This window comes from Salmo salar, chromosome 10 (genome assembly GCF_965601325.2).
Source record: "Salmo salar chromosome 10, fSalSal1, whole genome shotgun sequence".
Lineage (NCBI taxonomy): Eukaryota > Metazoa > Chordata > Actinopteri > Salmoniformes > Salmonidae > Salmo > Salmo salar.
In genome coordinates, this window is record NC_138300.1 from 122,454,919 (window position 1) to 122,515,866 (window position 60,948).

At 43.4% G+C, this 60,948-nt stretch overlaps 2 protein-coding genes across 17 annotated transcripts in view; one reads left to right on the forward strand and one right to left on the reverse strand.

Annotated features, from left to right (window-relative positions):
• Positions 1–13,559, forward strand: part of tjp1b (tight junction protein 1b) — a 280,697-nt gene extending 267,138 nt beyond the window's left edge. For 4 of the 9 annotated variants that reach the window (XM_045688618.2, XM_045688622.2, XM_045688623.2 and 1 more), the window contains 7 exons: positions 250–359; positions 5,316–5,525; positions 5,780–5,916; positions 6,094–6,568; positions 10,337–10,554; positions 10,814–10,957; positions 12,073–13,559. In XM_045688618.2, coding sequence (XP_045544574.2) covers positions 250–359; positions 5,316–5,525; positions 5,780–5,916; positions 6,094–6,568; positions 10,337–10,554; positions 10,814–10,957; positions 12,073–12,167 — 1,389 coding nt within the window. In that variant the 3' untranslated portion in view covers positions 12,168–13,559. The remainder of the gene's footprint in view (positions 1–249; positions 360–5,315; positions 5,526–5,779; positions 5,917–6,093; positions 6,569–10,336; positions 10,555–10,813; positions 10,958–12,072) is intronic. The other 5 variants (XM_045688626.2, XM_082957455.1, XM_045688620.2 and 2 more) reach the window with 4 other exon arrangements.
• An 18,217-nt stretch (positions 13,560–31,776) lies between these two features.
• Positions 31,777–58,367, reverse strand: cep152 (centrosomal protein 152). Of its 8 annotated transcripts, none has more exons than XM_045688641.2 (20): positions 58,082–58,367; positions 57,804–57,858; positions 57,354–57,453; positions 55,798–55,946; positions 52,736–52,845; positions 51,534–51,609; positions 51,198–51,365; positions 50,683–50,916; positions 50,335–50,482; positions 49,336–49,427; positions 48,688–49,200; positions 42,130–42,261; positions 40,936–41,553; positions 39,535–39,610; positions 38,705–38,872; positions 38,347–38,437; positions 35,748–35,830; positions 34,780–34,936; positions 34,422–34,525; positions 31,777–34,218 (listed from the first exon to the last, which is right to left on the reverse strand). In XM_045688641.2, the coding sequence occupies exons 4-20, from the start codon at positions 55,882–55,884 to the stop codon at positions 33,563–33,565; spliced, it is 3,513 nt and encodes a 1,170-aa protein (XP_045544597.2). In that variant the 5' UTR covers positions 55,885–55,946; positions 57,354–57,453; positions 57,804–57,858; positions 58,082–58,367; the 3' UTR covers positions 31,777–33,562. The 8 variants fall into 8 exon arrangements, 6 of the variants coding, with proteins under 6 accessions (XP_045544597.2, XP_045544599.2, XP_082813582.1 ...); XM_045688643.2 differs by having other exon boundaries at positions 57,995–58,367; XR_014379155.1 differs by having other exon boundaries at positions 34,202–34,218; positions 34,767–34,936.
• Positions 58,368–60,948: the final 2,581 nt, after the last annotated feature.

Below are 60,948 nucleotides of genomic sequence, written 5' to 3' on the forward strand. Positions count from 1 at the left end.
AACATGTGAGGTAGTGTAGTTGATTCCCGCTATATATTCAAGCTGCAAAAGTCAAAATGGGCTATATTGTACAAATGTATTAAAAACATTTAATTTAGGGTTTTGGCATATTGTTAGCAGAGTGGTTAAGGTCAAGGTTTGGTTTCAAATCATATTTTAAGAAGAGAAATTGTAAAACAGGGCCGTGCTTCTCACTTTGCAACTTGACCAGATAACCTGTGTAGATACAATACTCTGGTTTAACTTCAGGTCTGTCTGGTGTTCCAGCCTGCAGATCTACCCAGACCTGTGACTGCACCTGGACCTGTCCCCAAAGCCAACTCCCTCAGCAACCTGGAGCAGGGGAAGGCTCCATACAGGTACACACACACACACACACACACACACACACACACACACACACACACACACACACACACACACACACACACCGTACACACACAAACCACAGCACTCTACCCTGGTGCTACAAACGCCAAGGTCATGGGTTCAACTCCTGAAAGGACCACATTCTGTACTAGAAATGTTACATTGGATGTACAAAACATTAAGAACACCTTCCTAATATTGAGTTGCCACCAGTGTCCCCCTTTGCCCTGAATTCGTCGGGGTCGCCTCTACAAGGTGTTGAAAGCGTTTCCACAGGGATGTTGGCCCATGTTGACTCCAATGCTTCTCACAGTTGTGTCAAGTTGGCTGGAGATCTTTTGGGTGGTGGACCATTCTTGATACACACAGGGAAACTGATTAACGTGAAAAACCCAGCAGCGTTGCAGTTCTTGACACAAACTGGTGCCCCTGGCACCTACTATCCATTCAAAGGCACTTCAATCTTTTTTTCTTGCCCATACAATCCATGTATCAAGGCTTAAAAATCCTTTAACCTGTCTCCTCCCCTTCATCTACACTGATTTTTGAAGTGGATTTAACAAGTGACATCAATAAGGGATCATATCTTTTCACCTGGTCAGGCAGGTGTTCATAATGTTGTGTCCACTCAGTGTGTGTGCCCTCACTGTACTGCCATGTTGAATCAAAACAATGTCATATACAGAGGGGTCTGAAATTATTAACACAATCATGACTGTATAAAATAAATCATTCATACAATTGCTCAGAGAAAGCTATTTTAACAAGTCATTTTATAATAAGAAAATAATAATTTGATGAGTGCAAAAGTTAAGAGGGTCAAAGATCATACCCCCAAGACATTCCAACCTCTCCTGTTATTGTAATGGTGAGAGGTTAGCATGTCTTGGGGTTATGATATAAAATGCTAACCTCCCCTGTTATTGTTATGGTGAGAGGTTAGCATGTCTTGGGGTTATGATATAAAATGCTAACCTCCCCTGTTATTGTAATGGTGAGAGGTTAGCATGTCTTGGTGGTATGATATAAAATGCTAACCTCCCCTGTTATTGTAATGGTGAGAGGTTAGCATGTCTTGGAGGTATGATATAAAATGCTAACCTCCCCTGTTATTGTAATGGTGAGAGGTTAGCATGTCTTGGTGGTATGATATAAAATGCTAACCTCCCCTGTTATTGTAATGGTGAGAGGTTAGCATGTCTTGGGGTTATGATATAAAATGCTAACCTCCCCTGTTATTGTAATGGTGAGAGTTGGGCATGTCTTGGTGGTATGATATAAAATGCTAACCTCCCCTGTTATTGTAATGGTGAGAGGTTAGCATGTCTTGGGGTTATGATATAAAATGCTAACCTCCCCTGTTATTGTAATGGTGAGAGGTTAGCATGTCTTGGTGGTATGATATAAAATGCTAACCTCCCCTGTTATTGTAATGGTGAGAGGTTAGCATGTCTTGGGGGTATGATATATAATGCTAACCTCCCCTGTTATTGTAATGCTGAGAGGTTAGCATGTCTTGGTGGTATGATATAAAATGCTAACCTCCCCTGTTATTGTAATGGTGAGAGGTTAGCATGTCTTGGTGGTATGATATAAAATGCTAAGCTCCCCTGTTATTGTAATGGTGAGAGGTTAGCATGTCTTGGTGGTATGATATAAAATGCTAACCTCCCCTGTTATTGTAATGGTGAGAGGTTAGCATGTCTTGGTGGTATGATATAAAATGCTAACCTCCCCTGTTATTGTAATGGTGAGAGGTTAGCATGTCTTGGTGGTATGATATAAAATGCTAACCTCCCCTGTTATTGTAATGGTGAGAGGTTAGCATGTCTTGGTGGTATGATATAAAATGCTAACCTCCCCTGTTATTGTAATGGTGAGAGGTTAGCATGTCTTGGGGTTATGATATAAAATGCTAACCTCCCCTGTTATTGTAATAGTGAGAGGTTAGCATGTCTTGGAGGTATGATATAAAATGCTAACCTCCCCTGTTATTGTAATGGTGAGAGGTTAGCATGTCTTGGGGTTATGATATAAAATGCTAACCCCTCCCTGTTATTGTAATGGTGAGAGGTTAGCATGTCTTGGGGTTATGATATAAAATGCTAACCTCCCCTGTTATTGTAATGGTGAGAGGTTAGCATGTCTTGGGGTTATGATATAAAATGCTAACCTCCCCTGTTATTGTAGTGGTGAGAGGTTAGCATGTCTTGGGGGTATGATATAAAATGCTAACCTCCCCTGTTATTGTAATGGTGAGAGGTTAGCATGTCTTGGGGTTATGATATAAAATGCTAACCTCCCCTGTTATTGTAATGGTGAGAGGTTAGCATGTCTTGGGGTTATGATATAAAATGCTAACCTCCCCTGTTATTGTAATGGTGCGAGGTTAACATGTCTTGGGGTTATGATATAAAATGCTAACCTCCCCTGTTATTGTAATGGTGCGAGGTTAGCATGTCTTGGGGTTATGATATAAAATGCTAACCTCCCCTGTTATTGTAATGGTGAGAGGTTAGCATGTCTTGGGGTTATGATATAAAATGCTAACCTCCCCTGTTATTGTAATGGTGAGAGATTAGCATGTCTTGGGGGTATGATATAAAATGCTAACCTCCCCTGTTATTGTAATGGTGAGAGGTTAGCATGTCTTGGGGGTATGATCATCACATTTCACGATTCATTCAGCATTATGCGTAATCATGGTAGCATCCACAATAACATATTATATTCTTATTTATAATAAAAGTGACTCCAAATTGACACGATACATTATTTACCATTTAATTTCTATTGGGCACAAAATAATCTGAAACGCAACCAAAACTAACTGCATCCGACCAGTGTGTAGAGTCACAAGCTTGATGTAATCATTGTGTGTTAGGAATATGGGACCAAATACTAAACTTTTGACTACTTTATTTCTAAGAATCTTTAGGGGTTTCAATAATTTTGACCCTTTTGAGAAAAAAAAAATAAAAGTATTACTTGTTATACAAAATGTATTGGTATAAAAGAAAATAAAACAAAAAAATAGCATACAATATAGCTCAGTATTTAAATTATTCATTTTATACAGTCATTACTGCACATCTTTATCGTGTGTGTGTGTGTGTGTGTGTGTGTGTGTGTGTGTGTGTGTGTGTGTGTGTGTGTGTGTGTGTGTGTGTGTGTGTGTGTGTGTGTGTGTGTGTGTGTAAATAAATAAAAAGAGGTGCATAAAGGATAATGGTGAGATGTGTCCTTTCAGAGAGGAAGGAAATCTCCCTGGTTAATTTATCAGAGTCGACCCCAGAGCTCCACCTAGTGGACATGTTACACAGTGCAACTACCAGCATACAGTATCCAGATTCAGCCCACTGAGCACAGTGATGTAATGTGAACACTATCTAGTGTCTCTGTCTCTCTCTCAATTTCAATTCAAGGGGCTTTATTGGCATGGGAAACATGTTTACATTGCCAAAGCAAGTGAAATAGATAATAAACAAAAGTGAAAAACAAAAAATGAACAGTAAATATTACTCAGAAAAGTTCCAAAAGAATAAAGACATTTCAAATGTCATTATGTCTATATACAGTGTTGTAATGATGTGCGAGTAGTTAAAATACAAGAGGGAAAATAAATAAGCATAAATATGTATTTACAAAGGCATCTTCCCTGTGGCTCAGTTGGTAGAGCATGGTGTTTGCAACGCCAGGGTTGTGGGTTCGATTCCCACGGGGGGCCAGTACAAAAAAATAAAAAATGCATGAAAACATGAAATGAAATGTATGTATTCACAACTGTAAGTCGCTCTGAATAAGAGCGTCTGCTAAATGACTAAAATGTAAATGTGAAAAATGTGTTTGTTCTTCACTGGTTGCCCTTTTCTTGTGGCAACAGGTCACACATCTTGCTGCTGTGATGGCACACTGTGGTATTTCACCCAGTAGATATGGGAGTTTATCAAAATCGGGTTTGTTTTCTAATTCTTTCTGGATCTGTGTAATCTGATGGAAATATGTGTCTCTAATATGGTCATATATTGGGCAGGAGGTTAGGAAGTGCAGCTCTGTTTCCACCTCATTTTGTGGGCAGTGTTGCACATAGCCTGTCTTCTCTTGAGAGCCAGGTCTACCTACGGCGGCCTTTCTCAATAGCAAGGCTATGCTCACTGAGTCTGTACATAGTCAAAGCTTTCCTTAATTTTGGGTCAGTCACTGTGGTCAGGTATTCTGCCACTGTGTTCTCTCTGTTTAGGGCCAAATAGCATTCTAGTTTGCTCTGTTTTTTTGTTAATTACTTAACACATTGGAAATAATTATCTTTTAGTTTTCTCATGATTTGGTTGGGTCTGATTGTGTTGCAGTCCCGGGACTCTGTGGGGTCTGTTTGTGTTTGTGAACAGAGCCCCAGGACCAGCTTGCTTAGGGGACTCTTCTCCAGGTTCATCTCTCTGTAGGTGATGTCTTTGTTATGGAAGGTTTGGGAATCACTTCCTTTTAGGTGGTGGTAGAATTTTACAGTTCTTTTCTGGATTTTGATAATTAGCGGGTATCGGCCTAATTCTGCTCTGCATGCATAAGTTGGTGTTTTACATTGAACACAGAGGATATTTTTGGAGATTTCTGCATGCAGAGTTTCAATTTGGTGTTTGTCCCATTTTGTGAATTCTTGGTTGGTGAGCGGACCCCAGACTCTCTCTCTCTCTCTGACCGGCTGCCTCTCTGTTATCAATGTCTGTCCTTCGCTCTACTTTCTACTTTCTCCTGTGTGGCCGTTCTGTCTCTCACTCTACTTTGTGGAATGGATTCGTAAGTGTATAAAGGTTTGGGTTAATTCCAGTGAAATCAGGAAGTACACTGACATTCTAATTACAATTCTCTTCAATTTGGAAGATTTTGGGAATGTGGGTTTACTTTCTGAATTGAACCCAACCCTGATGTGCATCTCCCCCCACCCCTAGAGCCCCTGAGCCCCAGAAGCCCCCTGGGTCTAAACCCCTGGATGACGTGGTCCACTCCTCAAACCACTACGACGCTGACGAGGATGAGGAGTATTACAGGAAGCAGCTGTCCTACTTTGACCGACGCAGTTTCGACAGCAAGGCTATGAACCCCAGCCCTGGCGTCAACCGCTTCCCACCACAGACCCAGCTGGCTTACCCTTACAACAGGTAAATTATATTACCCATAACCCCTACAAACTGGTAAACTACACTAGCCATAACTCCTAGAACCATTTCTTTTACAGCAGACCCAGCTGGCTTGCCCCCACAACCCTACCCAAATCAACAGCTAGCCCGGAGGGAGGTCAGGCTGACTTTGAAGCCCCAACAACATGAGTTGTTGGGGCTTCAAAGTGACAGTGATTAGTAGATGAAGTGATTCTGCCCAATTTCGACTGTGACGTAGTTGATCTGTGTTTTAGGACGGAGTCTGTGGAGAAGGTGAGTCCAGTAGAGAAGAGGTACGAGCCCCTCTCCCAGATCAGCCCTGTGTCTCAGTACGGCCCACCCAGCCCTGCCGTACCACCCAACAGCCTGCCCAAACTCATCACCAACGACAGTAAGAATAGACGACCCTTAACGTAACACTAAGTGTTATCTAATATCAGTGGAGCCACCTCCATCAAAGACAGTGTTACGTTTGTTAAAGAGCACTGTGGTAGCTAAAAATACTTAGAATTAAGTTGACATCTTCTTTATTAAGTGTAATAGTTTCTCTTTCCCTCTCTCTCTCCAGTGAACTCTCACCCCGACCAGCTCCTCAGCTCCTCTCCGAAACTTGACCTCTCTGGTCTCCGCCCCCCTGTCCTCCAGGATCCCCCTTCCCAGCCCTACCTGGCCCAGAGGTCCCCAGTGGGGGTCAACGGCACCGACGCACCCCCTAAAACCCCTGGGACCACCCCCACCCCACAAAGCTACAACCGATACGTCCCTAAGCCGTACACCTCCTCGGCCCGGCCCTTCGAGAGGAAGTTTGAGAGCCCCAAGTTCAACCACAACCTCCTCCCCACCGACCTCCTGATCAGTAGCAGCAACCCCAAACCCAGTGTGGTCAACAACAACAGCAGGACAAAGCCTCCGCTGTCTCCTCAGGCCCTGGACCACGACAGTGGGCTGGACACGTTCACACGCACCATGGACAACAGGGGGCCCAAGTATCAGCAGCACAACAACTTAGTCAACAATGCTGTGTCCAAGGCCATACCTGTCAGGTAAGGATCTACTGTTGAAGTCAATTCAGGACTCAAACTCTGGTCCGGGAGCTGTTAAACAGAGAGATCCAAACATCTTGACAAAATGGCTAGATGTTTGTTTGGTAGGTTGTTTCAACATGGTCATTTATCAGATACTTCTATCCAGACCTTACGGTACACTAGTCTGACTTGTTCTGCTTCTAGCCCCGTTTCCCTACACCCACAAACTGTACGTACAGTCTGACTTGTTCTGCTTCTAGCCCCGTTTCCCTACACCCACAAACTGTACGTACAGTCTGACTTGTTCTGCTTCTAGCCCCGTTTCCCTACACCCACAAACTGTACGTACAGTCTGACTTGTTCTGCATCTAGCCCCGTTTCCCTACACCCACAAACTGTACGTACAGTCTGACTTGTTCTGCCTCTAGCCCCGTTTCCCTACACCCACAAACTGTACGTACAGTCTGACTTGTTCTGCCTCTAGCCCCGTTTCCCTACACCCACAAACTGTACGTACAGTCTGACTTGTTCTGCTTCTAGCCCCGTTTCCCTACACCCACAAACTGTACGTACAGTCTGACTTGTTCTGCCTCTAGCCCCGTTTCCCTACACCCACAAACTGTACGTACAGTCTGACTTGTTCTGCTTCTAGCCCCGTTTCCCTACACCCACAAACTGTACGTACAGTCTGACTTGTTCTGCCTCTAGCCCCGTTTCCCTACACCCACAAACTGTACACTAGTCTGACTTGTTCTGCTTCTAGCCCCGTTTCCCTACACCCACAAACTGTACACTAGTCTGACTTGTTCTGCTTCTAGCCCCGTTTCCCTACACCCACAAACTGTACGTACAGTCTGACTTGTTCTGCCTCTAGCCCCGTTTCCCTACACCCACAAACTGTACGTACAGTCTGACTTGTTCTGCCTCTAGCCCCGTTTCCCTACACCCACAAACTGTACGTACAGTCTGACTTGTTCTGCTTCTAGCCCCGTTTCCCTACACCCACAAACTGTACACTAGTCTGACTTGTTCTGCTTCTAGCCCCGTTTCCCTACACCCACAAACTGTACGTACAGTCTGACTTGTTCTGCCTCTAGCCCCGTTTCCCTACACCCACAAACTGTACGTACAGTCTGACTTGTTCTGCTTCTAGCCCCGTTTCCCTACACCCACAAACTGTACACTAGTCTGACTTGTTCTGCTTCTAGCCCCGTTTCCCTACACCCACAAACTGTACGTACAGTCTGACTTGTTCTGCCTCTAGCCCCGTTTCCCTACACCCACAAACTGTACGTACAGTCTGACTTGTTCTGCCTCTAGCCCCGTTTCCCTACACCCACAAACTGTACGTACAGTCTGACTTGTTCTGCTTCTAGCCCCGTTTCCCTACACCCACAAACTGTACGTACAGTCTGACTTGTTCTGCCTCTAGCCCCGTTTCCCTACACCCACAAACTGTACGTACAGTCTGACTTGTTCTGCTTCTAGCCCCGTTTCCCTACACCCACAAACTGTACGTACAGTCTGACTTGTTCTGCCTCTAGCCCCGTTTCCCTACACCCACAAACTGTACACTAGTCTGACTTGTTCTGCTTCTAGCCCCGTTTCCCTACACCCACAAACTGTACACTAGTCTGACTTGTTCTGCTTCTAGCCCCGTTTCCCTACACCCACAAACTGTACGTACAGTCTGACTTGTTCTGCTTCTAGCCCCGTTTCCCTACACCCACAAACTGTACGTACAGTCTGACTTGTTCTGCCTCTAGCCCCGTTTCCCTACACCCACAAACTGTACGTACAGTCTGACTTGTTCTGCTTCTAGCCCCGTTTCCCTACACCCACAAACTGTACGTACAGTCTGACTTGTTCTGCTTCTAGCCCCGTTTCCCTACACCCACAAACTGTACGTACAGTCTGACTTGTTCTGCCTCTAGCCCCGTTTCCCTACACCCACAAACTGTACGTACAGTCTGACTTGTTCTGCTTCTAGCCCCGTTTCCATACACCCACAAACTGTACACTAGTCTGACTTGTTCTGCTTCTAGCCCCGTTTCCCTACACCCACAAACTGTACACTAGTCTGACTTGTTCTGCTTCTAGCCCCGTTTCCCTACACCCACAAACTGTACGTACAGTCTGACTTGTTCTGCTTCTAGCCCCGTTTCCCTACACCCACAAACTGTACGTACAGTCTGACTTGTTCTGCTTCTAGCCCCGTTTCCATACACCCACAAACTGTACACTAGTCTGACTTGTTCTGCTTCTAGCCCCGTTTCCCTACACCCACAAACTGTACGTACAGTCTGACTTGTTCTGCTTCTAGCCCCGTTTCCCTACACCCACAAACTGTACGTACAGTCTGACTTGTTCTGCTTCTAGCCCCGTTTCCATACACCCACAAACTGTACGTACAGTCTGACTTGTTCTGCCTCTAGCCCCGTTTCCCTACACCCACAAACTGTACGTACAGTCTGACTTGTTCTGCCTCTAGCCCCGTTTCCCTACACCCACAAACTGTACGTACAGTCTGACTTGTTCTGCCTCTAGCCCCGTTTCCCTACACCCACAAACTGTACACTAGTCTGACTTGTTCTGCTTCTAGCCTCGTTTCCCTACACCCACAAACTGTACACTAGTCTGACTTGTTCTGCTTCTAGCCCCGTTTCCCTACACCCACAAACTGTACGTACAGTAGACGTACTTATTACACCACTTGAACATACATCATCATCATACACCTCTACTCCCTCTCGTCTCACCCCCCCGCTCCCCGCTCCCCTCCACCTCTCCCCCCTCTAGCTCTCCTCCTTGTCCTCCCCCTCTAGTCAAGTGTGGCGTGCGCCCACTAAGGTGGAGCGCGCGGGGTCGGCCTACAAAATGTCTCTGCACCCCATGACAAAATGTGTAGAATTGCAGGAAATAAGCTTTAAACCTGCAACATTTTCTCTCCACCAACAAGAGTGATGTGAACGGTTAGTGTCGTGAACAGTGCTTGTGCCCATAGATGTGGCGGGCTGGGGATTCCCCAATGCTGGAAGGGAGCCTGGGTAAGACATTTTGGGAACCTCTGGTCTATACAGGATGGTCTACTTCCTCTCTACCCCAGTGGTCTATACAGGATGGTCTACTTCCTCTCTAGCCCAGTGGTCTATACAGGATGGTCTACTTCCTCTCTAGCCCAGTGGTCTATACAGGATGGTCTAGTAACTCTCTACCCCAGTGGTCTATACAGGATGGTCTACTTCCTCTCTAGCCCAGTGGTCTATACAGGATGGTCTACTTCCTCTCTAACCCAGTAGTCTATACAGGATGGTCTAGTAACTCTCTACCCCAGTGGTCTATACAGGATGGTCTACTTCCTCTCTACCCCAGTGGTCTATACAGGATGGTCTACTTCCTCTCTAGCCCAGTGGTCTATACAGGATGGTCTACTTCCTCTCTAGCCCAGTGGTCTATACAGGATGGTCTAGTAACTCTCTACCCCAGTGGTCTATACAGGATGGTCTACTTCCTCTCTACCCCAGTGGTCTATACAGGATGGTCTACTTCCTCTCTAGCCCAGTGGTCTATACAGGATGGTCTAGTAACTAACACTAACTCTCTAGCCCAGTGGTCTATACAGGATGGTCTAGTAACTAACACTAACTCTCTACCCCAGTGGTCTATACAGGATGGTCTACTAACTAACACTAACTCTCTACCCCAGTGGTCTATACAGGATGGTCTACTTCCTCTCTAGCCCAGTGGTCTATACAGGATGGTATACTAACTCTCCCTCCTCTCTAGCCCCAGTGCTCTGGAGGATGACGAGGAGGACGAAGGTCACACAGTGGTGGCCACGGCGCGTGGGATCTTCAACTGTAACGGCGGGGTGCTGAGCTCCATCGAGACGGGAGTCAGCATCATCATCCCCCAGGGAGCCATCCCCGACAGCGTAGAACAGGAGATCTACTTCAAAGTCTGCCGGGACAACAGCATCCTGCCCCCCCTGGACAAGGAGAAAGGTATTTCTAATGCTTATCTTTTTGTTTTATATGCCTTTGTGTTTTCTTAGTCATTATGTCCAGTGGATAGTATATCTTGCTTTTGTTTCTCTAGTTGTAGTGCTGCCAACTGAGAACCCTGGGAGATAGAAGTTCGATCACCTGGTCCACCTCTAACTTACATCCCTCTTCAACTGTTTCTGCCCCTTTTGTCAAGATCTTAAAATATTCAGAGCAGAATATAAATATGTCAGTCTTGTCTCTGGTCTATTCCATCCAGGAGAGACCCTGCTCAGCCCTCTGGTGATGTGTGGGCCTCACGGTCTTCAGTTCCTGAAGCCGGTGGAGCTGCGTCTACCTCACTGTGCGTCTATGACCCCCGATGGTTGGTCTTTTGCTCTAAAATCCTCCGACTCCTCGTCGGGTACGCTGTCCTCTATCTCTGTCCTTTTGGGGGGTTGGGTCAGGTCAGGGCTTCAGGTGGCTCGTGTGATTGGTTGGGGGTTGGGTCAGGGCTTCAGGTGGCTCGTGTGATTGGTTGGGGGTTGGGTCGGGGCTTCAGGTGGCTTGTGTGATTGGTTGGGGGTTGGGTCGGGGCTTCAGGTGGCTTGTGTGATTGGTTGGGGGTTGGGTCGGGGCTCGTGTGATTGGTTAGGAGTTGAGTCGGGGCTCGCGTGATTGGTTGGGGGTTGAGTCGGGGCTCGCGTGATTGAGGAGGGATCACCATAGAGTTGGATAGAGGGTGCACTTGATAGAATGTCACTGGGGAGCAGGGGTTGGGGTCAGTTCCAGTCAAGTAAATGGAAATTCCAAATCAATAATATATTTTTTAAATTAATTAATTTCTCAATACATAGAATGAAGAGCTCTTAAATAAAAAAAATAAAAAAATGTTTACATTTTTTTTATTTTTTTTATATAAATAAAATCACTTCCTGACTTGTATAAATTGAAATGGAATTGAGCCTTTGCCAAGGACAGATCTGGCTAGTTCATCACCATCAATCTTTTAAATAATCTCAGCTACTGGTTTCTCCTGGTTCCTCATGTTGTAGTCATTCCATTTGTTTGTCACAACGTTGCATTTTCTTCTTGTGGTTTTGTAACAGTCAGTATTCACTTACTGTGTTATTTCTGACAGTAGTTACAATGTGAGGAATTATGAAACGGATCTTTTTTTGTTGTTGTTGTTGCACCAAACATATTGCTGATCCATTTTAAGGTTTTACATTTTGTCAGAAGATTAATATGTACACAGCACAACAGTTGAGGAAAAATGACAAAATATTTTTAAGTAGTTCTGAAGTATTAAGCTATCGATGGTTTATGTACAGCATCTAAATATATATTTCTCAAAAACAACATACTGTGATTTTGTGTAAATTCTCATCAGCATGTGCTGTTATTTACAGCCTGTAGGTCATTCTTAACATAACACTGGGCCTTCAAAAACCAATTTAATAGAACCACACACTAAGAAAGGACAAAGGACTAACCCGGCCGACCGATAACTGTTCCTTGTTTCTCTAAATGCTCCAGGTGACTCCAAGACGTGGCAGAACAAGTCTCTTCCAGGAGACCCCAACTACCTGGTGGGAGCCAACTGTGTGTCTGTGCTCATCGATCACTTCTGAACATAGAGGGAGACAGCTGGCCTGTTACTGAATGTGTTAGATCAGGGGGACAGCCACAGACTCTCCTGCTGCTGTGACCACTTCGCCCTGTTGTCTCCCTCCCAGGCAGCAGGAGGCAGCGCTGCTTGACTTGATGAAGTACGAACTTGATTCTTGAATATGTTCTTACGTTCTTGAACTTGAATATTGAACATTGATAAGTTGTTTATGGTGACCGCCCCCCTGGAAAAGTAGGAGGAGTCCCAGTGAAGTGGGAGGAGTCTCAACGCAGCATCCAATCCCAGTGCTGTGCTCTCTTTTTCCCGCCCGCCCCCCCTTTTTTTTTTTTGGGTGCTTTAACTAAAGGCTTGCAAAAAATCTAAACTGTTAAATACAAAAATATATAATAAAAATGGAACTGTTGTTGGAATGCATGACCAATGCCACAGACTGACTGAATAATAATCTAATTAAGATTTTTTTCCAAATTTTTAGCAAGTTGCAAGACAGAGGAACATTTAAAAAAATAAAAATAAAAAAATCAAGATGAGGATAAATTTTTTTAATTAATTGAATATTGCAACGGAAATTTTACAACTTACTGTATTGCACTCACAAACAGAAAAGTTTGTATATGCAAAAGCTTTTCTGTTTGTGAGGTTGTTTGTGGTCATGCGTTTCGCTCTTAAGGATATCTGAGGACTTTGGAAATGTCAAGGGTTATGGAAGGAACCTTGGTACTGTAGGCATCGTTTTATGAAGATATATTTCAAAACACAATACCTTTTTTGACGGTAAGACTGAAGGTAATGTATTGGCATTGGGATGTCCCCGTTTTGATTGGTCTGTCCATGTTTAGAAGAACTACTGAATGTTTTACCATAGATAAATAAAATGTCACTGACTTGATTTGATAAAGTCCTGCAGCTGTCTAGAGATCTATGCATGTGTTTCGACTCAGGTCCGGAAGCCTGCTACTACTAAGTTCAAACACATTAAAAGTCCCATCTTACACTGCAAGCAGTGATGCCTTATCTGCATATTAACTAAAAACATTCAAATCTTTACGTTTTAGTGATTTTAAAAATGATGGAAGAAGTAAAAAAAAAGAAATAAAAATGGAACAAAAGAAATGGAATTTCACTGCGTTTTCAACCCATTATATCAGTGAACTTGGATTAACAATAATATGAGGCTGATGAAGAGGTCATCTTTTCTTTTCCTGCTATGCATATTGAAGTTTCAGAGGAAATCCTACAAACGAAAAAACACTAGAACGTTTAAATTGTGGCTGTATATAATGCTAGCATATGGCCTTGGTTCGCTTTAAATTAACTTTTTTACATCTTTGTCATTTTGTATAAAAGAGGTTAAAAAAAAACAAAAATGTTTATTAAAAAAACAAAAAACTAAGAGTGATTTCATTGGTTATGTTTGTATTCTGGTTATACTTACCCTGAGCCTTGGAACTGACCTAAGCAGTGATAAAATGCTACTTTTCTACCAACACACACACACACACACCACTAGTATTTAAAGGCATTTTTAACAGTCAAATAATTTTTTATTCTTATTTAAAAAAATTGAAAAAGTGCTCGGTTGAAATACATTTTAAAAGCTTTAAGGAGCGGTCCCTCTCTATTTGTGATACTGGACGCTCTGCTCTATTGAAATGTATTTTTGTACTAATTGACGATTTATTAGGGCACATCCGTACTATTTTAGTTTGATATGATAACACTGCTTCAATCTGACAATACTTTCTTTTTTCCAGTGTGGCTGCAATTTAGTTTTATTTATGTTCAATGCTCCCCCCCCCCCCTTTTTGCAACACATTTCTAAGTATACCACTGTATTAATAAAATAATTTTTAAAGTAGTGCTTGGTTTGAGACTTCAATCGTGATAAGATAACACATTGACTATTATTGAGGGGAGTTTGATTAAGCTGAACTGCGGTGCACCGGGCTATGACGTGAACGGGAAAAAGCGGTGAGGGAGGAGAGCTCTTTTCAAATGGAACAGTAATCTGCGCTGCTCGGTCATGTTGTCAACAAGGCAGCATGATGCATCGTCCAAAAACATACATATATTTAACATTAAATACAAAGTTTTAGAACACCTACTCATTCAATGTTTTTTCTTTTTTTTACTATTTTCTACATTGTAGAATAATAGTGAAGACATCAAAACTATGAAATAACACATATGGAATCATGTAGTAACCAAAAAAGTCTAAAACAAATCAAAACATATTTTATATTTGAGATTCTTTAAAGTAGCCACCCTTTGCCTTTGACAGCTTTGCACACTCTTGGCATTCTCTCAACCAGCTTCACTTGGAATGCTTTTCCAACAGTCTCGAAGGAGTTCCCACTTATGCTGAGCACTTGTTGGCTGCTTTTCCTTCACTCTGTGGTCCGACTCATCCCAAATCATCTCAATTTGGTTGGGGGATTGTGGAGGTCAGGTCATCTGATGCAACACTCCATCACTCTCCTTCTTGGTAAAATAGCCCTTACACAGCCTGGAGGTGTGTTGGGTCATTGTCCTGTTGAAAAACAAATGATAGTCCCACTAAGCGCAAACCAGATGGGATGGTGTATCGCTGCAGAATGTTGTGGTAGCCATGCTGGTTAAGTGTGCCTTGAATTCTAAATAAATCACTGTGTCACCAGCAAAGCACCCTCACACCTCCTCCTCCATGCAGATAGTTTTAAAGGAATAATGTTCTATTTATAGTTTTCATTTTGATGGGTTCAAACAGATGTAGATAATAACTCAGCACATGTACAGTACCAGTCAAAGGGGTTGGACACAGCTACTCATTCAAGGGTTTTTCTTTATTTTTTTACTATAATATCCTCCTCCTCCATGCTTTACGGTGGGAAATACACATGCAGAGATCATCCGTTCACCTACTCTGTGTCTCACAAAGACACGGCATTTGGAATCAAAAATCTCAAATTTGGACTCATCAGACCAAAGGACAGATTTCCACCAGTCTAATAATGTACATTGCTCGTGTTTCTTGGCCCAAGCAAGTCTCTTCTTATTATTGGTGTCCTTTAGGAGTGGTTTCTTTGCAGCAATTCAACCATGAAAGCCTGATTCACACAGTCTCCTCAGAACAGTTGTTGAGATGTGTCTGTTACTTGAATTCTGTGAAGCATTTATTTGGGCTGCAATCTGAGGTGCAGTTATCTCTAATGAACGACAATTTCTGAGGCTGGTAACTCTAATAAACGTATCCTCTGCAATAGAGATAACTGAGTCTTCCTTTCCTGTGGCGGTCCTCATGAGAGCCAGTTACATCATAGCGCTTGATGGTTTTGGCGACTGCACCTTAAGAAACTTTAAAAGTTCTTGAAATTTTCCGGATTGACTGACCTTCATGTGATGAAGTAATGATGGACTGTCATTTCTCTTTGCTTATTTGAGCTGTTTTTGCCATAATATGGACTTGGTCTTTTACCAAATGGAGCTATCTTCTGTATTACCCACCCCTTGTCACATTACAACTCAAACGCATTAAGAAGGAAAGGCACACCTGTTAATTGAAATGTATTCCAGGTGACTACCTCATGAAGCTGGTTGAGAGAATGCCAAGAGTGTGCAAACCTGTCATCAAGGCAAAGGGTGGCTATTTGAAGAATGTCAAATTTAAAATCTATTTTGATTTGTTTAACACTTTTTTTGGTTACTACATGATTTCATGTGTTATTTCAGTTTGTTTTTACTATTTTTACAATTATTCTAAAATGTAGAAAATAGTCAAATGTTTCAGTATGTGTTCTAAAGCTTTTGACCGGTAGTGTATATGTTTGAAAAGGCTAACTACTTTTCACTGGGAAGACATAAAGCATTTGATCAAAAGCGATCACAAATAAAAAATCTGTTGCATTTAAAAACACAGAATCCTACGTATTACTCCACCTACGTCACTTATTTTGATCCGGGAGGCAGCCCGACTAACCTTGGTTCACCCAGGGCATTAATCCCCTCACTGATCTGGCAGTAGGTGTGTCTCGCTTAAAGGCCCATTCCACCACTTTTCAACTGCATTTTCAACATCTCCAACAGCCAGTTTCTGCATAAATGAAAATTACGTATTCTTACATTTTGTAGAAAACAATTAAAATTAAAAAGTTTTATACCCGATGACGTCAAAAGATGATTTTCAAACACAGATTCACGGTGACGTGAGGAACAAGAAAACACCCTCCCTCTGGCTAGAAACTTGTTTCAGGTTTTCATCCTACGCTGATGTCAGTAACCAGGTTTCCATACTTTTTATGCAAGTAAAATAAAAATGTCATGACAGGCCTGATGGAAAAAATATATATAATTGTAAACTTTCCAAAATACGCTAGACAGAAATACCTTATTTACAAAAGTATTCAGACCCTTTGCTATGAGACTCAGTTGAGCTCATGTGCATCCTGTTTCCATTTATCATACTTACAACTTGATTGGAGTTCACCTGTGGTAAATTCAATTGATTAGACATGATTTGGAAAGGCACACACCTGTCTATATAAAGGTCCCACAGTTGACAGTGCATGTCAGAGCAAAAACCAAAGCCATGAGGTCGAAGGAATTGTGCATAGAGCTCCGAGACAGGATTGTGTCGAGGCACAGATCTGGGGAAGGGTAGCAAAACATTTCTGCAGCATTGAAGGTCCACAAGAACACAGTGGCCTCCATCATTCTGAAATGGAAGAAGTTTGGAACCACCAAGACTCTTCTAGGAGCTGGCCGCCCGGCCAAACTGAGCAATCAGAGGAGACCAAGAACCCGATGGTCACTCTGACAGAGCTCCAGAGTTCCTCTGTAGAGATGGGAGAACCTTCCAGAAGGACAACCATCTCTGCAGCACTCCACCAATCAGGCCTTTATGGTAGAGTGACCAAACGGAAGCCACTTCTCAGTAAAAGGCACATGACAGCCCGCTTGGAGTTTGCCAAAAGGCACCTAAAGGACTCTCAGACCATGAGAAACAAGATTACTTGTCTGATGAAATCAAGATTGAACTCTTTGGCCTGAATGCCAAGCAACACGTCTGGAGGAAACCTGGCACCATCCCTACGGTGAAGCATGGTGGTGGCAGCTTCATGCTGTGGGGATGTTTTTCAGAGGCAGGGACTGGGAGACTAGTCAGGATCGAGGGAAAGATTTATGGAGCAAAGTACTGAGAGGTCCTTGATGAAAACCTGCTCCAGAGCGCTCAGGACCTCAGACTGGGGCGAAGGTTCACCTTCCAACAGGACAACGACCCTAAGCACACAGCCAAGACAATGCAGGAGTGGCTTTGGGACAAGTCTCTGAATGTCCTTGAGTGACCCAGCCAGAGCCCGGATGTGAACCCGATCGAACATCTCTGGTGAGACTGGAAAATAGCTGTGCAGCAACGCTCCCCATCTAACCTGACAGAACTTGAGAGGATCTACAGAGAAGAATGGGAGAAACTCCCCAAATACAGGTGTGCCAAGCTTGTTGCGTCATACTCAAGATGACTCGGGGCTGTAATCGCTGCCAAAACGTGTTTCATCAAAGTAGTGAGTAAAGGGTCTGAATACTTATTTCATGTGATTTCATATTTTTTTTTAATATATAAATTAGCAAAAATGTATTAAACAGTTTTTGCGATGTCATTATGGGGTATTGTGTGTAGATTGAGGGGGAAAAAACTGTTTAATCAATTTTAGAATAAGGCTGTAACGTAACAAAATGTGGAAAAAGTAAAGGGTCTGAATACTTCCCGAAGGCACTGTATTTCAAAACCACAAATACTATAAAACAATCTAGCAAGCACTACACATTTTCTTCAGGAAATCTACTTCTCTAGTTACAAAACTCCTCTTACACCGTTCAAGCTAGAAACGGTGTTAAAACTTTGAAGCGTGTAGACTGGTCTGGATTGAGCTGCTTCTATACAACTTTGATATCTTTTATACTTTTTAAACGATTAAACTTTGTCCTCCATCCACTTTCATGGGATTCCCTCGGCATTCTAAAAGGGCCCATTATGACATCACTTCCTACATCCATCCACTTTCATGGGATTTCCTTCGGCATTCTAAAAGGGCCCATTATGACATCACTTCCTACATCCATCCACTTTCATGGGATTTCCTTCGGCATTCTAAAAGGGCCCATTATGACATCACTTCCTACATTCCATTTACTGTAAATGCAACTTTGACACAAATCAGCTTACTTTGACCATTTTTCCAACAACTGACAAAAAAGTTAAAGCGTATGAAATCTTCCTTTTCTTCTATGCTTATAAATCTTAGAACAAAAATATCTTATACCCATCAAATGATACAGCTGTTTAACTAACTGCATCAAAGGCATTTTCTCTAACTTTTAATAAACTGTCATTTTGACTTCTTTCCAAATCAAATTACATTTTATTTGGTCACATGGTTAGCAGATGTTAATGCGAGTGTAGCGAAATGCTTGTGCTTCTGGCTCCGACAGCGCAGTAATACCTAACAAGTAATCTAACAATTCCCCAACAACTACCTAATACGCACAAATCTAAAAAGGGGTGAATGAGAATATGTACATGTAAGTATATGGATGAGCGATGGTCGAGCAGCATAGGCAAGGTGCAATAGATGGTATTAAATACAGTATATACATATGATATTAGTAATGTAAGATATGTAAACATGATTTAAAGTGGCATTGTTTTAAAGTGACTAGTGATCCATTTATTAAAGTGGCCAGTGATTGGGTCTCCATGTAGGCAGCAGCCTCTCTGAGTTAGTGATGGCTGTTTAACAGTCTGATGGCCTTGAGATTGAAAAACAGCTTCTATCTCTCGGTCCCAGCTTTGATGCACCTGTACTGACCTCGCCTTCTGGATGATAACGGGGTGAACAGGCAGTGGCTCGGGTGGTTGTTGTCCTTGATGATCTTTTTGGCCTTCCTGTGACATCGGGTGCTGTAGGTGTCCTGGAGGGCAGGTAGTTTGCCCCCGGCGATGCGTTGTGCAGACCGCACTACCCTCTGGAGAGCCTTGCAGTTGAGGGCGGAGCAGTTGCCGTACCAGGCGGTGATACAGCCTGACAGGATGCTCTCGATTGTGCATCTGTAAAAGTTAGTCAGGTTTTTGGGTGACAAGCCACATTTCTATCTGTGTGGGTGATCCATTTCAGTTTGTCCGTGATGTGTACGCCGAGGAACTTAAAACTTTCCACCTTCTCCACTGCTGTCCCGTCGATGTGGATAGGGGGCTGCTCCCTCTGCTGTTTCCTGAAGTCCACGATCAACTCCTTGTTTTGTTGACGTTGAGTGAGGTTGTTTTCCTGACACTACATTCTGAGTGCCCTCACCTCCTCCCTGTAGGCTGTCTCGTCGTTCTTGGTAATCAAGCCCACTACTGTTGTGTCGTCTGCAAACTTGAAAGATTTAGATGCACTATTGTAAAGTGGTTGTTCCACTGGATATTATAAGGTGAATGCACCAATTTGTAAGTCGCTCTGGATAAGAGCGTCTGCTAAATGACTTAAATGTAAATGTAAATGATTGAGTTGGAGGCGTGCATGGCCACGCAGTCATGGGTGAACAGGGAGTACAGGGAGAGGGTGGAGCACGCAGATAACTGAACAGCTGACCCCAGTGTTGAGGGTCAGCGAGGTGGAGATGTTGTTTCCTACCTTCACCACCTGGGGGCGGCCCGTCAGAAAGTCCATGACCCAATTGCACAGGGTGGGGTAGAGGCTTAATGATGAGCTTGGAGGGTACTATGGTGTTGAATGCTGAGCTGTAGTCAAGGAACAGAATTCTTACATAGGTATTCCTGTTATCCAGATGGGATAGGGCAGTGTGATGTGGATTGCATCATCTGTGGACCTGTTGGGGTGGTATGCAAACTGAAGTGGGTCTAGGGTGGCCGGTAAGGTGGAGGTGATATGATCCTTGACTAGTCTCTCAAAGCACTTCATGATGACAGAAGTGAGTGGTACGGGGCGGTAGTCATTTAGTTCAGTTATCTTTGCCTTCTTGGGTACAGGAACAATGGTGGCCATCTTAAAGCATGTGGGGACAGCAGACTGGGATAGGGAGAGATTGAATATGTCTGTAAACACACCAGCTTGACAAAAGGTTTGGAGGGTATGACATCTTCGTCTACTGCTCTGCTATTCAAATCGGTTATCGGAATTGACATTTTGACCACTCCCCCAACACGCCCTCTCTGCTTTTCAAATCTGAAAGCAGATTAGGAATAGCTTCTACCAATCAATAGATAGAGCTGTTTAAATAACCCATCAACTGTTTTCTTTATAGATGCAGTAAGTCATGTCAGAAGCTAACACAGTGGATCTGGGCCGATTCCGGCTGAGAGTCGGGGCACTCGGCTGAGAGTCAGACTCGGCCAACGTCAATACTGCCTTAGGCAGTATTACTTATGGCTAGGATGCGGAGATTGAGCTCGGGACGATTCTGGTGTGAGTTATCTGGCCCAAATGTATTACTTGGGGCTCGGGCCGATTGGGGCCATTCTCTGGCAGATGATTACACGGGCTGCTTTATATAATTAACATTTCATTATTTATTTTTCTATATTTTCTCATTGTTTCTGTGATCAGAAAAATGCAATTAACATTTAAATGAAATCCTTTAAGGAGTCCTGTGTAGTAGTTTGATACTTTGTGTAACCCAACTGATAAGCATTAAGAACTTTGTGGGTGAAGCCTCCCGAGTGGCGCAGCGGTCTAAGACCCTCCATTGCAGTGCAAACAGCGTTGCTCCAGATGCTGGTTCGAGACCCGTGACGGCTGTGCCCAGGAGACCCATGAGGCGACGCAAAATTGGCCCAGCGTCGTCCGAGTGGGAAAGTTTGACCGGCCAGGATGTCCTTGTTCCATCGCGCTGTAGCGACTCCTGTGGCGGGCTAGGCACGTGCACGCTGACATGGTCATCAAGTGTATTGTGTTACCTCCGACACCATTTTTTTTTGTGGATGGGTATAATTTGAATGTATAATAGTAATAATAAAAATTACTATAAATTGGGTAATTTTGTATACATTTATTTAAATTTGCATTGGGCCGCTTCTGGTAAGAGGATTGCAAAGTCGGCTGAATTCCGGTAGACTGAAACGGGCCCGATGTACTTGGGCCAATTCTGGGCAGTCATTCATTTTGATTCTGGGCCGAGTCAATCAGTTCCGGGCCCCGGAAGAGGGCCACTTCTGGGCCGATTCCTCATTGCTAGCTGGGTAGCAGAATTCAATACTTACCAACAGCGGCAAATTCCAATAAAAAAAAGACATCCCATTTTGAAGTTCACTTTCCTTGCTTTGTCTAACACTATCATGAATCTAGCAAATATGTTGTGGGTCAGTGTAGTATTTATTTAGTTTCATAGCACAAACGTCTTTAGCCATGGATACCAAAGCAACTGTTGCCTAGCAACACGCCCCGGAACAAGACAACGTCTTGACAGGTAAACAATCTGTTCCGGCTAGCTGTTTCGGCTAGCGTTAAAATTTCTAACTAAATGTTTCGCCGGTCTGGACCGCTTGCAATGATACATATTAGATGTTTAATGCTCACTAGCTTCCTCCCCGTGTTCTAAATAACTCAAAATGGCTAGTTGACCTGTATCTGAAGAGAAGAGAGGGCTGTACTTCCTCCTGTGTCCGTTCACTCGCTTCATATTTCACCCGATCACTTCTCTTCGCAATTCTTTCACTTTTCACTCGCAACAACTGTAGTTTAGACACTAACCACAACTACTGAACCACACACCTACTAATAAAAACGCTTGTAGGAAGCACAGGGAGGGGGGGGGGAAATGTCAGCTGTACAAATAACTCATCCAGAGCCCTTTGAATTCATTCTAAGAAATGTGATGGTAAACATTTAGTAGTGAGTTGCATACATGTGTAACTTCATGAGCTCATGTGCCCCGCACAACAGAGACTCACCAATAGATGGACTCACCTGTTGTGCTATTTACAAACCAACACATGACTGAGTCAACTGTTAGGGGGAACTACGGTAAGCTTCATCATTTAAAATAATGTCACCTGTGAAATGAAGAACCCAATCTGCTTTATCTAAGGTATTGCACAAGTTGACTGTAGGTAATAACTTAAAAAGTATCTAGAAATATTTAAATAGATTTAAAAATGTAACGTTTACATAGTATTGAAAAATCATTCCGTGGCTTTTTCCAAATACCCAGTATACCGTCCAAGCCTGCTACTGACCACTCTCAATGATATGAAAGTAAAGTTTCAAAGAAAATAATGTGTGAGCAGCATTAGCTGAGAATTGATGAGAAATTCTCCTACTAGGAAGATGGATAAATATACTTTCTGGAAAAATGTATCTTTTAGTGTATTAATAACATCAGTCTGGCCATTTTCTCATCAAACAGCGACATTTCAATGCAAATGATCTAGAGTTCCTGTTTCTTATGATATGAAAACATAAAGAGCAGTGGAGTAGCAGAGGGGGAACGCAAAACGCAGTTCCCCCACTATTTGTGAAAATATGCATTGAAACGATACATGTACTGTAGACAAACAGTTATTATATAGGTACAGGATGATATGGCAGAATCAATTCAAACAGTGGTTATATAGGATGATCTGGCAGAATCAATTCAAACAGTGGTTATATAGGATGATCTGGCAGAATCAATTCAAACAGTGGTTATATAGGATGATCTGGCAGAATCAATTCAAACAGTGGTTATATAGGATGATATGGCAGAATCAATTCAAACAGTGGTTATATAGGATGATCTGGCAGAATCAATTCAAACAGTGGTTATATAGGATGATCTGGCAGAATCAATTCTTCCTCAGCAGACGACTGTATTTCATTACTCTACACAAGATTGAAAGAGCATCATTAGGTTAAAATGAATGAGAAAAACTATTGGACAAATGCAAGATTTTTTTTCAGGGAAAGTATATTTTAAGCAGTTTATGTTTTTTCTCATGCATCACTTTAATCAGAGTATAGACAAACACTGTTTTTCACATATTCATTGCATTATGAAGACAGTTGTTTGCCATGACATCAGCTTGAGTAAAATGTTTTAAACTTCGTCCACGACCATAAAAATACTTTTAAAGAGATAAAGCAAGCCCCACAACTTTACTTGTAAAGTTACGATCTAGGTGTGCGGTTAGATGTGCTTGCTGAAGGCAACTCTAGATGTCTTATAATTATTCTATAGCTTAATTTGTTTAAGCACTAAACATGAAAACAACTTCCAAATGTGTAGACTGCCCTAGCTTAGATTGCTTGAGAAAATACTTTTGATAGCATTTATACTTTTTGAACTTTGACCTTTTAACGAACCTCCAAATGAGCTTCAATGCCATACAACACTCCTTCTGTGGCCTCCAACTGCTCTTAAACGCTAGTAAAACCAACTGCATGCTTTTCAACCATTCGCTGCCCGCACCCGCCCACCCAACTTGCATCACTACTCTGGACGGTTCTGACTTATGTAACCGATGTGAAATGGCTAGTTAGTTAGCGGTGGTGCGCGCTAATAGCGTTTCAATCGGTGACGTCACCCGCTCTGAGACTTGAAGTAGGGTTTCCCCTTGGGTTGCAAGGGCCGCGGCTTTTGTGGCGCGATGGGTAACGATGCTTCGTGGGGTGTCAGTTGTTGATGTGTGCAAGGGTCCCTGGTTCGAGCCCAGGTTGGGGCGAAGAGAGGGACGGAACCTACACTGTTACACTTAGAATATGTGGACAACTACAAATACCTAGGTGTCTGGTTAGACTGTAAACTCTCCTTCCAGACTCACATTAAACATCTCCAATCTAAAATTAAATCTAGAATCGGCTTCCTATTTCGCAACAAAGCCTCCTTCACTCACGCTGCCAAACATACCCTCGTAAAACTGACTATCCTACCGATCCTCGACTTCGGTGATGTCATCTACAAAATAGCTTCCAATACTCTACTCAGCAAACTGGATGCAGTGCCATCCGTTTTGTCACCAAAGCCCCATATACCACCCACCACTGCGACCTGTATGCTCTAGTCGGCTGGCCCTTGCTACATATTCGTCGCCAGACCCACTGGCTCCAGGTCATCTATAAGTCTCTGCTAGGTAAAGCTCCACCTTATCTCAGCTCACTGGTCACCATAACAACACCCACCCGTAGCACGCGCTCCAGCAGGTATATTTCACTGGTCATCCCCAAAGCCAACACGTCCTTTGCCGCCTTTCCTTCCAGTTCTCTGCTGCCAATGACTGAAACGAATTGTAAAAATCGCTGAAGCTGGAGACTTATATTTCCCTCCCTAACTTTAAACATCAGCTATCTGAGCAGCTAACCGATCGCTGCAGCTGTACATAGCCCATCTGTAAATAGCCCACCCAATCTACCTACCTCATCCCCATATTGTTTTTATTTACTTTTCTGCTCTTTTGCACACCAGTATTTCTACTTGCACATCATCATCTGTACATCTATCACTCCAGTGTTAATCTGCTAAATTGTAATTACTTCGCTACTATGGCCGATTTATTGCCTTACCTCCTCACACCATTTGCACACACTGAATATAGACGTTATTTTTTTCTATTTTGTTGTTTACTGTACGCTTGTTTATTCCATGTGTAACTCTGTGTTGTTGTTTGTGTCGCACTGCTTTGCTTTATCTTGGCCAGGTCGCAGTTGTAAATGAGAACTTGTTCTCAACTGGCCTACCTGGTTAAATAAAGGTGAAATAAAAATAAATAAATAAATATGGTGGAGTGGCCAGCGCTTGAGGATCTGCAGAAAAGAATAGGAGAATCTCCACAAATACAGGTGTTCCAAGCTTGTAGCATCATACCCAAGAAGACTCGAGGCTGTAACCAACAAAGTCCTGAGTAAAGGGTCTGAATAGTAATGTAAATGTGATATTAAAAAGTTTGTTTTTTTATACATTTACAAAAACAACTAAAAACCTGTTTTTGCTTTGTCATTATGGGGTATTGTGTGTAGATTGAGGGGGGGGGAAAACAATTTAATTAACTTTAGAATAAGGCTGTAAAGTAACAAAATGTGGAAAAAGTCAAGGGGTCTGAATACTTTCCGAATGCACTGTATGCTCCTAAAATCCAATGACGGGAGAGGCGGGACTTGCAGCGCATCAAGAGTCAAAAATGTAACCAAGTTTTATTTTAGCACCTTGGATGAAATTATTGAGTAACATGTATGTGTAAAAAAAAAAAAATGCAACACTCGCACACGTAACACGTCATGGAATTTTGAATCGTAGAGAACCTACACTGAACTAAAATATAAAAACGAAACTTGTAAAGTGTTGTCCCCATGTTTCATGAGCTGAAATAAATGATCCCAGAAATTTTCCATAGGCACAAAAAAAGCTTATTTCTCTCAAATTTTGTGCACACATTTGTTTACATCCCTGTTAGTGAGCATTTTTTCATTGCCAAGATAATCCATCCACCTGACAGGTGTGGCATATCAATAAGTGAATTAAACTGTAGGAGACAGATGGTGGACGGGAGGAAGTCACGGGAGTGCTGTAGGTGATACAGGTGGAGAGCTTTGGATTAGGCATCAAGGGGGTTGAGGTCAGGTCAGGTCACCTTAAGGGAGGAGGACCTGTTTATTACCCCATCACTTCCTCTTCCTGTTGAACCATAACAGATGTCAGGGGTTGGAGAGAAGGAGGAGTGCATCTAAATTGGGTAGGGTTTGCAAAATTATGGTCACTTTACCAAAAATTCCCAGAAATCCTGGTTGTAGGATTCCGGGTTTCCTGCTTATTCCCTCCTGATTTTCCATCCGGGATTTCGGTAACTTTATGTACTACCTACCTGAAAGTGTCACCAACTCGATCCTGAAACTGTACAAAGTTTTCCTCCATCAAAACTCAGCAGGTCTCCTTTCTGTAAGACGTCTCTCAGCCTCTTCTTCTCTGTATGTTGGTAACTTCCAGCGAACCCAACAAAGGGAGACATTGTGGACATTGTGTTCCCAACCAAAAGTCCAGTCTCACCTAAAGATAATTAAAAAAAAATAGTTAGGCAAAGGGAGACATTGTGGACATTGTGTTCCAAACCAAAAGTCCAGTCTCACCTAAAGATAATTAAAAAAAATAGTTAGGCAAAGGGAGACATTGTGGACATTGTGTTCCAAACCAAAAGTCCAGTCTCACCTAAAGATATATAAAAAAAAATAGTTAGGCAATTTTTTTAAAGAACTGTATAGATGAACTGTATACTCAGAGTAGGAGCACTGATATGGGATCAGCCCCCCCCTCTTTAAATGTAAACTTCTGCATTATGATTTAAAAACTGTTCCTAAATCAGCAGTCCTATTGTCACGTCCTGACCAGTAAAAGGGGTCATTTGTAATTGTAGTTGGTCAGGGCGTGGCAGGGGGTTGTTTGTTTTGAGGTTTTTTGGTTCTCGGGGATTTTGGTTCTATGTTTTCTATTTCTATGTTTCTTTTTCTATGTGTGGCCAAGTATGGCTTCCAATCAGAGGCAGGTGTCTTGCGTTGTCTCTGATTGGAAACCATACTTAGGCAGCCTGTTTTTCCTGTGTCTTTGTGGGTGGTCGTTTTCTCTATACCCTGTGTGCCTTACGGAACTGTATTGTCGGTTTGTTATTTTTGTTTAAGTGTTCACTTTATTTTAAATAATAAAAGAAGATGAGCACTTTACCCCGCTGCGTTTTTGGTCCCCCTTCATCGACGCTTGTGACACCTACTGAGATTATTAATAGACACAGCTCCAGGTTCTTATTTAGAAAGACGACATGGAGTCAGACGTTACCCTGTGTGGGTCTGTCAAAAACATGAAGCAGTGACTTGGACCCAATCCATGTGATGGTCTGCCTCAATTAAAAAGTACCGGTGATAGACGTCAGGATTTGTTTCTTGGGCGGGTCTTCTAAGTGTTTCTTCGGGCTGCCTATGTCTAAACGGTACATTTAAAAATATATATATATTTAAATCCATTTTAAATTCATGCTGTAACAACAAATTGTGGGAAAAGGGGTGTGAATACTTTCTGAAGGCGATATAGACACTACATGACCAAAAGTATGTGGACACCTGCTCATTGAACATCTCATTCCAAAATCATAGGCATTAATATGGAGTTGGTCCCCCCCCCCCCTCCTTTGCTGCTATAACAGCCTCCACTCTTCTGGGAAGGATTTTCACTAGATGTTGGAACATTGCTGCTGGGACTTTCATTCAGCCACAAGATTTGGGAAGTCGGGCATTGATGTTGGGCGATTAGTCCAGGCTCACAGTCAGCGTTCCAATTCATCCCAAAGGTGTTCGATGGGGGTTGAGGTTATTACTCCTCCACCAAACTTTACAGTGGGAACTACGCATTCGGGCAGGTAGCGTTTTCTTGGCATCCGCCAAACCCAGATTCGTCCGTCAGACTACCAGATGGCGAAGCGTGATTCATCACTCCAGGGAACGTGTTTCCACTGCTCCAGAGTCCAACGGCGACAAGCTTTACATCACTCCAGCCGACGCTTGGCATTGCGCACCGTGATCTTAGGCTTGGGTGCGGCCACTCGGCCACGGAAACCCATTTCATGAAGCTCCCGATGAACAGTTCTTGTGCTTGTGTGGCCTACCACCTCGCGGCCGAGCCGTTGTTGCTCCCGGAAGTTTCCACTTCACAATTACAACACTTACAGTTGACCAGGGCAGCTCTAGCAGGGCAGAAATTTGACGAACTGACTTGTTGGGAAGGTGGTATCCTATGACGGTGCCACGTTGAAAGTCGCTGAGCTCTTCAGTACGGGCCATTCTGCTGTCAGTGTTTTCTACTGTCAGTGTTTTCCTGGAGATTGCATGGCCTTGTGCTCCACTTTTTACACCTGTCAGCAACGGGTGTGGCTGAAATAGCAAAATCCAATAATTTGAAGTGGTGTCTACATATTTTGTATATATAGTTTATATTTATTCATCTTAATAAAACATTTTTTTTTGTTATTTCTTAACTGCATTGTTGGTTAAGGGCTTGTAAGTAAGCATTTCACGGTAAGGTCTACTACACCTGTTGTATTCAGCATTTCACGGTAAGGTCTACTACACCTGTTGTATTCGGCATTTGTGACAAATAAAATTAGATTTTATTGATTTGATTATTAACCAATGCATCACTTGGACTGTGTCCAAAATGGCACCATATTCCTTATAAGGCACAAAAAAAAAAGTGTGTGTGTGTGTGTGTATATAGATACATACATTTACACAGTACCAGTCAAAAGTTGACACACCTACTCATTCAAGGGTTTTCCTTTATTTTAACTATTTTCTACATTGTAGAATAATAGTGAAGACATCAAAACTATGAAATAACACATGTAGTAATCAAAGGGTTAAACAAATCAGAATATATTTCATATTTGAGATTCTTCAAAGTACAGTAGCCACCCTTTGCCATGAAATTTGCCTTTGCACACCCTTTAAACCCAAGAGTGTGCAAAGCTGTCATCAAGGCAAAGGGTGGCTACTTTGAAGAATCTCAAATATATTTTGATTTGTTTAACCCTTTTGATTTTTGATTGACTACCTCATCTCTGTACCCCACACATATAATGATCTGTAAGATCCCTCAGTCAAGCAGTGAACTTCAAAACACATAACTATTGCATAATCTGCCTACTGTCAATCAGTTTAATATCGAATTATTCCTGTGCATGTAAACGTGCTTCTGTAGCCCTTACCTGCAATGATCACCTTGGTCCCGCAGCACAAGAAACAGTGTAACAGAGATATTTTAACCTTTATGTTGACGTGGATGAGTGCTGTCACACAGCCCAGTTTGTCCAAGCCGAGCCAAATCCACACGTAAACGGGTTCGTTCCCCAGAAAAGAGCGCTGCCGTGTCCCCCTCTTTCAGATTGACACGAGTCTTCAACGTTTATCCACCTCGATGTAAGAATGCGAGATCCCCTCAAAATGCAGGAACGTTTTATTTGGGTGTTTCTTCACCGCGTCCAAAAAGCAGTCCAACATGCCATAGAAAGTTGTTTTTGTATTTTGCCAGCCTGATTACAATTTTTTGTGTTTTGAACATATATGAACACGGTTGGCCAATGTATGGATCGAATGTTTTCGGAAGAACGGACATAATATCCAATCCGGCAGCTGCGGGTTATAAACGCTTTTGTCCCTGAAAATTCTAACTTTGTAGAACTACCTCTAAACTAGTCGGTGGGAAAACCCATAATTAGCCTATTAGCAAATAGCCTACTATATTCCGAATTCATAGCCCTACAATACACATTTAACACGTGGTTAGTGGCTAATCAAGTCAATGACAATAACAATCATTTCGATCTGATTCCAGTGCTAAAATCACTGATGTCTCTTAATAGGCCTACCTACAATAGTTTACCTTTATTTAACTAGGCAAGTCAGCTAAGACCAGTAGGTTAACTGCCTTGTTCAGGGGCAGAACGACAGATTTGTACCTTGTCAACTCGGGGACTCGATCCAGCAACCTTTCGGTTACTAGTCCAACGCTCTAACCACCAGGCTACCTGCCGCCCCTCCCCTCTAACCGCCAGGCTGCCTGCCGCCCCTCCCCTCTAACCGCCAGGCTGCCTGCTGCCCCTCCGCTCTAACCACCAGGCTACCTGCCTCCCCTCCACTCCACTCTAACCACCAGGCTGCCTGCCTCCCCTCCACTCCACTCTAACCACCAGGCTGCCTGCCTCCCCTCCACTCTAACCACCAGGCTGCCTGCCTCCCCTCCAACCGCCAGGCTGCCTGCCGCCCCTCCGCTCTAACCACCAGGCTACCTGCCTCCCCTCCACTCCACTCTAACCACCAGGCTACCTGCCTCCCCTCCACTCCACTCTAACCACCAGGCTACCTGCCTCCCCTCCACTCTAACCGCCAGGCTACCTGCCGCCCCTCCACTCTAACCACTAGGCTACCTGCCTCCCCTCCACTCTAACCACCAGGCTACCTGCCTCCCCTCCACTCCACTCTAACCACCAGGCTACCTGCCTCCCCTCCGCTCTAACCACCAGGCTACCTGCCTCCCCTCCGATCTAACCACCAGGCTACCTGCCTCCCCTCCGATCTAACCACCAGGCTACCTGCCTCCCCTCCACTCTAACCACTAGGCTACCTGCCTCCCCTCCACTCTAACCACTAGGCTACCTGCCTCCCCTCCACTCTAACCACTAGGCTACCTGCCTCCCCTCCACTCTAACCACTAGGCTACCTGCCTCCCCTCCACTCTAACCACTAGGCTACCTGCCGCCCCTCCACTCTAACCACTAGGCTACCTGCCGCCCCTCCACTCTAACCACTAGGCTACCTGCCGCCCCTCCACTCTAACCACTAGGCTACCTGCCTCCCCTCCACTCTAACCACTAGGCTACCTGCCTCCCCTCCACTCTAACCACTAGGCTACCTGCCTCCCCTCCACTCTAACCACTAGGCTACCTGCCTCCCCTCCACTCTAACCACTAGGCTACCTGCCTCCCCTCCACTCTAACCACTAGGCTACCTGCCTCCCCTCCACTCTAACCACTAGGCTACCTGCCTCCCCTCCACTCTAACCACTAGGCTACCTGCCTCCCCTCCACTCTAACCACTAGGCTACCTGCCTCCCCTCCACTCTAACCACTAGGCTACCTGCCTCCCCTCCACTCTAACCACTAGGTTACCTGCCTCCCCTCCACTCTAACCACTAGGCTACCTGCCTCCCCTCCACTCTAACCACTAGGTTACCTGCCTCCCCTCCACTCTAACCACTAGGCTACCTGCCTCCCCTCCACTCTAACCACTAGGCTACCTGCCTCCCCTCCACTCTAACCACTAGGTTACCTGCCTCCCCTCCACTCTAACCACTAGGCTACCTGCCTCCCCTCCACTCTAACCACTAGGCTACCTGCCTCCCCTCCACTCTAACCACTAGGCTACCTGCAGCCCCTCCACTCTAACCACTAGGCTACCTGCCTCCCCTCCACTCTAACCACTAGGCTACTGTAACCGATGTGAAATGGCTAGTTAGTTAGCGGTGGTGCGCGCTAATAACGTTTCAATCGGTGACGTCACTCGCTCTGAGACTTGAAGTAGGGTTGCCCCTTGCGTTGCAAGGGCCGCTGCTTTTGTGGTGCGATGGGTAACGATGCTTCGTGGGGTGTCAGTTGTTGATGTGTGCAAGGGTCCCTGGTTCGAGCCCAGGTTGGGACGAAGAGAGGGACGGAACCTACACTGTTACACTACCTACCGACCAATCTAAGCATGGTACTTTCAGAAGTTCATTTTCCACCCCAGACATGAAACCCGAGTCCAACGCAGAAAGGAGGTAGGACAATTTTTTGTTTTTTTTGTTTTATTTAACTAGGCAAGTAATTTATTAAGGAGTGCATGGTGACAGCATTGGAGGAAAATAACTACACCGTCAAAATGTATGGGAAACATAATTGCAACATTTCTTAGTGCAACAAGCCCCTCTGGTTCGTGAACTTTCATCATCAACTTGCAGCACCGGGCGCTGTCCATATTGATTTTAAAAATAGTGACCCACACGCAAGTGGTGGCTAATATTTGTTGTAATTTATCCAATTCTGTTCTCATCATGGGTATATCCCCTCTAATATTGTAAATAAGCTTTCACATCTGTTTTAAATCAAGCTGTTGGTGCTTGCTTCTATTTATGCCAAATAATTTGACTGTTGTAGGTCTAGATTCTCTATTCTTAACTTTATACCTATCTCATCCCACAGTATGTTAATAAGTGGGTGAACGGTGTATACCATCCTATACCCTCCACTACACCACTGACGGATCTACACATTTTCGAAGAGGAATGATGATACTGTACCTTCAGCTGCAATCAATACATTAGCTTCACTAAGGGAACAAGTAATACAAACAATGATTTTAATATTATCGTGTACTCCAGAAATGCAGCGGAACATCCTATTTTAAACCAATCCCAACCAAATACACAGATAAAAAAATAAAAACGGCATATTTCTTAAGAAAACCGTATCCCCCTTTTTGATGTTTGTGTTGCAGCAAGACTCCGGTAAGTTTGTTGCGCTGCTGATCCGTAAATAGAATGAATGGTTTGTAGGGGTGTCCTTTTCGTAGAATTGTCTACTTCTTCTTCTCTCTGATTTTTTTGATAGACAACATCCGATCAATGAGGTCCTGACCATGTACATCATGTAGAAAGGAAAATGATCAAATAAAAAAAAAAATAATCTAAGTAAAAGCAAAGAAGCCAAAAGTATTATTCATAACGTGGTTAGGCTGGAGAGGAGGTGAGACCTTCACATGAGTTAAATGACAAATCTATTGGCCTGGCTGTCAGGTAGAACAATTATTACACATGATGTAAGTGGAAGGTAGGCATGGTGGTGGCACGAAGACTATAGGAGAGACAATATACCTTTTACTGGCATGTTTCTCAGACTTTTCACTGTGAACAGACAAGTGAATAGAACCCCTTAGAAAATACAGAATTCTTGATAATGACAATTCTAAATATTGTCATTATCGGTAAGATAAAACAAGCAAGAGAAAAACATTTAATTATAAATTATATGAATGCAACATTATTAAATAGTTTGTTTGCTCTATGCACAGCATCTCTCACAACCTTGATATAAAATACATCGGTACAGATAACTCTCCATTAAAAAAAAAACAGACACACAGAAGAATTGTAACGGGTTTAGAAATGTGGTAATCATTGAATAGAAGCCAGGCACACAAGGTTGTATGTTTTCATCAGTTTTTCAATGCAAACAAAGATAGCTATTGGTCCTAACACACACTAACTGGGTGTTTACTTGAACTCACGGCAGCCTCGCAGTCACGACGGGCCTCGCAGTCACGACGGGCCTCGCAGTCACGACGGGCCTCGCAGTCACGACGGGCCTCGCAGTCACGACGGGCCTCGCAGTCACGACGGTCTCGCAGTCATTCCCCACATCCAATCATGTGAAGATGAACCAAAAACACAAATTCAAGGCTCACTCCAATCTTCACTTACTCCATTCCCTCCCTTTATATCACTTCTGAAAAGTAGAGGAGGAGTGCAGTCTCCTCTGATGAGAGAACGGACTGTCATAACCACTGTCCTGCGGTTGGCTCAGCTTCAGCTCAGAGACCAGACTCTTAGAACACAGCCTGTTCTGGAACTGGTTCTGCCGGTCCCCCTCAGAGCCAGGGACTAGGCTCTCTGTGACTAGATCTACTACCACTAGTCTTAACTGACTTGCCTAGTTAAATAAAAAGGTTACATTTATAAGAAATAAAAAAAATACTGGGGACAGACTGAGTCAAAGCTTTGGTCTGAGGCAGGACACAGGGGAAATTTGAGGCTTTGGCGGGTGTGGGACGGAATATCTCTTTATAAACTGTCATGTCAGAGTTGTCTACCTTAAAATCACTCAGGTCATCGGTTGAAGAAGGTCCACGCAGAGGGAACGGTTTCCATTTTTCTGTCTGGGTAAGAGTTAACTGCGAGGATGTGGCGGCCATCTTGGGACCCATTACTGGACATACTCCAATCACGCGTTCCTCTTCCGTCTCTAACGGGAAGCTCCTGAACCAGGGAGGTTTTAGTGTTACTACGGTGACACAGGAAGTTGTCATCGTCTGACCTCCCCGACTCCGCCCCCTGCAGGTATAGCTCCCTGCTGGTCTGGGTCCTTAGAGTAACGTTAGTAAAATCACCACGGTAACAGTCAAGGAAGGTTTGACCGATCTGATGAGAGGGTTTGTGAGGAGGAAGTGAGAGGAAGAGTCCTGAAGATATATGGGGTTTCCCTGCCGTGTTTGCAGGGGCTCCTTTCTCTTTTCCATTGGTCAGGGTCTCCTGGTGGGTGGGTTTACTCATTGTCCTAGTATTTCTGGTGGTCTTGACTGCAGCTGAGGTGGTTTTGGAGTGAAGGTCAGAGTCCATCTTGGTCTTCAGGGTTCTCCCCTCACCACGACCAGACCTGGTGGTCTCAGGGAGATGGCTAGCTGGACATTGGGTTTTAATAGAGGTAGAGCCAAAAGCATTGCTTGGATGGCTGCCAATAGCTGCCTCGGTCTTTAACGACGAGCCTGTTGATACAAGAGATCATTTTGAACAATCAAATTTCATTTTTAAAGCCTTTTTTTTTTTTTCAAATCAGAGAGTACTTTAAAGTAAGTCGCCCTAGTTCCCAAAGATCAAGCAGAGACACAGGCGTTGGAAAAAACTCCATAGAAGGACGATTCCATTTGATGACCCCTTACCAAATGTATTAAATCAAAAACGGTCTTACCCGGTAAGCCGTGGCTCTTTTTCCTCGTCCTCTTGGTAGGGCTCTCCAACACTTTGGCCATGGCTGCAAGCTTACTTGCAACGTTAATGATTTTCTTCTCAGCCCTGAAGGGGAGGGAAGGAAACACTTAGCTTTACTATAACCCTCAATCCCAAATCCACCCCAACCCCCTGGGCACTAGTAGAGATATGAGAAGATTGGGCAGCTGTATGCAATATTGGCTAAAAGCCATATAGCCTATTAGACGTCAAGGTGGAGCTGCCATATTACCTTAACCAAATCCTCTCAGATCTCCACACGTGTTTATGGAATATAGGTTGTTTCTGGACAGGGCATTAGCCTTACTGTAACAGCATACCCTGTGGCCTGCCCCCCGTCTTCTAGAAGTTCCTGTAGACAGGTGAGATAGTCGCGTCTCATCTTCCTGGCTGTGTCCTGCCTCTCTCTCAGCACCTCGACACGGATCATCTCCGCTGCTCGCTCTTTACTCTGCTGAAGGTAGCGTAGCATGTCACCTGGACAACCAAACACCGCGGTACATGAGATGCCTGGAGTATGTTACCCGGACAACCAAACACCACGGTAAATGAGATGCCTGGAGCATGTTACACGGACAACCAAACACCACGGTACATGAGATGCCTGGAGTATGTTACCTGGACAACCAAACACCGCGGTACATGAGATGCCTGGAGCATGTTACCCGGACAACCAAAACAACACGGTACATGAGATGCCTGGAGTATGTTACCTGGACAACCAAACACCACGGTACATGAGATGCCTGGAGTATGTTACCTGGACAACCAAACACCACGGTACATGAGATGCCTGGAGCATGTTACCCAGACAACCAAACACCACGGTACATGAGATGCCTGGAGTATGTTACCTGGACAACCAAACACCACGGGACATGAGATGCCTGGAGTATGTTACCTGGACAACCAAACACCACGGTACATGTGATGCCTGGAGCATGTTACCTGGACAACCAAACACCATGGTACATGAGATGCCTGGAGCATGTTACCTGGACAACCAAACACCATGGTACATGTTACCTGACAACCAAACACCATGGTACATGTGATGCCTGGAGTATGTTACCTGGACGACCAAATACCGCGGTACATGAGATGCCTGGAGCATGTTACCTGGACAACCAAACACCGTGGTACATGAGATGCCTGGAGCATGTTACCCGGACAACCAAACACCGCGGTACATGAGATGCCTGGAGCATATAGAAAACACCATTCACACCCAACTGGGGTGGGTTTGTCAAAGCCTTTGTAGCTAAAAGTAGTAGATTATTTCACTCACCTCTGATTTTTTCAACAGCCTTCATGTACTGCTCCTTCATCTGTTCAAGGCCAGCATGGAAACGCTGCTCCATATCCGATCCTCTGTGGTGAATATTCATTCATTTAGAAAATTAACCCGACGAGTAAGTCCAGAAACTAAGAAGATTCAACAAAACAACAGCTGAGAATCACATTTTCTTTCCTTGCTTTGTCTAAGAACACTATCATGAATCTAATAAAATAGTTTTTACTTTTTTGTGGGGTCAGAGTGCAGTATTTATTTAGTGTCAATAGCACAAACTAATCGCTAGTAAGTTTCTCACACTGGTTTTATGTAGAGGAGAGGCAGGTCTGCCCAGACAAGTCCAGAGTGGTTGGCTAGTATTAGGGGTGAATAAGGGCTTTATACAGGAGCAACATCAAACACTGTCTGGCTATCGCCCATTATTGAACGCCAGTCTAACATGACATGAATAACACAGCTGAATATAAAGTGGCATGTAACGGGACACTTCTTTGGAGGCTAAAATGAAGAAAATTGGCAGGACATTTTAGGAGTAGAGCCCTACGGCAGTTGAGAGGTGACAAATTCGGACAGAACAGCTAGCACGACGGCAAAAAAAAAATGGCTTTGAAATAATAAGCTTTCAGCTAATAGGGAGAAGTATTTAACCAAATAAGTAAATTATGGCATTCAAGGATCAAACTATTTACATATAAAATACATGTGGGAAAATCTAACTTGCTCAAATCTTTAATTTGGTAACCAGTGACTATACATCTGACTAGAATTACATCCAATATTAGTGCTGAGCGATTAGTGCTTTTTGAGGTCTATTCGTTTTCGGTTATATTATTAAAAGAATTATCACGGTTTTCGATTTTGGTTTTCATTATTTGGGTTGAACGCTGCAACAACACAGAATAAAACAATTCATACAAGTCCCATGATGGTAGTGACTGCCCATTACTGCTTATCACTTATTAACAAAAATGTATTCACATTAATTTACTTTAATAAAATATTTCAGTTGTGTATATTACATTTGTTTCATTTGGTGACTTATTTCATATAGAGCTGCTGCATATGCTGTCTGACAAAAATCACTATTTTGTAATTCTTCAAAGTAAATAAAGTTGCTGAATACCAACTATCAATCACGTAGATGATGTATTTTAAGGTAGAGATACCTCACGAAGCAACAGCTGCTCTCGATATCCGCTCATTCTTCTGCCTCTTCTGTAGCAGGCATAAAAGAAAACACAGACCGGACAAGTAAATGCGCAATGGATTATGGTCATTGTAGTTAATTACTACGTTTTATGAGCTAAAACATAGCTGCGGGAAGTAGGGGTGCTGCAGCATCAGATGGGGTTCACCTTAGGGTCATGATCAAATGATTGATGTATTATAATAATTGATTATGCTTATGTTGTATTAATAGAAGGGCTATAAGACCCCTCCCCCACTACATTTGTAGGATCCTGGACTACAGATTAGAAATATATATATTCATTATAAGGTTTAATATTGTTCCACGGTTCTTTTCTAGTCTCTGCTTCTTATAAAGAAACGGTCTGAGAGATGTGTGAATTATTTGCAGTCAAAACAGGGTGTCTGTGAGAAAGCGCCTCAAGGCCAAAAGAGATTCATAGACACAGAACCCTGCAGGGGAGTGAAAGAGATAAGAGACTAGTCACACATACCACTATAAAGCAACTCGGGGAGTGGACAATTACTGCTGAGCCTTTAGAAAACACTGGAACTATTGTCTCTCCTGGTGCATGGGCATGGTCTCATGAGTAGAAGGTGTTGATGTAGGCAGTTACATCACTAGGGGTTGACTGCAAAGCATATTAAAGCAACTTGGACCCTTTTCCTATTTTGCAGAACTTACTCTGAAACATACGTGCCATGTTCCCGTTGTCAACTTCTGTCTGCAACTGCATTAATAAATGAATGATTGAATTACTTAAAGATATTGTCTGATTGCCGATTTCACCAATAAGCAAATGATTGACAAGGAACCTACCCTAACACATCCCCTGAAAAACCAGGAATGAAATAGTAAAAATTTTAAATAATGCCACAAAAGTAGTGCACTGGGCCTTTACAATCCCTTAATTAGCGGACCGATATAGCCGTCTGTAGTACGGGCAAAAAAATACATGCACTCAATAATGTAGAATATATGCCTGTTGGAAACTACAACTCCCTAGTACATCTATTAAACTATGTAGAATATTGGCCTGTTGGAAACTACAACTCCCTAGTACATCTGTTTAAACTATGTAGAATATATGCCTGTTGAAAACTACAACTCCCTAGTACATCTATTAAACTATGTAGAATATTGGCCTGTTGGAAACTACAACTCCCTACTACATCGTACAGTTCAGGCTAGATCTGAAGTATCTCTAGAGAAACTGTGCAATGTGTGCATTAAGCCCACAGAAAAAGAAAAAAAAATATATATATACACACACACGAAATGGAGTTCAAATAATTGAACTGATGTCGGTCAATTCGTATTTTAAATACTGAAAAACAACCGTAAACTCGTTTAAATCGCTCAGCACTATCCAATATGGATGAGTCAAAAGTCAAGTTTCCATACCCAGAGGATTCTTTGGCTGCAGATCTTTTCACTTTCTCCAGTTCCTGCAGGTTGTGCTCTTTCTCCTTCCATAGTGCCACCTCATGATCATCTACAAAAAAGACGGAGGGAGGGGACAAGGAAGGACACCGATTATTATGATTTAAATTTATTTGGGCAAAAAACATCCAGCAAGATGTCCATTGTATTCCCAGTGGATAGCACTTCAAAAGTTTTAATTAACCCCCCAGTGGTTCTCGAAATATGTATCAATTGATGCAATCCTTTCTGTGACCCGCTATCCCAAAACCTACAGGAAATGTGGCCTAAGGACCAGGAGCCAGGGGTTGATTTGGGATTCAACAAGGAGTTTTGTTACCTTTGAGGTGCTGCATGGAGGCCTTGTTCTCCTTGACTGTGTCCTGTAGCTGTCTGCAGGCATTCTCTAGATGCCTCCGGAGGTCCTGACTCTTCTTCTGCAGCTCGGACACGTTCTCAGCACACTGCTTCCCACAACCACTCTTTTCTCCCTTGTGATCAGTGGAGCCTGAATCGATAGAACATATTTAAAATCGTACTTAGGGTTTGCTCTCACGTCTGGCATTTTTCTTTTTTTACCCTTTTTTTCCTCCCCAATTTCATGGTTTTAAATTGGTAGTTACAGTCTTGTCTCATCGCTGCAACTCCTGTACGGACCCGGGAGAGGCGAAGGTCGAGAGCCCGTGCGTTCTCCTGAAACACAACTCAACCAGGATGCACTGCTTCTTGACACAATGCCCATCCAACCCGGAAGCCAGCCGCACCAATGCGTCGGAGGAAACGCCGTACACCTGGCGACCTGGTCAGCGTGCACTGCGCCCGGTCTGCCACAGGAGTCGCTAGAGCGCGATGAGACAAGGATATCCCTGCCGGCCAAACCCTCCCTAACCCGGACGACGCTGGGCCAACTGTGCGCCGCCCCATGGGTCTCCCAGTCGCGGCCGGCTGCGACAGAGCCTGGACTCAAACCAGGATCTCTAGTGGCACAGCCAGCACCGCGATACAGTGCTTTAGACCACTGCACCACTCGGGAGGTCCACTGGCATTGTATCTATTCTACTAATTGCAGGGATCACTCTATGCACTCACTGTACTTTACATTTCTTTGGATAACAGTGTCTGCTAAGTGGCATATTATTCCATACACAGAAGACTTGAGAAGAAACACACTATGAATCTGGTTGAGTTCTTTCTCATGGCGCTCCTGACTTTCCTTCAGCACCCGGCCAAGCCCCTCCTCACTGATCTGGAGAGGGAGAACAACACAGCCATAAAGTACACTGTTAGTCAAGTCAACACAGCCTTCAAAATATAACTACAATTGTTTTACGCAACACAGTGGCAGGAACCTGCTACCATGCCGCGGCACTAAAAGTCTTATAATAGTCAGGCTGACGGTAAACAATACATGCAGTAAAGAGGTCAATGGAACTCGACCAAATCGCTGGAAATGCCATGGAAACGCATGGAGGAAAGATGCCTACTCTCCTCATTCCCCCAGCAAAATTAGCCTACATTTCTCAAATCAGAGTATAATGCTTGCATAGATGTCAACCCTACAGTGTGTGAATGTATTGTAATGTTTTTAAAATAGTATAAACTGCCTTAATTTTGCTGGACCCCAGGAAGAGTAGCTGCTGCCTTGGCAGGAACTAATGGGGATCCATAATAAACCCCAGGAAGAGTAGCTGCTGCATTGGCAGGAACTAATGGGGATCCATAATAAACCCCCAGGAAGAGTAGCTGCTGCCTTGGCAGGAACTAATGGGGATCCATAATAAACCCCCAGGAAGAGTAGCTGCTGCCTTGGCAGGAACTAATGGGGATCCATAATAAACCCCCAGGAAGAGTAGCTGCTGCCTTGGCAGGAACTAATGGGGATCCATAATAAACCCCCAGGAAGAGTAGCTGCTGCCTTGGCAGGAACTAATGGGGATCCATAATAAACCCCCAGGAAGAGTAGCTGCTGCCTTGGCAGGAACTAATGGGGATCCATAATAAACCCCAGGAAGAGTAGCTGCTGCCTTGGCAGGAACTAATGGGGATCCATAATAAACCCCCAGGAAGAGTAGCTTCTGCCTTGGCAGGAACTAATGGGGATCCATAATAAACCCCCAGGAAGAGTAGCTGCTGCCTTGGCAGGAAGTAATGGGGATCCATAATAAACCCCAATACATGTTCATGTCACCAATCAACTGCATTAGAGTTAAAAATGACTGACTGCCACCCCCGATTTCTCTATGCTAGCTATGCTACCAGCTTATACAATGGGAGTTAGCATTTAGCAGTCACTTCTTCTAAACATGAAAAGGGGGCTACTTCTAAATGTTACGCAGCGAGATCTGTCAAATATATCCAAATCAGACTTTAGTAAACAGATTGTGGGCCTGATTGATGTATTCCATCATGACGGATTTGATGAATATCCACTTAGTTAGATCAGATTTGTTGAATGTTGTGTTCCAATCAGGAGTCCTTCTATCCCCCCACGGTTTGCATTCCATTGACCTCTTCACCACATCTAGTGAGAGCAGAGAGGAGAAAGATATAGAGAGACAGACAGACACCAACCTTTTTCCACTCGTTCTCGGCCTGGGCTACAGCTTTAGAGATGAGGTATTTACATGTAGACATGAGGAGTTCTTTTATGCTTCCACTGGTCCTCCACCTCCCTTCCACCTCCCCACCATTCTCCTTCTCTTTGTGGGCTCCTCCTCTGAGGAGCACAGTCTGCACCTCCTTCAGCCCAGCCTGAAGCTCCTGGAGCACCTCCTCTCTGGCCTGCCTATGCTCCTGGCCCCTGCTCTCCTCCAGTCTCCTCCAGTCTTCCTCTTGGTCCCTCAGAGCCTGCTGCAGCTCAGCCTCCTTCTGAAGGAGGAGCGCCACTTCCCCCTGCGCCTCATCCCGGGCCTGTTTCAGCTGCTCCTCCTGGAAGGCCTGCAGTGAGGAAATCTCCTGCTGTTTATCTCTGCTCCAGGAGGCTCTGGCTGCAGCCATCTCTGCTTTCAGCAGAGCAGCTTTCTCCTCCCTCTCACGGTCCACCTGGCTCTGCAGATGTGCCACCTCAGTCTTCAGATGCTCCTCCAGCTGCCTGCAGCGCTGCATCTCCTCAACCTTCTGGACTTCTCCTGAACTCCTAGGCCTCTCCTCCTGCCACCTCTCCTCTGCTGCAGTCAGGACTAGGGACATCTGACCCAAATCAGAGAGAAGGGAGCGAAACTAGAACTACAAGATGCTTTGGAGTGAAGCAGAAGAAGAAGTGCTGTGTTTTGTTATCATCCGACTACTGGGTTGAAGTTAGTTAAAGGACCATTTCACAGCTAATCTTTCAACTCATTCTTTGTTTGGATGTTAAATACTGTATAACTTAGCGACAAAGAGATGTATTTTATCCAGGGATTATGTTAAATACTGTATAACTTAGCGACAAAGAGATGTATTTTATCCAGGGATGACGTTAAATACTGTATAACTTAGCGACAAAGAGATGTATTTTATCCAGGGATTATGTTAAATACTGTATAATTTAGCGACAAAGAGATGCATTTTATTACATTTACATTTTAGTAATTTAGCAGACGCTCTTATCCAGAGCGACTTACAGTAGTGAATACATACATTTCATTTCATTTCATGCATTTTTATCCAGGGATGATGTTAAATACTGTATAACTTAGCGACAAAGATAACTAGTATCCCCAATATAAGCAAAATCACAAACTAATTCAGACAAAGAAACAGAGAAACAGTGACAGTTAGTTGTACCTGTTGTTGAACATGTTGCTCCTGTACCTTCTCCCACTTCTCTCGTTCTCTCTGGAGAGCCACCTTGTACTCCGGCAGCGAGGGGAGGTCCTGGAGCCAGCGGCAATAGGCTCTGCTTACTGCTCCTTCAACCTGTACCACACATTTTGACATTTTAGATGAATAATCCCTTATTCAACCTACTTGGCTTGTAAATTTACTTTGCTGCCCCAGGGATGATGTGATCAGGTCAAATCACAGAACATCAAGACAAGTAGTTTAGCATATTGGTTTAGGAAGGGAACCCTGATTTAATCACAGATCTGCACCACTAGTCCACTATATTTGGTATTTTATTAGGATCCCCATTAGCTGTTGCAAAAGCAGCTGATACTCTTCCTGGGGTCCACATCAAACATCAAACAGATCATCATTAGACAAGAACAGCTCAAGGACTGAACTACATACATTTTTTAAAAGCCACACGTAGCCTACATATCAATTCATACACACAAACTATCTAGGTCCAATAGGGGAGAGGCGTTATGCCGTGAGGTGTTGCTTCATCTGTTTTTTTGAAACCAGGTTTGCTGTTCATTTGAACAATATGAGATGGAAGGGAGTTACATGCAATAAGGGCTCTATATAATACTGTACGCTTTCTTGAATTTGTTAAGGATTTGGGGACTGTGAAAAGACCCCTGGTGGCATGTCTGGTGGGATAAGTGTGTGTCAGAGATGTGTGTAAATTGACTATGCAAACATTTTGGGATTTTCAACACAATGTTTCTTGTAAAAAGATGCAGTCAGTCTCACCTCAACTCTCAGCCAAGAGAGACTGGCATGCATAGTATTTATATCAGCCCTCTGATTACAGTGAAGAGCAAGACGTGCCGCTCTGTTCTGGGCCAGCTGCAGCCTAACTAGGTCTTTCCTTGCATCACTGGACCACACGACTGGACAAGAATCAAGATCAGACAAAACTAGAGCCTGCAGGACTTGCTTTGTGGAGTGTGGTGTCAAAAAAAAATCAGAGCATCTCTTTATTGCAGACAGACCTCTCCCATCTTTACAACCATTGAATCTATATGTTTTGACCATGACAGTTTACAATCTAAGGTAAAACCAAGTAATTTAGTCTCCTCAACTTGTTCAACAGCCACACCATTCATTACCAGAGTCAGTGGAGGTCTAGAATTTAAGGAATGATTTGTACCAAATATAATGCTCTTAGTTTTAGAGATGTTCTGGACCAGTTTATTACTGGCCACCCATTGCAAAATAGACTGCAAGTCTTTGTTAAGGGTTTCAGTGACTTCATTAGCAGTGATTGCTGGTGCGTATATATGGTTGAATCAGCATACAGTTGAAGTCGTAAGTTTACATACACCTTAGCCAAATACATTTAAACTCAGTTTCTCACAATTCCTGACATTTAATCCTAGTAAAAATTCCCTGTCTTAAGTCAGTTTGGATCACCACTTTATTTTAAGAATGTGAAATGTCAGAATAATAGAGAATTATTTATTTCAGCTTTTATTTCTTTCATCACATTCCCAGTGGGTCAGAAGTTTACACACACTCAATTAGTATTTGGTAGCATTGCCTTTAAATTGTTTAACTTGGGTCAAACGTTTAGGGTAGCCTTCCATAAGCTTCCCACAATATGTTGGGTGAATTTTGGCCCATTCCTCCTGACAAAGCTGGTGTAACTGAGTCAGGTTTGTATTCCTCCTTGCTCACACACGCCTTTTTCAGTTCTGCCCACACATTTTCTATAGGATTGAGGTCAGGGCTTCGTGATGGCCACTCCAATACCTTGACTTTGTTGTCCTTATCCCATTTTACCACAACTTTGGAAGTATGCTTGGGGTCATTGTCCATTTTGAAGACCCATTTGCGACCAAGCTTTAACTTCCTGACTGATGTCTTGAGATGTTGCTTCAATATATCCACATCATTTTCCATCCTCATGATGCCATCTATTTTGTCAAGTGCACCAGTCCCTCCTGCAGCATAGCACCCCCACAACATGATGCTGCCACCCTCGTGCTTCATGGTTGGGATGGTGTCCTTCGGCTTGCAAGCCTCCCCCTTTTTCCTCCAAACATAACGATGGTCATTATGGCCAAACAGTTCTATTTTTGTTTCATCAGACCAGAGGACATTTCTCTAAAAAGTACGATCTTTGTCCCCATGTACAGTTGCAAACCGTAGTCTGGCTTTTTTATGGCGGTTTTTGAGCAGTAGCTTCTTCCTTGCTGAGTGGCCTTTCAGGTTATGTCGATATAGGACTCGTTTAACTGTGGATATAGATTATTTTGTACTTGTTTCCTCCAGCATCTTCACAAGGTCCTTTACCATTGTTCTGGGATTGATTTCCACTTTTTGCACCAAAGTACGTTCATCTCTAGGAGACGCGTCTCCCTCCTGAGCGGTATGACGGCTGCTTGGTCCCATGGTGTTTACTTGCGTTCTATTGTTTGTACAGATGAACGTGGTACCTTCAGGCGTTTGGAAATTGCTCCCAAGAATGAGCCAGACTTGTGGAGGTTTACAATTTATTTTTCTGAGGTCTTGGCTGATTTCTTTTGGATTTTCCCATGATGTCAAGCAAAGAGGCACCGAGTTTGAAGGTAGGCCTTGAAAATACATCCACAGGTACACCTCCAATTGACTCAAATGATGTCAATTAGACTATCAGAAGCTTCTAAAGCCATGACATCATTTTCTGGAATTTTCCAAGCTGTTTAAAGGCACAGACAACTTAGTGTATGTAAACTTCTGACCCCCAATAATTGTGATACAGTGAATTATAAACAATTGTTGGAAAAATTACTTGTGTCATGCACAAAGTAGGTGTCCTAACCGACAAGAAATTTGCGGAGTGGGTGAAAAACGTGTTTTAATGACTCCAACCTAAGTGTATGTAAACTTCCAACTTCAACTGTACATGGACACACGTGCTTTGTTTAATGCCAGTGACAGGTCATTGGTAAAAATAGAAAAGAGTAGAGGGCCTAGAGAGCTGCCCTGCAGTACACCACACTTTAAATGTGACTTTAGAGAAGCTTCTATTGAAGAAAACCCTTTGAGTTCTATGAGATAGATAGCTCTGAATCCACGATATGGCAGAGGTTGAAAAGCCATAGCACATACGTTTTTTCAACAACAGGTTATGGTCAATAATATCAAAGGCTGCACTGAAATCTAACAGTACAACTCCCACAACCTTATTATTAGCAATTTCTTTCAACCAATCATCAGTCATTTGTGTCAGTGCAGTACATGTTGAGTTCCCTTCTCTATAAGCATGCTGAAAGTCTGTTTGTATTTGGTCAAACACAATTTTTTCCAACACTTTGCTAAGAGTTGGCAGCAAGCTTATAGGTCTGCTATTTGAACAAGTAAAAGGCCGCTTTACAACTCTTGGGTAGCGGTATTACTTTGGCTTCCCTCCAGGCCTGAGGACAGAGACTTTCCTCTACGCTCAGATTAAAGATATGACAGATAGGAGTGGCTATAGAGTCAGCTACCATCCTCAGTAGCTTTCCATCTAAGTTGTCAATGCCAGGAGGTTTGTCATTATTGATCGTTAACAACAATTTTTCCACATCTCCCACACTAACTTTACAAAATTCAAATTTGCACTGCTTTTCTTTCATGATTAGTTTTTTTTATACATGAATACAATTGCTCACTGTTCATTGTTGGCATTTCCTACCTAAGTTTGCCCACTTTGCCAATGAAATAATCATAAAAATAATTGGCAACATCAAATGGTTTTGTGATGAATAAGCCATCTGATTCGATGAAAGATGGAGTTGAATTGGTCTTTCTACCCATAATTTCATTTAAATTACCCCCCCCCCCAAAAAAAAAAAAATTATATCATTGATCTTGGCATCATAATGAAGTTTATTTTTCTTTTTGTTGAGTTTAGTCTCATCATTTCTTACATTTGCAGTAAGTAAGCCAGTCAGATGTTCAGCCAGACTTATTAGACAGTCCTTCTACCTTATCTCTTTCAACCATACCGTTTTTCAATTCCTTAACAGTTCTAACAGTCAGTTTCTTAACACGTCCATGTTTATCAATAATTGGAAGAAGCAATTTCATAAATTCATCAAGTGCAACGTCTGGATGCTCCTCATTAATCACATCAGACCAACAAATATTTTTTTAACATCATCCACATAAGAGTCACAGCAAAATCTTTTGTATGATCTCTTATGCACTATTTTAGGCCCAGCTTTTGGAACTCCTGGATATAGCCACTATATTGTGATCACTGTATCCAATGGGTACGGATACAGCTTTAGAACAAAGTTCTACAGTATTAGTAAAAATGTGATCAATACATGATCTTGTTCCTGTAGTGTTTGTAAACACCCTGGTAGGTTGATTAATAACCTTGAGGGGACAGCTTGATGAAAACCAGTCAATATTCAGGTCCCCAATAAAGTAGACCTCTCTGTTTACATCACATACACACTATCAAGCATTTCACACATATTATTTAGATACTGACTGTTAGCACTTGGTGGCCAATAGCAACACCCCAAAAGAAAAGGCTTTAGATGTGCCGAGTGAACCTGCAAACACTTCAATAACACTTGACATGAGGTCTTCTCTAAGCATTACAGGGATATCGCTCTGAATGAATGAATGAATATATATATATATATATATTTATAGCAACACCTCCCCCATAAACATTTCTGTCTCTTCTATAGATGTTATATCCTTGTATTGCTACTGATGTATCATCAAATGAATTATCTAAGTGAGTCTCAGAAATGGCTAATATATGAATGTTATCTGATGTTAGCATGTTATTGATTTCATGAACCTTATTTCTTAGGCTACATATATAATAATATGGGCTATTTTCATCCCTGTCCTGGGGGGCTTATCAGAGAGACATAATACTGAAAAGAGCAAACAAAGCAAGAGAAAAAAGATATACATTCAGCAGTCCATTAATCAGTTGGTGTGTGTGTGTGTTGCGGGGTTGAGGCTACGGACCCACAGGCTTGGCTCTCTCCTCCCTTCCAGATTTCTGGGAGGGAGGATGGACAATGAGCCTGTCATAGCAGATGTAAGCAATGTCCACACACGCTCTGGCTGCTTTCATGGCTGGGATCAGTTCTTTCCTCTTCTGGTGCACAGCTTCAGGATAGTCCTCGTTGAGGAAGATATACATTCCTCTGAAGTTCTTGGCTCTTTCCAGAACAGTTACCTTGTCCTTGAACCTCAGGAACTTGACCACTAAATCGGCCTGGGCCTGTCACCTGGGCCGGTGGTGGGTTTTCCAGTCCTGTGGGCGGGCGCTCCACCTCATTCTTCCTGTGGTCCATCTTCAATTTCTCAGAGATCATTTCCCTCACTTTGTCCTCAGACTCCATTCAGGTCTCATGTGGAGATACTGCAATTCCGTCCACAACCATATTGTTTTGCCTTGATTGTTCCTCAAGATTTATCTGTAATTGTTATCATGGATTCACACACAGAACTGATGTTCTCTCTCAAATGACTTACAGATTGCTGTCATCTTGCCGTTTTCCTGTTTAAACTCATCGAGCATGACCCTGAGAGAACTGCAAACTGTTCTTTAGGTCCTGGACCTCTCTGGTCAGGTTGTCCATTATTTTATTAGTGGACTCCACCAGTATTTGGACAAAACACTTGAAGCTATTTTCTTGTTGAGGTAACAACTGCTTGTAGAATTACTGTTTGTTTGTTTAAAAAGATCCTTCACCTGTGATAGAGAGACACCACTGTCCTCAACGGTACAACCCGCCGGCTTTGGTCTTTGTCACGGTAGCTAGCAACATATGTTAGGCTGTTACTCCTCTCAGTTCCAGACAGGGCAGGTCACAGGGAAGATTGAAAACAACAAAACAGCAGGGATCTAGACAGCCACAATGGCTAACGATGTCATGGGCTGGGTTAAAAAAAATAAAAAAAATAAAAAAAAAACTTGCTAGCTTGATATGCAGCTAGCTAGCAGCTAGGCTAGCTGCGACGCCAAATAGATCCTCAGACCAGTCCTTGGTCGGCAGGATCACTGGAAAGAGACAAGCAGTCCCAGCAACTGATGCCAACTGCGTCGCGGAATCCAAACTAAGAAGATAGAATAGCTACCAAGAACCTTCCAAATAGACTTTCAAAACAACAAATATTGGTTTAGGAGGGGAACCCTAAATATCACAGATCTGCACCACTAGTCCACCATTATATCTGACATACTATTTTTCGTAGTACATTCTCTATTTTTCAAAACATTTTGTGCTTTAACTTTTTTTACAAAACAAAATGCCTTTATGTGTACTACTTATTGCCTTACCGTTATTATTATTATTATTATTATTATTATTATTATTATTATTATTATGTATATTATGTATATTTCACTGCACTGTTGAGGAGAGCTTTCAAGTAAGTCTTTCATTATACACAGGATACAGAGGGTTGTAAAAGGTACATGAGAAATCAACTTTGATTTGTAGTCCATGGGGTGACAGGCAGTACTGATCTGCCCTAGCTACAGATGGAACACAACAAGACAACTCCTACCTTCTCCTTCCATCTAGCCTTGGACTTGGTCAGCTGGGTTTGGACCTGTTGTCTGACCTCCTTGTCCTTCTCTTCAGCCCACAGGGCTCTGAGCTGGGTCACTGTCTCCTGGTGCTGGGTCTCCAGGTCTGCTCTGAGCTGGGTCACTGTCTCCTGGTGCTGGGTCTCCAGGTCTGCTCTGAGCTGGGTCACTGTCTCCTGGTGCTGGGTCTCCAGGTCTGCTCTGAGCTGGGTCACTGTCTCCTGGTGCTGGGTCTCCAGGTCTGCTCTGAGCTGGGTCACTGTCTCCTGGTGCTGGGTCTCCAGGTCTGCTCTGAGCTGGGTCACTGTCTCCTGGTGCTGGGTCTCCAGGTCTGCTCTGAGCTGGGTCACTGTCTCCTGGGTCTCCAGGTCTGCTCTGAGCTGGGTCACTGTCTCCTGGTGCTGGGTCTCCAGGTCTGCTCTGAGCTGGGTCACTGTCTCCTGGTGCTGGATCTCCAGGTCTACTCTGAGCTTCTCTTCTAGAGTGTTCAGCTGAGAATAGGACAACACCGTCAAAAGGCATTCTTTGCACCAGTGTTCCTAACCCGTTTCCAGACCGGTCTGGGCTCTGTCGCCAACCGTTTCCAGACGGTTGTACACTCAGTGTAAAAGGACGTGACAAAATACCTGCAAGGCTTTGTTCATGTCCTCGCTCACGGTCTTGGCCGACTGAGTCTGCTGTAGTTTGATTTGCAGCTGGCCCATCTCCTGCACTGAACCTAGACAGTCAAAAAAAGATGCAGAGAGACAATGTAAATTAAATTCATTCTAACACGGAGCATTCTAGTGGATTCATGCCAAAGCAAGCCACGTTGCCCATTAGCACTCACATTCTCAGTCAAACCCTTCTGTCGATTTTAAATTACTTTTTTTTATTTTTTTTATCTCTGATGATATGTTCAACCTCTTTAGTTAGCTCTCCCTATTTGATTTCTAGACAAACAATCCATTATCCGATTTCATTTTTGCTCCACTTTTTTGATTTACTTCCTGTCTTTATGTTTGATGTGGGCTTTTATTTTGTTTGCAGATTAAAAATGGGGTCTCATTGTGGGTGTCATTTAGGTTACAGTTGCTGGGGAACGTAACAAAATAACTTAACAATCAGGGCTTTCAAGTTAGTTATTTATTTTATGTTTTTTTATAAATAAGACACAGACAGGTGAAAACTTCAAACCTCTTTTCCTATTGTAAACGATGAGCTAGCTAAACGGCGCAAGTGGAGGACACATACAAGGTGGATGTGGATGGAGAAGGGAATGCTTTGCGATGACAATCAGGGTGGACCCTTTACATTCAAGTTTTTAAGTTCCTCTGATACATTATTAAACCACTGGATTAAGCAGGTCTGATGCTACATTAAACCAGGTCTGATGCTACATTAAACCACTAGATTAAGCAGGTCTGATGCTACATTAAACCACTAGATTAAGCAGGTCTGATGCTACATTAAACCACTAGATTAAGCAGGTCTGATGCTACATTAAACCAGGTCTGATGCTACATTAAACCTCTTGATTAAGCAGGTCTGATGCTGCATTAAACCACTTGATTAATCAGGTCTGATGGACATAAATGTGACAGTAGTGCAACAGTGACACAACGCGCACACAGACCCCAATGTACCCGTCTGGAGCAGTTTGGCACCCTGCTGTTGGCTCTGCGGTTGGCTCTGTGTGAGGGCGTTGATGACTCCTGCTCTCTCCACCTGCTCCTCCTCTCCGCGTCTCTCCTGCTGCCTCACCTGATCACGCAGACACTGGACCACCTCCTCCTGACAATACCAGAGTAATGGTTAATGTACTCTCATCAAAACCTTGTCTTCTTTTTCTCATTAGTCCAATGTTAATACATTCCCACAATGTTTTGCATGTGAGCAGTTAACTTTTCAAGATTTTTGACTTTCAAGAAGTAAAAAAAAAAAAGTGTCACATCATCAGGTCCATAATACAACACAAATATGACCCCACTCACTTGGACATGTTCCCTGGTGTTGTTCTGATCCCCACCAGCGTAGCTCTGCTCATCCCTCTGTCCCCCCACAACTTGGTAGTCCACCCCAGGGAGAACAGCTCCACGTGGGTACAGCTCATCTCCATACCCCTCCTCCTCCTCCTCTGTGGAGAAATCAGGGCCGTCTGCTGCAGCATGCTCGGTATCCACGCTGCTGTACGTGTAACCATCGCTACGAGTGTACCGCTGGTATTCCTGTTTAGACGGGAGATGTGACTCGAGTTGGAAACAATAATTCTAAAGGGTTGCATTTGAAAAGAATAGACATGTCTCTCAGTTATTATTCAAAACCTTGGGGCCGGTTTCTCGGACATAGATTAAGCCTAATTCAGGACTAAGAAGAACTTTCAATGGAGAACATCCTTTGAACATCCTGTTCAATTCAGGACTAAGGCTTCATTTGTGTCCATGAAACTGGCCCTTGATGTTTTATAAGGCTATTTCAAGGTTGTTGTTTTTTTGTTAAGATTGAGTACCTGCAGGTACTCTGTCTGTCCTTCCTGGTTCCAGGCCTGGGGTTGGCGTCTAGGAGGGTGGCTCTGTTGGGTGTGACTGGCATGGCCGTTGATCTGCCTAGCCCCAGCTGCCTCCTCGTAGGGATTCTCATCATGGTAGGAGCTGTGGTTATAGACCTCCTCATAGTTCTGCAAAAAAGACAAGAACATTAAGACAAAAATAGGTTTTGTTCCCTTTAATATGTTGATACTTAGCACTTCTCTCAACTTAAAAACTTCTCACGAGACCTAGATATGAAGATATAACGTCACACATTCAACACCAACACGGAAAGTCTTGTTTGTTGAAATTCTTACCTTTTCATGCGAGGCAGGTGTTTGGTGATCGGACCATTCAGTTTGTTGGTGGTTCCACATAGGCTGCTGTTGTTGTCTGCGAGATCAATAAAAACATAAGTCCTACTAAGGTGTATGGAATGATCATCATTACAAACTCACAACTCGTCTGTCTTTTCTGTTCTGCGTCATCCCATGATGGCGACTAGCCTAAATGTACCAACATTAAAATGTGTGAGTCTTGTGCCCTAGGCTAGTCTAGTGGGTAACACCACCACCGCCCGGTGCCCTAGGCTAGTCTAGTGGGTAACACCACCACCGCCCGGTGCCCTAGGCTAGTCTGGTGGGTAACACCACCGCCCGGTGCCCTAGGCTAGTCTGGTGGGTAACACCACCACCGCCCGGTGCCCTTGGCTAGTCTGGTGGGTAACACCACCACCGCCCGGTGCCCTAGGCTAGTCTGGTGGGTAACACCACCACCGCCCGGTGCCCTAGGCTAGTCTGGTGGGTAACACCACCACCGCCCGGTGCCCTTGGCTAGTCTGGTGGGTAACACCACCACCGCCCGGTGCCCTAGGCTAGTCTGGTGGGTAACACCACCACCGCCCGGTGCCCTAGGCTAGTCTGGTGGGTAACACCACCGCCCGGTGCCCTAGGCTAGTCTGGTGGGTAACACCACCGCCCGGTGCCCTTGGCTAGTCTGGTGGGTAACACCACCACCGCCCGGTGCCCTTGGCTAGTCTGGTGGGTAACACCACCACCGCCCGGTGCCCTAGGCTAGTCTGGTGGGTAACACCACCACCGCCCGGTGCCCTTGGCTAGTCTGGTGGGTAACACCACCACCGCCCGGTGCCCTAGGCTAGTCTGGTGGGTAACACCACCACCGCCCGGTGCCCTTGGCTAGTCTGGTGGGTAACACCACCACCGCCCGGTGCCCTTGGCTAGTCTGGTGGGTAACACCACCACCGCCCGGTGCCCTAGGCTAGTCTGGTGGGTAACACCACCACCGCCCGGTGCCCTAGGCTAGTCTGGTGGGTAACACCACCGCCCGGTGCCCTAGGCTAGTCTGGTGGGTAACACCACCGCCTGGTGCACATATATTACAACCTCAGAGTGGGTACGAACCCTGGCCCCACCTCCGCGTCTCCCTCCCACTCTCCCTCCTCATTTCATCCCTGTCCTCTAGTTGACTAAATAAATAATTCCATTAAAAAAAACATTACCTGTTGCACGTGTCTGTGTTGCTGCAGGCAGAGCAGTCCAGCTCCGGAGAGGAGGAATCTCTGCTGTCCTCCAGCATGTCATCAGGCAGGTCAGTCAGCAGGTTGTGGAGCTAGAGAAGAAGAAACAACATGTCAGTCAGCAGCTTGTGGAGCTAGAGAAGAAGAAACAACATGTCAGTTAGCAGCTTGTGGAGCTAGAGAAGAAGAAACAACATGTCAGTTAGCAGCTTGTGGAGCTAGAGAAGAAGAAACACAACATGTCATCAGGCAGGTCAGTCAGCAGCTTGTGGAGCTAGAGAAGAAGAAACAACATGTCAGTTAGCAGCTTGTGGAGCTAGAGAAGAAGAAACACAACATGTCATCAGGTAGGTCAGTCAGCAGGTTGTGGAGCTAGAGAAGAAGAAACAACATGTCAGTCAGCAGGTTGTGGAGCTAGAGAAGAAGAAACAACATGTCAGTCAGCAGCTTGTGGAGCTAGAGAAGAAGAAACAACATGTCAGTTAGCAGCTTGTGGAGCTAGAGAAGAAGAAACACAACATGTCATCAGGCAGGTCAGTCAGCAGCTTGTGGAGCTAGAGAAGAAGAAACAACATGTCAGTTAGCAGCTTGTGGAGCTAGAGAAGAAGAAACAACATGTCAGTTAGCAGCTTGTGGAGCTAGAGAAGAAGAAACAACATGTCAGTTAGCAGCTTGTGGAGCTAGAGAAGAAGAAACAACATGTCAGTCAGCAGCTTGTGGAGCTAGAGAAGAAGAAACACAACATGTCAGTTAGCAGCTTGTGGAGCTAGAGAAGAAGAAACAACATGTCAGTTAGCAGCTTGTGGAGCTAGAGAAGAAGAAACAACACATGGGTATGACTCGCTGTACTGAGCCGTTGCCTTGGTAACATACAGTTGAAGTCAGAAGTTTACATACACCTTAGCCAAATACATTTAAACTCAGTTTTTCACAATTCATGACATTTAATCCTAGTAAAAATTCCCTGTCTTACATCAGTTTGGATCACCACTTTATTTTAAGAATGTGAAATGTCAGAATAATAGTAGAGAGAATTATTTATTTCAGCTTTTATTTCTTTCATCACATTCCCAGTGGGTCAGAAGTTTACATACACTCAATTAGTATTTGGTAGCATTGCCTTTAAATTGTTCAACTTGGGTCAAACTTTTAGGGTAGCCTTCCACAAGCTTCCCACAATAAGTTGGGTGAATTTTGGCCCATTCCTCCTGACAGAGCTGGTGTAACTGAGTCAGGTTTATAGGCCTCCTTGCTCGCACACGCTTTTTCAGTTCTGCCCACACATTTTCTATAGGATTGAGGTCAGGGCTTTGTGATGGCCACTCCAATACCTTGACTTTGTTGTCCTTAAGCCGTTTTGCTTTAACTTCCTGACTGATGTCTTGAGATGTTGCTTCAATATATCCACATAATTTTCCTTCCTCATGATGACATTTATTTTGTGAAGTGCACCAGTCCCTCCTGCAGCAAAGCACCCCCACAACATGATGCTGCCACCCCCGTGCTTCATGGTTGGGATGGTGTTCTTCGGCTTGCAAGCCTCCCCCTTTCTCCTCCAAACATAACAATGATCATTATGGCCAAACAGTTCTATTTGTTTCATCAGGCCAGAGGACATTTCTCCAAAAAGTACAATCTTTGTCCCCATTTGCAGTTGCAAAGCATAGTCTGGCTTTTTTATGGCAGTTTTGGAGCAGTGGCTTCTTCCTTGCTGAGCGGCCTTTCAGGTTATGTCGATATAGGACTCGTTTTACTGTGGATATAGATACTTTTGTACCTGTTTCCTCCAGCATCTTCATAAGGTCCTGTGCTGTTGTTCTGGGATTGATTTGCACTTTTCACACCAAAGTACGTTCATCTCTAGGAGACAGAACGCATCTCCTTCCTGAGCGGTATGGCGGCTGTGTGGTCCCATGGTGTTTATACTTGCGTTCTATTGTTTGTACAGATGAACATAGTACCTTCAGGCATTTGGAAATTAGATGAACCAAACTTGTGGAGGCCTAGAATTTTTTTCTGAGGTCTTGGCTGATTTCTTGATTTTCCCATGAAGTCAAGAAAAGAGGCACTGAGGTTGAAGGTAGGCCTTGAAATACATCCACAGGTACACCTCCAATTAACTCAAATTATGTCAATTAGCCTATCAGAAGCTTCTAAAGCCATGACATCATTTTCTGGAATTTTCCAAGCTGTTTAAAGGCCCAGTCAACTTAGTGTATGTAAACTTCTGACCCATTAGAATTGTGATACAGTGAATTATAAGTGAAATAATCTGTCTGTAAACAATTGTTGGAAAAATAACTTGTGTCATGTACAAAGTAGATGTCCTAACCGACTTGACGAAACTATAGTTTGTTGACAAGAAATTTGTGGAGTTGTTGAAAAACCCGAGTTTTAATGACTCCAACCTAAGTGTATGTAAACTTTCGACTTCAACTGTAGTTATACAGTGACAGAGTCTAGGAAAAACAGTCGGGGAAACTGCTCAAATAGGTCAAAGAATTCACTCAACCACTGAAACTACATCTCATGACTAATAGAACAGAGAGAATGTTCATTTTCTGTTAAGCAGTCCTGTGAACAAACACATCATCCCCATTTTTAAAAAGTGTACCTCTCCTCCAAAAATCCATCACATGAAGAGTTTTTCCATTTTTCCACTGTAGTCATAGATTTCTGATTCGACACAAACAAAACTGTATGTGAAGCAAATAAACTCCAGTGTGGTGAAAAATAAGCCAGTCTTGTTTGATAAAAAAAAAAAGCTTAGCTCCTCCTGACCTAATATACAACAGAAAGACAGCAACTCTTCCACTATGTCAGGTGTTATGCCCGGGCAAAGAGACTCAGGTTTCCCTGACAGCCATCCACATACATGTGCCCTACACTACAGAGAGACACTACAGAGAGACACTACAGGGAGCCCTGTGTGAAGAGTAAATCTCAGTCTGAAAAGGCACCATATTCCCTATAGTTAACTACCGTTTAACCAGTCATGTTCAAAGGTATTGTACTTAAGAGAACAGGAAAAGGCAGCTACTTACTTCCCATAAGGACTGTTGGATGTTTCTTACATCTTCCACTGTGTCCTCAACCATAGGATGCATATCCCCAACCAGAGCAGGACCCATAATGTCCCACAGTCCCACTCAGGCAGTTATCAACAGAACTGAAGAAAATGTACCAACTTCAGCTACCGAGCCACATGATCCCAGAAAAAGAGAAATTAGTGGTGATATAGGGCAGAGGAGAGCTTGTTTCAGTGTATGACACACCTTCACCTGCGCTGCCTGCCTGCCTGCCTGCCTGCCTGGGCTAATCATACCACAGGACAGGTAACAAGGGTGTATTCACTAGAAACCAAACAGAACAGGACCAACCTGAATTTGTCCAATAGAAACTCTTGTTTTTGTCGTTGCAAAAAAAAAAAAAACGTTTTCCGTTTTAGAGTAGACGGTTTCCGTTGCAAAACGTTTTTTTTTTTTACTAATGATTACACCCCTGGTAACAGGTTCAGGGTAGAACACAGCAGATGGCTGAGAGTTTAATAATAACACACTGAGCATGCCTACATCTGATTGGAGCAGGCGGTGTGTTTGAAATGTTAACACCTACAGTCCCTATAGCCTGAAGGCTCCCTCTGGTACCTTAAGATTTCCACTGACTATGTACGAATACAGTAAATAGCAACAACAACTAGTACAGTACTAACTGAGGGAAATATGACCATAAAGAGCCAGGTCTGAAAAATAACCAAGATTAAAATTGGATGATAATGTGATCTAACCAACCAAGAAAATTCCACCTATGGTTGTGCATGCGCATCTGTTACTCAACCTTGACTCAGCAGTGCATTACAAATGAGGTAGGGAACAAATAGACTCCCATCATTTTCAATCAATTCAACAATGAACACACTTCAATTAACACTTACTGAGGCAATGGCTACTGTATGCTGATTAAGTGCATACTGGATTGTTTTGAAGTCACACTGAAATCAATGGCAGAAAACACTGGAGCAATATTGTTTCTAGAAAGCCCGTGATTCATTCCTACAAGGGTGGGTATAATTTGTGGAATGTTCCAACAGGAATCTGTTCCAAAAACTTCGTAAATAACAAGGATGTCAACAAACAACACAAACAAAATTAGCATGATTAATTCACCTAGCTAACTAGCATCAACGTAGCTTATTCTTAATGTTTGTCCATAGGCTACCAGAGTGAGGACACTCATTTTTTTCGAAATAAACTGGTGAGTGAAAAACTCAACAAAATTGCCCACTCCCTCCCTACCCGCTATCTTATTCTTCTGCCGCTATACAACTTTGTATGTGTTGTTTGTTGGCGACCTTGTTATTTACGACGTTTTTGGAACAGATTCCTGTTGAAACGCTCCACAAATTATACCCGCCCTTCCTACAGGGCTCTGGGGAAATTAGGTGTGAATCACCCACTGGTCTGACAGAGTTACCCTCACAACAAGCAAGTAACAAAAATAAACAGAAAGCAGCTATTCTGACAACTAGATAAATGCCTACAATGCAACAACATTAGTCACAGTTAGATGGGGGAGTTTTTTCCCCCCCTGTGATTTTTACCTCTTGCTCTCTGGCATAGTCCTCTGGGTCATCCTCCTCCTCATGTTGCGTTTGCAGAGCAGCACTACCAAAGTCGATGGGCATGATCACAGTGCTAATACTGAGAGAAGACCCGAGACAACACAAGAGGTCACAGATGTTACATTTACATTTCAGTCATTTAGCAGGCGCTCTTATTCAGAGCGACTTACAGTAGTGAATGCATACATTGCATTCATTTTTTCCCCCATACTGGTCCCCCGTGGGAATCGAACCCACAACCCTGGCGTTGCAAACACCATGCTCTACCAACTGAGCCACACGGGACCGTTGCTGTGTAACTCTCACACGCACTTCATGTATCACCCAGCTCGGATAGGTCATTATTAGTTATGCACCTTGATATGACTCAAAACATCTAACTTAGCTAGCTAGCAAAGTTAGCTTGACGGGCCACACTCATTTGCTTACCATTTTGGTTTGAAGTGCAAGATTATATCCGTTGTCAGCAGGGACAAAATTAAAACTAGCAAGATAAAAAAACAGCAGTCAGAAGATGAACATGATGAAACCGACTGCCTGGTCAGCTAACATTAGCTAGCTAACATAGCAACCACTTAAAACAAATGAAGCACAAGATTCTTGACAAACAGGGATACTACCTAATTATAGTCTGCTAAAAGTACAATTTGGTTAGCAGTTGTCAAACAGATAAAAAAAGGTACCCATAAACCAAAAAATTAACTAACGTTAGATAACTGGCTATCTAGCTAGTAGTCCACTTCCTGTTTCGACTCGCCGCCCTTTTGAAAGTTCGCACGTCCAAACTTTCGGTAAAAGTGCTCGGTCACAACAAGCATCCTCAAACGGCCCTCTCATCAAACCACATTCTCAAACACAGATGTTTGTTGCAAACAAACAAATTCAGAACACTTAGACGTTAGAGACGCTTGCAGCCATGTATTTTAGTGGATGGCTTCCGGGATGAGTCACAAATCACCTAGCAACCACACCAGGCGCCATGTTGGAAGAGCAGAGTCAGGAAGGAAGAATAGCGCTTCCTGTTGGCCAGGTGGCACAATCTGTTTTAAACCTCTGGGACAAAAAAAGGAATAGTATTTGAAGAAAAGAAAAGAGAAAAAATGTGTATTTGTATCCATTTATTAGCTATTGTGACATTGTCGTTCAGGGTTGCACGGATTTTCGTTAAAACCCTCCTGATGTTTTGTGGTTGAATTGGGCCGATTTACAAGTTTTTTCTCTAAAACATGTAGTTCATTTAATCTGATTGTCATAAGGTTCCATGACTTTGTCCACACAGGGCATCTGAACACACAACATACATTTGGATGATTTTCATTACATTTTGGGTGTTTTATTTAACTTTTGTACACCTGTGGTGTTCCCGACCGGTCATTAGAAATTAATGGGTGAGACTACAATTAGTGTATAAAATTGAGTTCAGGCACATGCCCATTCATCAGATGGACACACTTCCTCTCCCACACCCCCACATTCATGTGTGTTTGAAAACACACACACACACACACACACACACACACACACACACACACACACACACACACACCTCACTCCCGTTCTTGGCTTCCATGGCAACCCCCACGGGGACCTTTCCCCAATACAATCTTTCCCCCACGGGAAACACACCTGTTGGCATTCTCACAAACAATCTCAACATTGTTTCAAGAATATATAGAACTTTTCTCGCAGCTCTGGTATATACATCTTTTTTGAGGCCTTGCTCACAATTCATTCTGTGGCAGCACAATGACCAAACGATATACTGTATGTGAAGCTCTTGATCATATCTTTGATCATGACACTGGTGAGGAGGAGAGAGTCCTTGTTAAACTTTGACACAAAGTAGTCTGTGATAAATAGCACAGTATGTTTCATCTGAGTATTTGTTATAGTCAAAATAATCCATACATTATGCTTTTTTTTTAACTCAAAAACGAGTAGTATGAGCTCAGGTCAATGAGTATAAATAGCAAATAGAAGTTCAAAACTTGTAATGTTCACAAGAACTTAAATTGATAAAAAAGATCTAACACAACATTAGGTGATAATATATTGATTATTATGGATTTATAATCAGCTATAATGGGGTGGTCAATTTGGACCAGGAACACAGAATTAACTAACATGAAACGAACACAACGGGAGGGTTCAGATTTACTCAAGTATTACAATTGGGTACTTTTTCCACCACTGCTTTTCTCAACCTAAATATTATGGTAGGTAACCTTGCACGAGTCTTGGCTTGTGTGAGCCGGAATGGCTCATGGGGCAGGAGCCTGTTTCTGTAGCGTAAGGCAACTTGATGTACAAGTACACCCATGGACAGGACGCTAGTCTATAGCAGGGCCTTACCCAAAAGCTATCACCTTAAAAGCCTATTTATGCTTGATCTGAAAATGTGGTCGGAGGCGCTATATGAATGGTGTGATGCAAATCGCGGAGCCTCCGGAGGCACACATAGGCCAAACTCAGCTCTGTAACGCATTGCCGTGCGCCTCTCAAATGTAACAATACCGTCTCTATATTAGCTCCGCTGTTACATGAGTGAGGTCCTGTAAAAATCACAAACTCACTTCCTTAACAACAGCTCTGTGCTGCTCCAGAAAGGCCAGAAGCATGAATGCCCTGACTTCTGTAGAGTAAATGCTGAATGGTCAATGAAGATGTCAGCTAGACAATGCAGCGCGTTAAATGCTGAGTGTCAAACAGAGATGCGTCAGGTTCCGTTTATACAGTCTTTGGTATGAGTCGGACAGGGATTGAACTCACAACCTTCCAATGTTGTTAAGGAAGTGAGTTTGTGCTTTTTACAGGACCTCACCTACCGTCAACCAATCATGTAAAAGCCACAAGGCCACTGAGATAGACAGCGGGCGAAATTTGAAACATTGGAGGACAGGCTACTCAATGCAATTACAGTTCAATTTATCGTGTGTTTTTGTTCAACTTGACTTGTTAATTGTATTTGTATAGTACTACTGATATGAATTACTGCATTGTTGGGAAAGAGCAAGCAACAAAGCCATTTCACTGTACTTGTGCACATGATAATAACAACTTGAAACTTGATACATAGACCTACTTCAATGTAAAATATCCCCTGTAAAAGTTGACTGTATACTGGTATTATAAACCGCACTGCCTATGATATTGCAAAACTTGAAATACATATAATATCTATTTACTAGGCTATTAGGTCCAATACAATTACAAATGCGCATTATAATTTGTTGTTTGGCTCCTTCGTGAATATGAACCAATCATGGCCAGAAAAAAAGGTGAGGAACATATTCTGCAATAGGAAAATAAAATAAATACAACAAATAATTCTATGTCTAATTATTTTAGATTCTAAAAAATAAAACACGTTGATTTTCGCTCTTCTCACTCATTACAAATGGTTACATTCTTGTTAATATGTTTTCCTGTTTTCAGTTTTTTATGAATAAGCTTTTCATCAACATACAATATTTCAACCACTAGCTGATGTGTATAGGCAAAATTTGTCGGCAGGTTAGCATATTCTCACTTTAAATTACATTTTTATAAATGCAAACATTTGCGTGAAAACCTG

Excerpts from the sequence above, each read along its gene's own strand:
- cep152 (XM_045688641.2), bottom strand. The coding sequence starts at position 55,884 with ATGGGTCCTGCTCTGGTTGGGGATATGCATCCTATGGTTGAGGACACA. Across the intron at positions 51,610-52,735 it reads AACACAGACACGTGCAACAG|ACAACAACAGCAGCCTATGT; the intron begins GTAATGTTTTTT and ends TTGATCTCGCAG. Across the intron at positions 39,611-40,935 it reads CCGAGAACGAGTGGAAAAAG|ATCAGTGAGGAGGGGCTTGG; the intron begins GTTGGTGTCTGT and ends CTCCCTCTCCAG.